The following is a 57996-nucleotide window of genomic DNA, read 5'->3' on the forward strand; positions in this document are numbered from 1 at the left end:
TTGCTTTATTTACGTAAAATCGGACGAAAATATATATGGGAGCTATATCTAAATCTGAACCGATTTTCACGAAATTTAACATACATCTTTCTTGGCATAATTCAGTACGCTGTGCCAAATTTCGTGCAAATCGAAAGATTTATAGGGACTTTGGTGCACTATTTACCTAAAATCGGGCAAAAATATATATATGGGAGCTATATCTAAATCTGAACCGATTTTCTCGAAACTTACCACCCATTGTTCTAGACTTAATTCAGTATGTTATGCCAAATTTCGTGCAAATCGAAGGATATATAGGGACCTTGTTGCTTTATTTACCTAAAATCGGACGAAAATATATATGGGAACTATATCTAAATATGAACCGATTTTCACGAAATTTAATACACATCGTTCTAGACTATTTTCAAAACGCTATATCAATTTTCGTGCAAATCGAAAGATATATGGGTGCTCTATTTACCTAAAATCGGACGAATATATATATGGGAGCTGTATCTAAATCTGGACCTGGACATCATTCTACACCTAATTCAGTACGTTTTGCCGAATTTTGTGCACATTGACGAATTTCGTGCAATAGGGACTTTGGTGCACTATTTACCTAAAATTGGTCGAATATATATATATATCTAAATCTGAACCGATTTTCCCAAATTCAATAGGGTTCGTCCTTGGGCCAAATAAGTGACCTGTGCCATATTTCTTCCATGTTTACAATTTAACATGGACAGACTTCACCACACCACAGTGTGACAGGGGTGACAAAATATATGTGGCGTATATATTTACTCTAGAAGGACATAGACCCGAGACGGAGACCTTTAAATTGATACTATTTATGTTGTCGTATGTGCTCGGATGTGGGAGTTACACTTAAATATTTACAGGTGCTTACGTATTCAGATATTGACCTCTATTACAAAATATTGACCAGGCTTGGTCGTTGTGTGGGGTATCGTATGGTCGGCCCCGTCCGACTATACTGCTCCGCTTAAGGGTTGTTAATTGCATTGCTAGTTTGCCTCCAAATTCTTAGAAGATAGTCAAGTTTTTGAGTTACGGCGTAATGAATTTTTGCTGATATCTTAGGAGTTCATGAAAAAATATCACATGTCTCCTGTCATATCGTAATTTTCTGACTGATTTTTTGGTCTCAAGGACAAGGAATCTATATTCGTGTATTTTCACCGACCTTTTCCACTTTCACTCAGATAGTATTATATAGACGAACCTCGGAGCACGATAAACATAAGTTTCTCCAAACGTTGAATATCAATCAATATTTACACATTAAGGACCGCAAAGAAATCAGCCTGGGACCGCATGTTTTTGGACAAACTTGTGAAATAAGTGTGAAACATTTTTCTCTGTGAAAACACGAGAGACACGGAACGTGAAACACGAGAGAACTCGTGAGCGGTTCTTAATGTGTTAAACTAGTAAAAATGTGTCAGTCGATGTTGCCGACACATAAATACCCTTACGCTGTGCCATAGGTAATATACATTTATCCCGATTTTTACAAGATATTTTGCATTGCAGTGGCCTGAGGAATCACTGCCTAGTTTCGAAGGGGAATTGGTCCAAAGAAACATTAACAACAAAGCAAAGTATATATACCCTCTTTTGTATACGGTACAAGATATACAAAATTCTTAGAGGTACATCTTTCTGACCTACTATGTCCCAACTGTACATCCATTAGGCCATGTAATGTTGTTATCGCCTGCCTTCTTCAACTAAGTATATTCTCTGACTATATTTTCGAGTAAATCATTAATTAAAATAATTATTTTTCTTTTTTTGTAAAAATGGACTCCCGTTTTAACGTCATTCTCGTTTAACGTTCGAGTGCATGCCAGAAATATGCTGTGCGGCACACTTTTGTTGTTCGCTCTCTCGTTTGACACTTCGTTGTCTTTTCAACGGAACCGAAAAATTAGTTTTTGACTAATTGGAGCAGACAATCTGCCGAGATAATAATTCAAATTGTCACGATTTAAAAGTGAAAATTTCATTTCATTTAAAAAATAAAATAATACATATTTAGCATTTGGCTGCGTGACAATTGCAGCACTGCTAAATGGCGTTCTATTCTAAAGTGGCAAATTAGTGAGGCATAGATTATGGGGCATTCTTTTTCAAACATTTCTAATTCGTTGCACATAAACATTTGCAAGAGCTAATGGACCATTCAAATATTTTACTTGATTAATAATGTAATTCCCTTTATGATTATGGCATTTTTTCCTTGAAAATATTTTCTAATTCCACTGCTTTATAATTTCCTAATACTTTTCCCCTTGGCAATTTTCATTGAAATTTTTTGTATTTTTGTTTTTTTTTTTTCTGCCGTTACTGCATTTCATTCAAATTATGATTTAAATTTGTTTATTTTGGATTTCGCCAAAAATTCTAGTTAACGATTTTAATGGCTTTGTAAGTGAAATAATGCGAAACAGATTTTTTTCGGCGGAAAACTTATAGCAATCAACAAGTGAGCGGACTGGCTGGCCAATTTAGAAGCGTCGATCGCTTGCTCACTCGTTCGCTCTCTTTTGTGTGCATTTGATTGAGTGGCAATGAACTTTGTGGATATGTAATCGAATGGAAATGTTTACGAGCTTGTAAAAATTTACGTTGTATTTTGGGGGAGTACATATTTCTAGCTGGGTAGTAAAAATGAAAGACATTGACATATTTGAAGAATCGGAAAGTCAGGTGGATTTGAAAAAAATCGTTGGTCAAAGAATATTTTTTCAAGCGACCATAGAGGCGTGGTTTTTTTAAAGGAATATTTTTTCAAGCAACCAAATAGTCGTGGATTTCTTAAAGAATATTTTTTTAAGCAATCAAATAGGCGTGGATTTCTTAAAGAATATTTTTGATAGATACCAAGCAACGGGTCTGAGTGGCTTTAACATGGCGAAGTCCAGGCTTATCTTGTCCCTCTTTCATCGCAGTTGTGGACACTGACCTTCCCGCGGTGTCACCTAGGTTAGCTACTTTTATCAACAGTTGAAATAGTGAGTTGATAGCTGCCATGAACCGAGACATGAATTTGACTGCGGATTTATGGTCAACAAAAGAATAAAAAACCTCGTCTTCAGATTCACTCCAGTAAATGAGCGAATTGATATAATCGGTATAAAAGCGAAGTTCTTCTACATCAATCTTATTTGCGCCCATGCTCCGACCGAAGATAAAGATAATCAGACCAAAGACATATTTTACGAGCGCCTAGAAACAGCATTTGACCGTTGCCCTGGAAATAACATTAAAATTCTGTTAGGAGATTTTAATGCAAAAATCGGAAGGGAAAATTTCTTTGGCCCCACCGTCGGAAAATTCAGCCTTCATGAAGAAACATCCGACAACGACATTGAGGTTGATTGACTTCGCGGCAGTAAAAAACGTGGTAGTTAGCAGCACCAGATTCAAGCATCTCGATATACACAAGACCACCTAGATTACTCCTGATCAAGCAACGAGAAATCAAATTGATCATGTTGTGATAGACGGAAGGCATTCATCCAGTGTATTTGACGTTCGATCGATCCGGGGAGCAATATCGAATCGGAAAACTACCTTGTAGCAGTCAAGGTTCGCACTCGCCTTAATGTTGCAGCAAAGGTGTGATCTAACACAACACAGAAACTCGACGTCGACAAGCTGTAAACACAACAGGTAGCCGAGGCCCACATCGCCCAATTTACACACCTGCTTGGCGAAATCACTTTTTGTCCCGATAATAGTATAGAAGCACAATGGCAAAGAATTGCCCATTCCCTACAAACTGCAGCAAAAGCATTACTTGGGTACCAAAAACCACCATAAAAAAGTCCATGGTACAACCAGGAGCGTCGTAATGCTACTGATGTGAAAAAGACAGCGTATGGGGCAACCATGCAGACAGTAGCAACATGTAATGCGATGGAGAACTATCGGGAGAAAAGGAGAGAGGAGAAAAGTATTTTCAGAAAAAAAGAGCGTGAGCAAATCGAGATGTACAGGTATCAGAATGAAGTCCGGAAATTTTACCAACAAGTAAAACACCAAACCGAAGGTTTTGGTGCAGGCACATCCTACTGTAGAGATCAAGAAGGAAACGTGGTAACAGATACAGACAGCGTGTTAAGGATCTGGAAGGAGCATCTTGAAAAGCTTCTGGTGTCAAATAGCGGCGGTGAAGAAGATACCCCAGAACCAAAAAGAGATGATGGTGTAGAGTGTATACCACCTAGCCAAGATGAGGTCATAAAAGCAATTAATCGGCTCAAGAACAATAAAACCGCAGGAGCCGATGGGTTACCAGCCGAACTATTCAATACTGGTGGTCAGATGCTGGTCAGGAGAATGCACCAGCTGATTAGTACAATTTAGCTAGAAGAATGCATGCCCAATGATTGGAACCTCAGCATCCTGTGTTTCGTGCACAAAAAAAGGAGACAAGACTATATGTGCCAACTATAGAAGAATAAGTTTCTTTGCCATCGCATATAAAGTGTTATCCATTGTGCAGTGCGAATGATTGAAGCCAATGGTCAATGACATTATTGGACCATACCAATGCGGCTTCAAACCTGGCAAATCCACCATTGACCAGATTTTCACTCTGCGCAAATCCTGGAAAAGACCCACGAAAAACACATCGTTTTGAAAGCTTACAGATCCGGTTAACTTCTATTGGCAACATTTCACGAAAGCTTCAGCATCAAATTTGTCGTAAACACAAACCATAAATATAAAACAAAAGCACAGTTTATATATTATTATAGAATTTGTTAGCATATTTTTGGGGATTGCGCACATATTTTATTAGGTTGTTCTACAATTTGGAGAAGAAATGAAATTGTTAAAATGTTGAATATCGTATTTTGTCAAGATTCCATGCTCTGCTTTTCCATAGACATAAATCTGACACATGGATAGGTGGTCTCAATTGGATTGTTGGGAAAATATGACCTCGAGATTTTTATACCCTTCACCACACTGTGGTACAGGGTATAATGTCTTTGTGCATATGTTTGTAACAGGCAAAAGGAAACGAGGTAAACACATAGTTCCTTTTGAGAAGTCGATTTATGCATGTCCGTCCGTCCGCCTGTCTGTCCATTTTAAATTGTAAACAAAGTACAGGTCGCATTTTTGATTCGAATTCGAGAAATTTGCCACAGCTCATTTATTTGGCCCAAGGACGAACCCTCTTGAAATTGGCAAAAATCGGTTCAGATAAGAATATAGCTTCCATATATATTTTCGTCCGATTTAAGGTAAATGGTGCACCAATGTACCTATATATCTTTCGATTTGCACGAAATTTGGCATAGCGTACTGAAATAAGTCTAAAGTGGTGTGTTTTAAGTTTCGTTAAAATCGGTTCAAATTTAGATATAGCCTCCATATATAGTTTAGTCCGATTTGAGGTAAATCGTGCACCAAAGTCCCTATATATCCTTCGATTTGCATGAAATTTGGAATAGCGTACTGAATTAAGTCTAAAACGATTTGTGCTAAATTTCGTGAAGATCGGTTCAGATTTAGATAAAGCTCCATATATATTTTCATCCGATTTTAGATAAATAGTGAACCAAACTCCCTTTATATCCTTAGATTTAAACAAAATTTGGCATAGCGTACTGAATTAAGACTAGAAATATATGTGATAAATTTCGTGGAAATCTGTTCAGATTTAAATATAGCACCCATATATATTTTCGTCCGATTTTATGTAAATAGTGGCCCAAAATCCCTTTATATCCTTGGATTTGCACAAAAGTTGGCATAGCGTACTGAATTAAGCCTAGAACGATGTGTGGTAAATTTCATGAAAATCGGTTAAGATTTAGATATAGCTCCATCTATATATTTATATATATATATATATTTGCCTCCGATTTTATACAGTGCAAAAAAAGTCCCTATATATCTTTCGATTTGCACGAAATTTGGCACAGACCACTTAATTGAGTCTGGAATGTTGTGTGTTAAATTTAGTGAAAATCGGTTCAGATTTAGAAATATCTCCATATACATTTTCGCCCGATTTAATGTAAATTAATTTACCCCTATTAATTTACCGATTGGCACAAAATTCGGCATAACGTACTGAATAAAGTCTAGAATAATGCGTGTTAAGTTTTGTGAAAGTCGGTTCAGATTTAGATATAGCTCCCAAATATATATTTTCGTCAGATTTTATGTTAATGGTACACCAAAGCCCCTACATTTCTTTAAATTTACACGACATTAGGTATTTCGTAAAAATCGGTTTAGATATAGATATATCTCCCATATATATTTTCGATAAAATTGTGAACGTATACACGAGATAAAATTGTGAACGGCGATTTGTACTGCAGCATACCAAATATGCGTAAATAATTTTGCTATGTTTAATACAAATGATACACCAAAGAATCTAAGTCTCCCCGATTGACACAGAATTTTTTTTATTAATTTCAGAATGGTATATCGGGGTTTTGTAATAGGTTCAAATATCTATGTAAATTACACATTTCGTCCATTTCCAAGGTCCTCTAAAGATGATATGTCTGTTCTATCTACAGGGTATTGTATATTTTAGCGTCTCTTGTATGTACCCAAAGTGGTGAAGGGTATCATATAGTCGGCCCCGTCCGACTTTTGAACTTTCCTTACTGGTTTTCTAAGGACTCGAGAATTTTTTAAATGTAGAATCTAGAATTTTTTTCTATAGAAAAGTAGTGACCCTGAGGGTCAAAAAACATGTTTAATAAAGAAGGTTCTTAATAGTCTTTCAAAAAATATTTTTAATAAATCCACGCTTCTTGGTGGCCCTTCAAAAAATATATAAAAAATATTTTTAATACATCAAAGCTTCTTGGTGACCCTTCAAAAATATTTTCAATAAATCCATGCTTTTGGCTTTTCTTTTCCAAACATGGTGTTACGTTTGTAACCACTGTGCTTGTGTAAAAACATAAATGCATATACTTCAATAGATCGTTTTGCAATTTGAACCTGAAATTAAATTTTGAAAATGTTGCAAATCGATTTATAGTCCAGATTCCGTGCATCGTTTTTTCCTATAGAAACATTTCTGAAGCCTGTGGGCCTCGATAATTTTTTTTCATAAAAAATAGTGACCCTGAGAGTCAAGATTTTGTCTCTATATAGGTCATTGCAAAGATTATCTATTTTTACAGATTGAACGAATAAGTGGAGATGCAAATATATTTCGGAACACACTATTACACATAGATGCTTGTACACTGAACTAGACATAAACTGTAATAAATTTCGTAGGTTTTTTTTGAGGGGAACTACTAATAGATTGGTCGACAATAACTAATCGACAAAAATTAAAAATAAACAGAACAGCACACAACGCCAAAAAACGTATAAATGTTTGAAACTATTTCAGAATGCTTCCGAAACGAATCATAAATGCTCTACAATGTAAATTCAACACAGATCATATTGTTTCACCGAACATACATTCAGATATCCCATAAACTATTCCCATATGCATCGATATCAAATGTTCGCCAGCTTATAGCCATTGAAAAATTCTTGATAGCCAAAGCAAATTGGTCCTCTCTTTATTTTTTTTTGTTTCAGTGATTCTAGCGCCAAATAGTCTATAAAATCTATAAAACTGTTGATATGTGCTGTTGTGTGCCAAGTTTCTGTCGCATAGATCTTTAAGTGTTTTGTTTCAAACTGAAGGGGAACATTTCGAATAGTGCGTTTCATACATATAGTATATTAAAGACTTTTTGATGAAATGCGAACATAAATGTATACATAATATGGTAAACAAAAAGAAAAAAGAGAGCATCGCCACATAAGTAGAAGTAAATATGTATATTACTTGGTCCGTTGTGCCCTAGTAATCGTTTGGCGGCATAAGATGGGCTAAAAGTTATAAAAATGCTCTGCTTTGTTTGTTTTATTAAAAAATACAGAAAAAGCAATTTTCGAAGACAAATTCACCCACCCAGACAAGCACAGTGGTTATAATCAGAAAACATTTTTCCAAAAAATATTTTAACATTTTAATTTTCTATCGCCTAAAAAAGGCATTGTAAGGCCTTTAAAGGCTTATATCTCCTAACGAAGGCATTTTAATTTTCTATCGCCAAAAATAGGCATTTTAAGGCCTTTAAAGGCTTCTATCTCATAACGAAGGCATTTTATTTTCTATCCCATAAACAGGCATTTTAAGTCCTTCTATCGCCTAAAAAGGACATTTCAGTTTTCTGTGGTCTAAAAAGGCATGTTAAGGCCTTTAAAGGCTTCTATCGCCTAACAAAGGCATGTTAATTTTCTATCACCAAGAATAGGCATTTTAAGGCGTTTAAAGGCTTCTATCCCCTAAAAAATGCATTTTAATTTTTTTTTTAGCCTAAAAAAGGCATTTTAAGGCCTTTAAAGTCTTCTATCGCCTAAAGAAGACATTTTAGTTTTCTGTGGTCTAAAAAAGGCTTCTATCGCCTAACAAAGGCATTTTAATTTTTCTATCGCAAAAAATAGGTCTTCAAAGGCTTCTATCGCCTAAAAAAGGCATTTTAGTTTTCTGTGGTCTAAAAAGGCATTTTAAGGCCTTTAAAGGCTTCTATCGCCAAAAAAGGCATTTTAAGGTCTTTAAATGCTTCTATGGCCTAACAAAGGCATTTTAATTTTCTATCGCCAATAATAGGAATTTTAAGGCCTTTAAAGGCTTCTACCGCTTTAAAGGCTTTCATCGCCTAAAAAAGACATTTTAAGACCTTTAAAGGTTTCTATCGCCTAAAAAGGGCATTTAAGTTTTCTGTGGTCTAAAAAGACATTTTAAGGCCTTTAAAGGCTTCTATCGCTAATAATTTAAGGCCTTTAAAAGCTTCCATCGCCTAAAAAATACATTTTAAGACCTTTAAAAGTTTCTATCGCCTAAAAAAGGCATTTAAGTTTTCTGTGGTCGAATAAAGCATGTTAAGGCCTTTAAAGGCTTCCATCGCCTAACAAAGGCATTTTAATTTTCTATCGCCAAAAATAGGCATTTTAAAGCCTTTACAGGCTTCTATCGCCTAAAAAAGGCATTTTAATTTTCTAACACCTAAAAAAGGCATTTTAAGGTATTTAAAGCAGGGTGCGCAAAAATTCGCTCGCGAATGAATTAAAATACATTCGTTTCGTTTTCTTCTCATTTTACGAATGATTTTATGACGATAAATTCTATATCAACAAACGAGTGAGAGCACACAACAACAAATGTTCGTTTCGTTTGGTGGTTGAAATTCTTTCTGACATTCTCTCACGAATGAAAACAAACATTAAATGTCTACATAGCTGATTTAGTACAGTTCTTCTATCTGAGGACTATGAAGACATCCGCCGCCAAATCCACAGCCACTCTGTTACCACATGAAAGCTCCCTTTGAACATCATGGTCGATGGTGCAATAATTCCGACCACAAACTACCCCAACATTTTGGGTGTAACGTTCGATAGCTTATTTAAGTCGTCCGCGCAAGCCACCGCTATTTGCGATAAGATGAGAAGTAGGAACAAGGTCCTCAAGTCGTTTGCCGGCAGCTCTTGGGGTGCTGATAAAGTGACCTTGTTGACCTCTTACAAAGCAATAGGTGGGTCGGTGGTAAGCTATGCGGCGCCAGTGTGGTACGCGAATGTAAGCGATACACAGTGGATGAACATACAAACCTGTCAGAATGCCGCGACAGGGTGCCTCCTCATGACACCAGTGCACCATTTACATGAGGAGGCAATGGTCTTACCCGTACATTGTCACAACAGGATGTTGTCGATGCAGTACCTGCTTGGGTGTTATCGCAGGAATCATCCATGACATAGTCTTATGGATAGAATTCCCCCACCCAGGTACGTAAGCAGAGACCTACATGATCTAGAGAGAGAGGTCCAACGGTATAAAAGCGAACCCCTAGATAAAGAGGCTTATAGAGCAGGAGCAGGCAATGGGCCAATACCATGTGAATGCAGTACTAGGAGTCCACCCACCAACTATAGCAGCAGAAGAGCGACAGCTGCCTAGACAACCGAGAGTGGTTTTAGCCCAACTAAGATCAGAATGGTGCAACCGCCTCAATTCGTATTGGGCCCGAATTGACAGCGCGGTACCAAACACATGCCCTGCATGTGGACTTGGACCTCACGATACGCTGTATCTCTTTAACTGCCCTGCTAAACCCACTCATTTGTCTCCAGAATCTCTTTTGACGCAGCCGTTACAGAGTGCAACCATCCTGAACCTGGAAACAGAGGAGTCAGAACCAGAATAATTTAAATACATCAAACATGTAGGCAGTTGCTACAACAACAACAAACGTTCGTGAACTCAATAGTTGTTGGCTATGTGTTTTGTAATTCCACACACTTTCTGCTACACACACATTCATTCGTTGTGTGTGTTTAAATTTTTTACGATATTTTTGTTTGTTGTTGTTTTTAACAGTGCCCGTGAGCATTCACGAGTATTCACGAAAATTTCTTTTTTGAGTTTTTCAAAACAATACTCTTCAGCAACAAATGCTCGCGAAAGAACGAATCGACGACGCTTGCAGCGAAATTTTATCGTACGTGAATTTTTCGTACAATGCGAACATTCGCGAGAGATTTATCGCATTCGCGATAAATTGAAAACATTCGAATTCTCGCTGTGAGCATTCGTGAGAAAGAGCGTATTTTAATCATTCTTCGCACCACGCTTCGTGGTAGCCCCTCAAAAAATATTTTTAATAAATCCACGCTTCGTGGTACCCCCTAAAAAATATTTTTAATAAATCCACGCTTCTGGTAGCCCCTCAAAAAATATTTTTAATAAATCCACGCTTCGTGGTAGCCCCTCAAAAAATATTTTTAATAAATCCAGGCTTCGTTGTAGCCCCTCAAAAAATATTTTTAATAAATCCAGGCTTCGTGGTAGCCCCTCTAAAAATATTTTTAATAAATCCACGCTTCGTGGTAGCCCCTCAAAAAATATTTTTAATAAATCCACGCTTCGTGGTAGCCCCTCAAAAAATATTTTTAATAAATCCACGCTTCGTGGTAGCCCCTAAAAAAATATTTTTAATAAATCCACGCTTCTGGTAGCCCCTCAAAAAATATTTTTAATAAATCCACGCTTCGTGGTAGCCCCTCAAAAAATATTTTTAATAAATCCAGGCTTCGTTGTAGCCCCTCAAAAAATATTTTTAATAAATCCACGCTTCGTGGTAGCCCCTCAAAAAATATTTTTAATAAATCCACGCTTCGTGGTAGCATTTGAAAAAGTCTTTTTACGTTTGTAACCACTGTGCCCTGTGTAAAAACTTAAATTCATATTAGCCACTGGCGAAAAAAGAAATCATTCATTGAACTCAGTTGTTATTTGAAATTATCTGCGGGCGGTGGGCCATAATAACATAGAGACGCAACAAATCAACAAACCAAAAAAACTTGTCGATTTCGTTTCATTACTAGTTCGCGTTTTTTTTTCCTACCGACGAAAAAACTATTATCCAACATTTGATTTAATTGAATTGCAAAAAATACATAAAAAAGCGAAAACAATGTCATTGAAATTCAATACAACTCTCGAAGATTTAAGAAATTTAATCGATCTCCATATGGGCGAGAAATTTTCGGAAAAAGATCCATTGTGGCAGGTGCTGGATTCACCCATTTCCGGACGGGGTTTATTTGCCAGGCGTGACATAAATACGGGCGATGTGATTTTACGTGAACCCGCTTTGCTGGCTGGCCCGAAGGCCGGTCAGACGACAAATATCAATACTTGTGCGGTATGTTATTGCCGGTTGGAGGGTAGTGATGCGGAGATTATGTGTAAAAATGGTTGCACGATGCCTGTTTGCGACGTCTGCTGTATCTCCGAACGCCATGTGGGAGAGTGTAAAGTTTTCCGCAAATGGAAACCCAAAGATATGGGAAAAATTAATCGTCCCGCTCTGCGTATTGTTTCCATAATGCGTTGTCTCTTCCTCAATGAAAATCAACATAAACTGTTATATGCACTACAGGCAAATCCAGATAAATACTACAAAGCTGAGGTACAAATGGCTGCCGGGTGTTTTGAAGAATTCACAAAAAATCCGGATATTTTAAATTATTTTTATCGTACAATTTGCGCCTTCAATACGAACGCCTTTGAGGGAAATAGTTGTGTTGGGGGACATGAAGTTCTGATAAGAGCTTTGTTCCCGGTGGCGGGTTTGATGAATCACCAGTGTACCCCAAATGCAAATCATCATTTTGAAAATGGTGAAACAATTGTTATTACGGCTGCTCGTCCTATACGGGAGGGGGAGGAAATTGTTACCAGCTATTCGAAGTTATTGTGGAGCACACTGGCCAGGAATACTTTCATGAAACTAACAAAACAATTTGAATGCTCGTGTGCGAGGTGTTTGGATCCGACGGTGAGTAGTTTTTTATACATATATAAATAACTAGTTATAATAATATTTTAAGGAATCATATGTATATATATATATACATTAACTTCTATATATTAAGAAATCAACGAAATTATTTGTTTGATTTAATTTTGGGTCGTAATGACTATTTACACGAAAAGTAAAATTATTTTTGATACTTTCGATTTGTTGGCTATGTAACGGAAGCTATAAAGCTTTCGACGGATTTAAAAAGCTTTGCGTATATACTGTGGGCAACAAAGAGTGCATATATTTAGGAGGCAAGAAAAGTGGTGAATATTTTTTATTTGAACTTTACATTTACACCCAATGGGTTTTCACAGATTCTCAACAAATTCTCAAACCAAAATTTCAAATCCATGAGATGCACATTAATGTCTATTCAACATAATGTTCGATTCGAAATGTCTATATAAATAATATTTTGTGTAAACAAGTGTTAATATACCCTACACAACTGTGCAGCCCCAAGAGTTTGTAACGTCGCGAAAAATTGGTCTAGACCCAGTTTTAAGTATACCGATACCTCATACTCGACTAGATGAGTCAATATAGAGGCCACAATTATGATCCGAACACCACGAAATTTTATCAGGGTGCGAAGAATGATTAAAATACACTCTTTCTAACGAATGTTCACGCGCGAGAATTCGAATGTTTTCAATTTATCGCGAATGATAAAGTTACAATGAATGAACAAGCATTTGCAATCTCTCGCGAATGTTCGCATTGTATCAAAATATCATAAAAAAGGTAAACACACGCTCACACCGAAAGAATGTGTGTGTAGCAGAAAGTGTGTGGAATAACAAAACACATGTCCAACAAATATTGAGTTCACGAACGTTTGTTGTTATTGTTGATGCTGTTTTGAGCATTCGTGAGAATTCGGGAATGTTCGTTTTCATTCGTGAGAGAATGTCAGAAAGAATTTCAACCACCAAACGAAACGAACGATCGTTGTTGTGTGCTCTCACTCGTTTGTTATGTGTGTGTGCGAACATTCTTTGGCGAATGCTCGTTTGGTAAGGAATTTATCGCCATAAATTCATTCGTAAAATGAGCACAAAACGAAAAGAATGTATTTTAATTCATGACGGTTTTCATGAAGATCGGTCAATATTATTTAGTGGGAGGTATAATGGACATATACTTTTGTGTGAAAAATTACAAAATTTTTATTTAGAGGCGTATTTAGTTACTTCTGAAGGACAGAGAACGGAGATGTTGAGAGTATATCCATGATGAGTTTATAAGCTTTAAATGAGTTTATATTGGCGTATGTCCTCGGATTTGGAGTTCGGTCAATATTCCGAGGGCCAAATCAACCAAACCTTAAAATGACCACATTTATATATATTTTTTTTGGAGAAAATATTCATCTTGGGAACACAAGATTTGGAAAAAAATGGCAGGGTTAGAAAGTAGAGCTATAATCGGTCAAGAGGGTGCAAATATCACGAAATATTGCCAAGTTCAGAATATAGAACCGCAGAAAGTTAGAAGTTCGTTATAGTTGTGTAGAGTATCATATAATCGTTCCCTTCCGACTATACTACTATACTATACTGGATCTTATTTATTTATTTACGAGATCGTTGTAAGAGGTTTATGATATGTACCGAGCAGAATTCATAGGTTTCCAATAAGAATTAATAATGAAAGCAATCGCACTGTTGCTGATTGCTTAGAGGATCATATCATTTCATGAACTTTTGCGGGAAGGGTGATTTTCTGAAAACGTTTAAGGTGGGTCAATATTTCGAAGTAGTCTTTAATTTAAGTATTTTCTTGAATCTGTAACCGAAGTGACAGTAATTTGTTGGTCGGAAAACATTTTTGAAGAAGATTTTCGAAAGAGACAAATTGTGTGTCATAGCACCTCTGTGATGATCGAAATGATCAGAAAAATTTATTCCCAAAAATTTTTCAACTGGGTACTAGCCTTTTAATAGCCCCATAATTGCCACTATCTTAAAGTTCCTAGCACTGAGTTTTCGACGATCAAAAACCATTACTTACTTACTTCGATGGCTTGTGACAGAACTTTCGTTCCATAGGCCGAGATTAAACAAGATTTCCAGGCGCGTCGGTCTTTTCGCAGTTTTTCCAATTTGAAAGACAATATTCGGCAATGTTGTCTTCCACTTGGTCTTTCCATCTTATTTGTGGCCTTCCCCTTCTGGGTGAACCATCAGCTGGTTCGCTTTTATATGCTTTCTGGGCTGGGGCATCTTCATCCATTCTCACAACATGACCTAGCCAACGTCGTCGCTGCAGCTCAATACGTCTAACAATGCCGATGTCCGAGAATAGCTGATACAGCTCATGGTTCATTCGACGCCGATATTCAACGTCAATGCAGATCGGCCCATAGATCTTTCAGAGAATTTTTTTTCTCAAACACTCCAAGAGCTCCCTCATTTGCTTGCGCAACTACCCATGCTTCAGATCCATATAACAGCACGTGTAGTATCAGCGTCTTGTAGAGTGTGAGTTTGGTCTGGCGGGAGGTGGCCTTGCTTTTGAGTTGTTTGCTCAGACCATAGTAGCATCTGTCACTATCCATATCCGAATTTCAAAACTGATGTCATTCGTTTTGTTTATGGCGGTACTACCTCGAAGCAGTAATTCTCAAGTTCGACAGTTGGTCCGAGTCTACTTGACGTCTTGCGCGTTGATACCATCAGCTTGGTCTTCTCGCCGTTTACTGTCAGAGCCACTTTGGCAGACACCTCCTAAATTTGTTCAAAGGTGGCTGTTACCGCTCTCAGCGTTCAACCCATTATGTCGATGTCATCGGCTTAGGCGAGTAACTGGTGTTTTTTGGTGTAAAGAGTGTCATTTCTGTTCACCTTTGCGTCTCGTATGACCTTTTCCAGCAGGATGTTAAAAAGGTCACACGACAAACTGTCACCCTGCCTGCATCCTCGTTCGGCATTAAAGAACTCCGAGAGGTCCTTTCCGACTTTAACTGCTGATCTTGTACCAGTTAAAGTTATCCTGCATAGCCGTATTAATTTTGCAGGAATGTCAAATGCAGACATGGCTTTATATACCTCTGAACGGATAAGGCTGTCGAATGCGGCTTTATAGTCGACGAATAGATGGAATGTGTCGATGTGTTTTTCGTGGGTTTCTTCCAGAATTTGGCGCAGAGTGAAAATCTGGTCAATGATGGATTTGCCAGGTTTGAAGCCGCATTGATATGGTCCAATAATGTCATTGACCATTGGCTACAGTCGTTCACACAGTACGCTGGATAGCACTTTATATGCGTTGGGAAGGATACTTATTCCTCTATAGTTCCCACATATCGTCTTGTCTCCTTTTTTTGTGCACGGTACACTGGATGCTGAGGTTCCAATCATTGAGCATGCATTCTTCTAGCCAAATTGTACTAATCAGCTGGTGCATGCTCCTTACCAGCATCTGACCACCAGTCATGAATAATTCGGCTTGTAACCCAGCGGCACCTGCTGCTTTATAATTTTTCAGCCGATTGATTGCTATTCTGACTTCATATTGGCTAGGTGGTATACAATCTACACCGTCATATATTATTTTTTTTTTTCAAAATTCTCCTTCCAGATCCTCAGTACGCTGTCTGTATCTGTCACCAGGTTTCCTTCTTCATCTCTACATGTGGATGTGCCTGCACCAAAGCCTTCGGTTTGGTGTTTTACCCGTTGGTAACATTTTCGGGTTTTATTCTTACTCCTGTACATCTCGATTAGCTCACGCTCACGTTTTTCTTGTTCTTTTTTACCAGCATCTGACGACCAGTCTTGAACACTTCGGCTTGTAATCGATCGGCACCTGCTGCTTTATTATTCTTCAGCCGACTAATTGCTATTCTGACCTCATCTTGGCTAGGTGGTATACAATCTACACCGTCATATATTATTGGTGGTGCGGTATCCTCTTCACCGCTACTATTTGATACCAGAAGTTTTTCAAAATGCTGCTTTCAGATCCTCAGTACGCTGTCTGTATCTGTCACCAGGTTTCGTTTCTCCACTTTCCCGATAGTTCTCCATCGCATTGTGTGTTGCTACTGTCCGCAGGGTTGCCCTATACGCTGTGTTTTTCACATCAGTAGCATTACGACACTCCTGATTGTACCACGGATTTCTTGATGGTGGTCTTTGGTACCCAAGTGTTGCTTTTGCAGACAATTTTCAGTGACACGCACATCATATCAAGTTCTCTTCCAATTTGAGGTTTCGAAGTTCTCTTCCAATTTAAGGAAATTTGAATGCACATAACATAGTGGAACTTATTAGTTCGGGTCGGCCGAACAATAATCTTACTCCACCGGCAATTTATGGGTTAAACAGCATTCACATTTCAATATTTTCGGTTTTTTTTTTGTTTTTGGCCCGCATCGAGTTTTCACATTTTGCAGTTGAAATCAAACCTAAAATGCATGAACCGGCAACCCAAAACACACAAACATTATTGTTGTTAATAAAAAAATTGTATTTTTGTTGTTTTTCGGAAAATCTATGTGTGGGTGGTTAGTATTCGGACTATTGCCTCCATAGACATGTTTGTTGTTCCATTAAGAGGCGCTGTGTGTGTGAGACTCTGATTTTTGTTTCTTAATTTTTTATTGCTTTGGGGATGAAGGGGGCCGATCAAAATTGTATTTGATTTTATTTAGAACAAGAAAAAACAACAAACCAAAACTGAAAAATACAATTTTTGTCTATATTTTCACACTGATTAGCATCGGTGATGTGTGAAAGATGTTTATCGAATGAAACACATCATATTATAATTCAGTTGGTATTTGAATTCCGGCGGGCGTGGAAATTAAAAAAATTGGAAAATAATCGAAGGAGAACATTTTTTTCGTTAGTGTGACCAAAAAATTATTAATTAATTAAAAAAATATTTGAAACAAAATTCTGAAAATGTCTCTAAAATCAAATATTACCACTGTGGATTTGGCTAACCTCATAAACGCGCATTTAGGTTCGGAATATCTAAAAGAACAACCCTCGTGGAAGGTGCTCGATTCTCCTATTTCGGGACGTGGTATTTTTGCTAGTCGAGATATAGCTCCGGGTGAAGTTATTTTAAAAGATCGCGCCCTGGTTGTGGGACCCAGAGGTACATTGGATACGTCCAACTCCAAGACATCCTGTGTTGTGTGTTATCATCAATTAGAAGTCGAAAATGATTCCCAAGTTATGTGTAAAAATGGTTGTGGCCTACCCATATGCTCTGAGTGTTCCCAGGGAAATTGCCATGCCACCGAATGTGAATTATTTCGGCGATGGAAACCCAAGGATATAACAAAAATAAACTCCCATATTCTGCGTTTGGTATCAATTGTTCGTTGTTTCTTTTTGAATGATCTACAGCGTAAACTATTCCTCTCCCTGCAACCTCATTCCGATAAATATTATATGCTGGAGTTACAAAAGGCCGCCGCCTGCTTTGAACACTTCCCCAAAGATCGTGAAATGTTGGAATATTTCTATCACAGTATTTGTGTCTTCAATACAAATGCCTTTGATGGTGGCAGTCAAAAGGGTGATGGGAATGAGGGTCGCGTCCGAGCCTTATTTCCATTGGCTGCCATGTTGAATCATCAATGCCGTCCAAATGCCGAACATCATTTTGAAAATCCGGAGACGATTGTTATTACAGCGGTACGTCCGTTAAAACAGGGTGAGGAAATTGTAACGTCTTATACGAAATTGTTGTGGAGTACAATGACACGGAAAATGTTCTTGAAAATGACCAAACATTTTGAGTGCTGCTGCGAGAGGTGCTTGGATCCAACGGTGAGTAAAATTGGGTGGATTTCCTTTATTCTTAGCTTCGGAATTTCGAGGATTGAATTTTCCTAAAGAATTTTGTCTATAATAAAACTGTAATCGATCTTTAATAAATTACGAGTGTCGATGCTTTATATTACGATTATGCCAAAATATGCATTTATCCGCTGGTAACCGAGAACGGAAAATTGCGAACCTATTGGTTGTAAAACTGTGCTGAGGTTTATACGAAGTAGTGGTACTGTGTTGTTATTATCGGAGAGCCTGAAATTTCAAACTACAAATCACTTTATTCACTGGAAATAACTCTAGGTCCTTTAAAATATGGTTGGTTGGTTTAGATAGATGAAGATCTATCTATGGGAGTGAAAAATTACAACTTTGACCATTGGGAATGTGAACAAACCCTTAACCTGGGGTTTAATATAGGGTCTACAATAAAACAATGACCTATTACCAGTAAGAAACTGGGTCAATATGATATTTTTATACCCTCAGCCTCATTTAGTATATAATCCTCGATTCGTCAAAAATGTTCCTGTCAACATATTGGTTTTAGACCCTAATTATTTTTTACACAACTTTATAAAGCCTAGACTCAGTCCGAAGATGGGTCCGATTGATCGATTCTTTCTGGACCTCCTCCACAAAGACCAAACTTTTCATTTATATTTATTTATAAATTTAATATTAGGCAAACAGATGATCCATTTTGTGTACATCGTAACATTTGAAATCAATTTTGAAGCAGACATATGGAACGTCCGATTTCGTCCAACCCGTGAATGTCGTTGCATCTCCACACCTAATAGTATTCCTCTCACAATGGGTCAACATTTGGAAAACAAATAATATAATGGAGTGTCCGAATTGTCTGAAGGTGAGACTATCGGTCTAGTCCTTCTGACCTAGTTAAAAGTTTAAAAATTCTCAATCAAATACCATATGGAATGTCCGATGTCATTACTAACTCTATATCAGATTCGAAGATCGGTACACTCCTTCTGGAACATACATCCAATTGAAAGATCATGTTCCAAAGGACCATCGACTTCGGCCTTCCACTTCTGCATTTTCAGCTGGACATCTTCATCCATTCTCACAACATGACAGTGCCAAGTAGCTGCAGCTCGCTACAATTAATGGTTCATTCGACGGCGATATTCAACGTCGACGCAGATCGGGCGGAGATTCTTTTCCCAAACATTCCAAGAGCTGCCTCATCTGCTTGTGCAAGTACTCATGCTTCAGATCCACACAACAGTACGGGTAGTATCAGTGTCTTGTAGAGCGTGAGTTTGGTCTGGCAAGAAGTGGTCTTGTTTCTGAATTGCTTACATAGACCATAGTAGCATCCGTTGGCCAACACTATTTTTTTGCGGTACCAAGATATATAAGATCTTTAATCTTTGACTACCTCGAAGCTGTAGTTCTCAAGTTCCTTGTGCTTTGATACAATCAACATGGTCATCTCGCCGTTTACTGCCAGACCCACTTTGGCAGAATCCTTCTCAATTTGTTCAAAGGTGGCTGTTACCGCTAGCAATGTTCGACCCCTTTCCGACTTTAACTACTGACCTTGTGCCACCTAACGTTATCCTGCATAGCCGTATTAATTTTGCAGGAATGCCGAACGTAGACATGGCTTTAAACACCTCTGAACGGAGAGGGCTGTCGAATGCGGCTTTATAGTTGACGAATAGGTGGTATGTGTCGATGTGTTTTTCCTGGGTCTTTTCCAGGATCTGGCACAGAGTGAAAATCTGATCAATGGTGAATTTGTCAGGTCTGAAGTAGCATTGGTATGGTCCAATAATGTCATAAACCTTTGGCTTCAGTCGTCCACACAGCACGCTGGGTAACACTTTATATGCGATGGGAAGGGGACTAATTCCTCTATGGTTCGCACATATCGTCTTCTCTCCTTTTGTGTGCACGGGACACAGGATGCTGAGGTTCCAATCATTGGCCATGTATTTCTCTAGCCAAATTATACTAATACGTTGGAGCCTGCTGATTTATTATTCTTATTGGTTCTGCGGTATCTCCTTCACCGTTAATACATGATACCATAGGTTTTGCAAAATATTCGTTCCAGATCCTTAACACGTTGTTTGTATCTGTCATCAGGAGTTCTACTCGTTGGTAAAATTTCCGGACCTAACTCTGACTCCTGTACATCTCGGTTTGCTCACGTGTTCCTTATTCTTTCTTTAAAAAATTATGCATTAAATAAAAAATTGCTTCACTTTGATACTCTTAAATAGATTCAGAACTTAATGCTAGCATTCGATAAATCAAATTACCATATTAAAAAATTCGACAAGGACTTTCGCGCATATTTGATTGAAAAATATATGTTGAAGAACTGATCTTGAATAAATATGCAATTTATAAAATCTCGTATTAATACCGTATGACAAAATTAAAATTTGATATCGGAATATTTTTTCCATATAGTTTTCAATTCTAATGACCGAGTAAATAGTTTCTTTTTCATTTTATTTAAATTTTAATGGAGATTTTCTCCAAAAATCATAAAATCCTCAACTGTTTCTTTCTATTTAATTTATATTACAAATTATCCAAAAAAATTGTAAAAAACTGCCATGATCCACTTTTATCAATCAATTTAGTAAAAATACTCCTCCCAAAATAAATTATTAATTGTTCGGAAAAAAATCATAATTTCGTATGGCTGAATTCGTTTTGGGTGTTAAAGCATCTCAGATATGCATCACGCTACTATTTGTATTATTTGTCACATTGTCGACGTGCTCTGCTGTCATTCATATTTGAATGACAGCTGGCAGCCGGTGGTTGGCGATGATGAAGGCGAGGCTGATGCTGATAAATATTAATTTTCATTGGCCAGAAAATATTGTTAAGAATGCTAACTAACAAATGGTGCGACATGTTTTACAAATGGGGAGACATCGAAGAAAAAGTATTTTTTATTAATGAATAAAATTAATTAAAACAACGACAGAAGGCAAGAGGATGCATTGTACAGAAGTTTTAGAATGATGGATGATTTTTTTCTCATTAATTTATCGAATGTTCTTCACATATTACTACTAAGGTACCCTACAGATAATTATCAGATGTCTTTCAGATGCTGCCCAAAAATAAATATTTAAATAATTTCAGCCCTACCTCTTTCTGTCTTTCAATGGTTTCAATCGGCTATTTAAAATATATGAATATGCTTCTCTTCGCAAGTTTGAAGATGGGACCCATTGGTCCACTATTTCTGGTACCTCCCCCCCATAGGTTCAAAATTTTCAATATTTATAATACCAATATCAAGCTAATGCACAAAATTTTACCTTTATCAAGCCTAGATCTAGTTTGAAGATGGGACCCATCGGTCCACTCTTTCTGGCACCTCCCCCATAAAATGGTCAAAATTGTGCTAAAAATTGCTTTAATAATAACATGCAAACGGACTATCCGATTTTAATGAAACTTTGTACAACCTATTATTTTTAACAAACCTAGATCAAGTAGGAAGATGGGACCCATTGGTCCATTCCTTCTAAATCCAATATCAGGCGAATGGAATGTACGATGCACAACAAATTACCTTTACGAATGTCTAGTTTAAGTCCGAAGATGGGACGCAGTAGTCCACTCCTTCCGGTACCTCCCTCACAAATGGTCAATATTTTATAAAATGTTATCAACAGTAAATTCGAAAACTCATTGATAAAAATATATTTCTTATATAAAACTTTATAATAAAATTTGTGTGTAATTCCGAAGACCTCCGCAACCATAGGCTGGGGGTATATATCTGTCGGCAACAGCGACAGACACTTTTCTACTTGTTTCAGTTACACACATATGCACATGTACCATAGTGTGGTGAAGGGTATTAATTTGTTATATTGTTTTTCAACATCTTCTCCAGAATGTATGTATCAAAATCTCAATTTCTAGAAAAAGTGGACTTATTGCCTCTACACATATGTGTGTGTGTTTCATTTTTAAATCCATTATCTGCATACGAGAATATTTTCTATGCATTTGAAGCATTTAAAAATAATTTGTGACATGCAATAATTATGTTGCTGTTTGTGTATTCATACATCAATTACACTGTGCTACACTTTTTTTTAACTACAGGGGAGTTCCAACAGATTATGAAAGATGGACTAAAAATAGGAGTTTATTTGCGTTTTGAAAATTTACGTCGGTAGAAAACACAAAAAAGGGAGGCAACAGTTTTCCCTTTTCAAGACTTTCGAAAATATTCACATTAGGATTTCATGAAATTTTAGTATTTTAGGTATATAGTGTCCTTGACAATATTGCTGATAATAATCGTTCCGTAATATGGAACCTATCCATCCCCTTTCTTTATGATACGTACTCCGCAAGGGGCCGATATTTATATAAAAAGAAAAAGTAAAAAAAAATATATTTCTTGGATATTTTCAGAAAATAACAGGACCGCCACATTTTTGGTTTCTTGAATGTATTAGTAGCATGTTTAAAACGCAGTGGTTATAATTTGGCATTCGGGGTTCTTGGAGGTAGAAATACATATTTGCAATAACATTTCAAAATATTTCCATCACTAGATAAGATTTACTATATGTGGAATTTGAATTAAAATTATCTGGGTTGACAATTTGCAGTATAGATTTTGGGGTAGCAAGGGTAGGATATTTTAAATGCACTCCTTATGGTGGAGGATATAAGATGTGTGCGCGCTTTATACTCTCCACCATATGGTGTCAAGGGGACCATATGATACCCTACACAACTATCATGGAACTCTAACTTTCTGCGGATATTTATTCCGAGCCTGGTCAATATTTAGAGATATTTGCACCCCTGACATATTTTGTGAATATTATTAATATTCAGTACAGCGCTTCTAAATACTTGTCCAGATTCCCTTCACAGTGGGTTGTGTTGTAATGTTCGGCTTCAATCAAAAAAACACAAAAACACATCCCAAAATTATAATCTGATCATCACCGAAAACATACCTGGATCCTAATGGAAAATTTGAGAGCGATCAGTGCTATATTTCCGCCCTCTAGTGTGGTAATGGGTTTCATTGGCCAGAACCGGTCCTACATGCAAAATTTCGTGAAGATTGGTCCATAACTGTGGCCTGTATCGTGTTTATAAAATATAATGGACAGACGGACGGACGGACACACATGCCTAGATCGACTCAGATAGTCGAGATATTACGATCGGTATACTTAAAGGTGGGTCTAGGACCAATAATTTGCGGCGTTACAAACTCTTGTGCATATATTTGTAACAGGCTAAAGGAAACGAGATAGAGTTCCTTTTGAGAATATCCAAGAATCACATTCTTAGTCGATTTATGCATGTCCGCCTGTCCGTCCATGAATTTTTGCGAGCAAAGTACAGGTCGCATTTATGATCCAAATTGGGTGAAATTTGGTACAGCGCATTTATGTGGCCCAAGGACGAACCCTATTGAAATTGGAGAAAATCAGTTCAGATTTAGATACAGCTCCCATATATAGTTTCGTCCGATTTTATGTGAATGATGCACCAAACTCCCAATATTTGTCCGATTGGGACAAAATTCTGCACAGAGTACTGAATAGGGTCCAGACTGATGTCTGCGAAGTTTTGTTAAAATCAGTTTAGATTTAGATATAGCTCCCATATATAGTTTTGTCCGATTTGTTGTGAATAATGCACAAAATTCCCAATATATGTCCGATTGAGACGAAATTTAGCACATAGTACTAAATTAGGTCCATATTGATGTCTGGGATGTTTTTTCAAATCGGTTTAGATTTTTTTGTGAAGGATACATATATCCTCCGATTTTATGTAAATGGTGCACTAATCTCCCAATTTTTGTCCTATTGAGGCAAAATTTGGTAGGATAGAGTGTGTTAAGTTTCATTGAAATCGGATCATATATAGATATAGATGGTGCACCAAACTCCCAAGGTTTGTTCGATTGAGACAAAATACTGCGTAAAGTATTGAGTTAGGTCGAAGTTAGGCGAAGTTTTGTTGAAATCGGTTCAAATTTAGATATAGCTCTCATATATATTTTCGTCCAATTTCATGCAAATGGTGCACCGAGGTACTTCCTTTTTGTGGCGTTACATGGGAGCTATATCTAAATCTGGATTGAAACTTGTTGAAATCGGTTCAGGTTTAGATATAGATTCCATATATAAATGGTGTACCAAATAACTATTTTTTTCGATTGGGACGAATTTCTACACAACGTATAATATTGGAGCTCCAATAACACATATTGGATTTTGTAAAATATATTCAGATGTATATATAACCGATATATATTTTCGCCTGTTTTCATGCAATATGTGCTTTAAGGGGACCCCCCATTCTCGGGGTCAAAATTTTTGTTGATATAATTCGAATCAACACTGATTAAAGAATGTCTCTACAAAATTTCAAGTGAAAATCTCAAAAACTCTTGAAGATATATCCGATTTATTGTGTCAGCATCAAGTGACGGCTGAAGGGTTTCTCAAACTTTAAACGCGTTTTCCTCTAAACATTTTTTTGTGAATGGCGGGCACGATAACTCAAAAACTAATAATCCAATCGGTTCCAAATTTTGCAACGTTTCTCTGGGAGTGTATAGCTATCGTATGAACAAGGATAAAGCCAATCGGTGAAGATCTTCCTTATTTTTTAACTTGATTTTTGGTAAAAAATCGGCGATTTTCCAAAAATATTTTTTCAAAGGTCCACCATTTTGTTAATTTTAGAACGAAGTTAATAATCCTAGTTCATACGAGAGCCAGACATGTACTCTTTCTAACACCGTTGGAATTTTCGGATTCCGATGTTCCAGTGAGGAGTTATCATGCCCGCCATCAAAAATAAGGACGTTTCTTTAATTACAAAAAACAACAACAACACCAATTTTTTGTAAATTATTTTTCTTCTATTTTAAATCTTCAATTATATATGTGTAATGTTACAAACCTTAACAAGCATCGGTATTGATTTACCAGCCCATTGAAAATCTTGAAAAATTAAAATAGTGAATGGGGGGGGTTCCATTAAATAACAAAGGTTTCTCCTACCGAGATGAAATTGTGGATAGCGCAATGTGCTGCAGCATATTAGATGTCACGGTTGCTCCATTAGGTCCTGATCTACATATAGCTCCCATACATAATTTTGCTACATTTCAAACAAATGGTACTCTAAAGAATCCATGTCTGCCCGATTGACATGCAATTTTTCATAGATATATGGTTTTTTCATTGGTTCAAATATCTATGTAGATCACACATTTAATTGTATATTGTATATAATAGCATTTCTTTTATGTACCCAAAGTGGTGAAGGGTATCATATAGACGGCCCCGTCCGACTTTTGAACTTTCCTTATTGGTTCCCTTAAGTGTGTGAACTGACTGTACGACATAAAATTTTTAACAATAATGAAAAATTAAAGCCAAAGCTCTATGAAGCATTGTGAGCTTTTTTGAATTATTGAAAAAGTTTTAAAGGCCTTTATTTCACAAAAAACATTTGCATACTTTTAGGCATGTGGAATTCAAGTTATTAGAAACTAAATACGTCGGTATATTTTATGCGTTTAAATAACCATCAGGGCCGCCGCAATTTAATTTTTTTCTGATGGGATGTGCATCATCATTTTCTTATTGGAAATTTAAATATTTTATATTTTCAAAAAAAGTTATTAGATCTGTGCTTTATTCGATACAAGAAAATACATTTTATGTTTCTCGAATTTTGAAACGTCAGCCAAACGTCAGTATTATTGTGATATTTACATATAGACAACCACTTGAAGGGATACAATGTTTCTGTTTGTTTATTTCTGTTCAGTTGTTACTTGAATGCCGGCCAGAGCGAAAGTGTAGAACAATTATTTTTAAAAAGATAAATAAAAAACAAAATGCCTTTAAAATTCAATATTACTACGGAAAATCTGAAGAAGCTAATTGATACCCATATGGGCCCAGAACTATTAAAAGAAAATAATTCGTGGGAGGTATTAGAATCACCTTTGTCGGGACGTGGTATATTTGCGGTGCGTGAAATAGCTGCTGGAGAGGTGATATTACGCGATATTGCCTTGACGGTGGGGCCGACAAATTCTTCCACTCAAACAATTTGTGTTGTGTGTTATAAACATCTAGAGGGCAGTGACCCAGATATTATGTGTAAAAATGGCTGCACTTTGCCCTTGTGCGGGGACTGTTCAAATGTTAGTACCCACTCAACAGAGTGTGAACTATTTAGACGCTGGAAACCCAAAGAGACAACAAAAATCTCACCCCAACTGTTGCGGTTTGTCTCCATTGTGCGCTGCTTATTTCTCAGTGACACCCAGCGTAGGTTATTACTCGCTCTCCAGGCCAACAACGACAAATACTATGTGAAGGAACTAGAAAAAGTTGCCGCATGCTTTACAAACTTCCCCAGTGATCGTGAGCTTTTGGAGTATTTCCAATTCAGCATTGCTGCCTTTAATACCAATGCCTTTGAAGGCAACTGCCATCCACAGATGGAACAACAGACAGCCGGCCGAGTTCGTGCCTTATTTCCATTGGCATCATTGTTGAATCATCAGTGTACCCCGAATGCTGATCATTATTTTGAAAATCCCCAGACACTTGTCATTTATGCGACACGTCGCATAGAGCGCGGTGAGGAGATTGTCACATCATACACAAAATTACTTTGGAGTTCGTTGATGCGAAAAATGTTCCTCAAAATGACAAAACATTTTGAATGTTGCTGTCCCAGATGTTTAGATCCGACGGTGAGTATAAATAAATCAATCGGTGTGTGTGTGTGTGTGTCTAGTTCATCAAATGTATGACAAGTGTGTAAAATATTTTTAGATCATGTTTTTTAGTTGCACAATGGGCTGAGATGAAAAAATAAAATATTAAATTTTGTTAATTAATAATGAACGATAAAAAAAGCTTTAAAATCTCCATCTTTCAAACTTCAATTATGAAGACAAAAGTCGGGTTGTATACTATGTCATTGAAAATTGGACCGGTGCTACACATTTTTCGAATAGAAATTTGAAGCGGAATCCTAAGTTACTGTCACGAACTTAACTATTTTTGTCAGAATAAAAATCTAAAATTTTGTATTTAAGATCATATAAAGGCACAGAGTTTAGAAAAAACAATTTTTATTTTAACCCTCGGTCAGTTTTGACTGTCTTTCAGCTAAAACAAAAACATCAATTGTAACGGTACATAGAATAACCGAAAAATCGCAAAGAAAGAGAGTAATTTTAAATGGAAATATATTCGACAAAAACACTGAAAGGGTTAAAAGTACGGAAAATGGATCCCGGAAATTTATATGCAAAAACTTGGGCCTTTATATGCCAAACTGTCTAGCATAGACGGTGATAAAAATCGGCTATTTTTCACAACAAATGTTTTCATGAAGATGACTGCCGAAGGTAGTTGAAATGTTGGAAAATAAACAAAATTAACGATTTTTCATTTGACCTATAGCCAAACAACATTAACATAACACAGGTCAACAATAACAACAAAAGCATTTTCTGCATAGATGTATGTATGTCTTCCTCTAAAACTCCGGAATGCCAAATTACAACCTTTTCGGTTGGCTTTTTTCGGGTTTTTCTCCAAATTACTGTTTAAAAAAATAACCATTAAGGAAAGTAGTAAGGTCGGACTGGGCCGACTATATAATACACTTCACCACTTTGGGTATATCCTACATATTTATAGGATACATAGACGTTGCCTTTTCGAAGGAACATTGATATGGAATTGAACGAACTTAACTATGCGATCTTTATCTAAAAGTAAACCGACTAATATCAATACCAACACAAGCCATTCTGCAACCTATTCTAAATTTTGTAAATAGATTTAAAGCAAACTTTACACACGAAAATTTGGTATGCTTCACTGTTTAATACGTAATATCAATCAGGCACCCATTGATTATTTGGTGTACCATCTATATCTAATTCCGAGCCGATTTCAAGAAAACTTGCCAGAAAATAATTTATATTAACTTCAGTACGTTGTATAAATCAGCCTAGCTATGAGTCTTTAGTGTACCATTTAGTTAAAATCGGACGAAAGTGTATATAGGAGCTATATGTAAATCTGAACCGATTTTCACGAAACTTAGCACACATCATTCTGGACCTAACTAAATATCCTATGCGAAATTAATGGACTTTGGAGCCCCATTTACCTTAAATTGGACGAAAAAATATATGTGAGCTATATATAAATCTGACCCGATTTTCTCGCAACTTGGCACACGTCATTCTAGACTCAATTCAGTATACTATAAAAAATTTCAAAAGATATATAGAGTCTTTGGTGCACCATTTACATAAAATCGGACAAAACTATATATGGGAGGTATATCTAAATCCGAACCAATTTTCTCTAAACTTATCACACATCATTCTGGTCCTAATTTAGTACTCTGTGCCAAATTTCGTGCAATTTAAAAAAATATATAGGGAATTTGGTGCCCCAATTACCTTAAATCGGACGAAACTATATACGGCAGCTATATCTAAATCTGAACCGATTTTCACGAAATCTAACAAACACGTTCAAGACTTAATTCAGTACGCTATACCAAATTTCGTGCAAATCGAAAGACTTAGGGACTTTGGTGTCCCATTTACATTAAATCGGACGAAACTATATACGATAGCTGTATCTAAATCTGAACCGATTTTCACGAAACTTAACACACATCACTGTAGACCTAATTTAGTATCCTATACCAAGTTTCGTGGAAATCGAAGGATATATAGGGACTTTGATGCACTATTTACCTAAAATTTTTCCCAATTTCAATAGGGTTCGTCCTTGGGCCAAATAAATGAGATTTCATCCAATTCGAATGAAAAATGCGACCTGTGCTTTGTTTACAATTTAACATGGACAGATAGGCGGACGGACATACATAAACCGACTTAGAAAGTGATTCTATGCATATTCTCGAAAGTAACCATGTGTCTATCTCGTTTCCTTTTGTTTGTTACAAACATATGCACAAAGACATAATACCCTGTACCACAGTGTGGTAAAGGGTATAAAATATTTTCGGAAAGTAGAAGAGATAAGCTTTTATATGGTACCTTAATCACCAGACCAGCCGTAATTTTAATGGGGTTCTCCGAATGTGTTGCCCTTTTTATACCCTCCACCATAGTATGGAGGGTATATTAATTTTGTCATTCTTGATCAGGGTAAAATTCTAAGACGATCTAGCCATGTCCGTCCGTCCGTCTGTTGTAATCACGCTATCTTCTGAAGGAATTGAGATAGGGTGCTGAAATTTTGCATATGGTTGTTTTTTGTCTGCAGGCAGGTCAAGTTCGAAGATGGGATATATCGGTCCACGTTTAGGCATAGCTCCCATATAAGGGTACCCCCCAATTTTCGGTATTTTGGGGTTCTTGACCGAGTTTTTCAACTGAATTCGCTGAAATTTGATACGTTGGGTTCTTATTGGGTACTAAGTGTCTCCACAAAAAATTATGAGTATAGGTCCACTTTTTCTGGTAGCCCCCATATAACGGCACCTTCTAATTTTCAGTATTTTGGGGGTTTTGATCGTTTTTTTTTTCAACCGAATAGGCTGTAATTTAGTATTTTGAGTTCTTAATAGGTACCAAATTTCTCCACAAAAAATTATGAATATAGGTCCATTTTTTCGGGTAGCCCCCATATAAGGGTATCCCCAATATTTGGTATTTTGGGGTTCTTGAGCGCGTTTTTCAACCGAATTCGCTGCAATTTGGTATTTTGTAGTCGTATATGGTAACAAATCTCCCTACCAAAAATTATTTATATTCGCCCCCTTTTTGGGGTAGTCCCCATATAAGCCCCTTTTTTATATTAAAATAGTTATCTAATTTGTTCCGCGTTTTGGGTTTGGTTCTAAGAGTCTGTCGTAATCATTTAACCTGCGGAGGATATCGAGATAAAGTTAGAACGTAAGGTTCGATAATGAACTATACATAAACTATAACCCTGTGTGGGAGGTATCAGAGGTAGTGGACCGATAGTCCACATTTTCGAAACTGAACTAAGTTTGGAATAATAATTGATTCATTTGAGGGGTGCCGGATATAGACTATCATCGTACTTGATTTAAATTTAAGAAAATTCGAAATATCGTAATAAAGCCAATTCGGTTGAAAACTGAATACCTGGAATACATACCGACTAAAAAGGTGTGTGTTATATGAGGCCAGCCCCGAAACTTATGTCGATATTGAATTACTAATACCAAAATTACATTACTTGCGGCAATTGTGGACGAGAGGGTTTCCAAAACACTTAATTTTTTTCTGTTTATACCGCGCTTTCTGTGCTAGGCTAAGAACTTTCCGAACTGTGGAAATATCAATATTGGTGTAATTTTAGCGAGTGCGGATCTGTTTTGTAAAAACAACAACAGTATTTAACGCCCATAATCTAACGTTCCCTTCAATATGTCATGTGATATATACTATGCTTATAATTTGGTTATGATATATACATATGTTTTTTTTTATTTTTCTCTTAAGTGTGTACTTATCGTCTAAATAAAAAAAATAACAGTGCCGGCTACTTGTTTATTTAAGAGAACTGAGAAATCCACATAAAAAAGCTTATTTATAACAAATTTGTAGCATGAGATAAATAATAAATTTTAGTAGCTTTTAGCTTAGCAATTAAATGTGTAGCATGTGTGTAAATAAGAGTAGTAGCGTGATAAGCAGAATGGATTCGGAAACACATCGGATGGCAAATTTAATTGTATACAGCTGTAGTGGGATCACGAATTAGAAATATCTCTTACTTGAAAATACCGAAAGCATCGATATTATAGCTAGTCCTACAATTTTCGGTATCTTCAGGTTTTTAGACACTTCTTTTAGCAGAATCGTCTGTAGTTTGTACAGAATTGAGTCTAGAGTGAAGTTTGCAATTTCTTTTATGAAATCAGTTCAGATTTAAATATAGCTCTTATATATTTCCATCCGATTTTAGGTAAATTGTGAATCAAATACCTAATGTTTGTCTGATAGCGATGAAATTTTGCACAGCGTATCTAATTGAGTACTTAAAGTACTAAATATGGTATCATTTGTATTTGGCGTACCGGTGCAGCTTGAACTCTGAAATTTGGAGTGAGGGTCATTGATAAAGTGTAGGATAGATGTACCAAAGTGTTTTTGGAAATTCGAACTATAAGTATCCGAAAAGTACTAAAATGTACTAAATTTGGTAAAATTTCGTAGCATGTGTATGGATAGAGCTAAAAACATGAAATTTGGAATGGCGAAGGTAGGGTTGATATAAAAAACTGGCTTTGGAAGCGTTTACTCTTGTATACGAAAAGTACTAAACAGTACTAAATTTGGTACAATTTGAATTTGGAGAAACGGATGAAACTGGAATTCTTAATTTTGAAATGACCATTACCGTCGGTGTGTAGGATAGCCATATGTTGGTATGTAGTTTCATGTGCATGAAAAGTACTAAATGGTACTATATTTGGTACAATTTGGATTTTGGGGTAAACCGATAAAGCTGGAAATTTTGGAAATAAGGTTACTTTTGGCGTGTAGGATTGGGATATGAATGTTGTTTTGGAAATTAATACGTATGGGTACTAAATGGTACTAAATTTGGTGATATGCTGAAATTTGGAGATATGATCATTTTTAGAGAGTAAGATTGGGAATATGTAGAATGTTTTGGAAATTCGTACTATTGTGTACTAAGTGGTACCAAATGTGGGTTTGGGTGAACCGATAGAGCTGGAACATAGAATTTTGGAAATGAGGTTACTTTTGAAGTGTCGGATGAATGTAGTTTTGGAAATTCGTACTTATGGGCACTAAATTTAGTACAATTTGAATTTTTGGTGAAACGATAGAGCTGGAATCTTGAAATGTGGACTTAGGATCACTGTTGGGGGTATTATTGGGATTATGTAGGAAGTTTAGGAAATTCGTACTATTGTGTACTAAATGGTACCAAATTTGGTGAACCGATAGAGCTGTAACACTGCATTTTGGAAATAGGGTTACTATTGGTGTCTAGGATTGGGGTATGGATGTAGTTGTGGAAATTCATACTTATGGGTACTAAATGGTACTAAATTTGGTGGACCGATAGAGGTGGTATGCTGAAATTTGGAGATATTATAATTTTTGGAGAGTAGGATTGGGGTTATGTAGGAAGTTTTGGAAATTCATACTATTGTGTACTAAATGGTACCAAATTTAGGTGAACCGATAGAGCTGTAACACAGCATTTTGGAAATAGGGTTACTGTTTGTGTTTGGGATTGTGGTATGGATGTAGTTTCGGAAATTCATACTTATGGGTACTAAATGGTACTATCTGAAATTGGATTTAGGATCACTGTTGGGGAAATTCGTACCGTGGATTTGTGTAAACCGATAGAGCTGGAACACTGAATTTTGGAAATAAGGTTACTTTTGGAGTGTAGGATTGCGATATGGATGTTGTTTTAGAAATTCATACTTATGGGTACTAAACGGTAAAATTTGAATTTTAGGTGAACCGATGGAGCTGGAATCTTGAAATTTGGAGTAAGGTTCACTAAATGTGTACTAAATGGTATCAAATTTGGATTTGGGTAAACCGATAGTGCTGCAATACTGAATTTTGGAAATAAGGTTACTTTTGGAGTGTAGGATTGGGGTATGTAGGATGTTTTGAAAATTTTTAGTAATGAGCACTAAATGGTACCAATGTGGATTTGCATGAACCAATAGAGCTGGAATTTTGAAATTTGAAGATAGGATTGGGCTGTGTATTAAGTCTTGGAAATTTGTACTAATGTGTACTAAATTTGGTACAATTTAAATTTTTCGTGAACCGATAGAGCTGGAATCCTAAAATTTGGAGGTACGATCATTGATGGGGTGTAGAAATTGGGTATATATGAAGTTTTGAAAATTCATACTAGTGTGTTCATACGATAGCTATACACTCACAGAGAAACGTGTAAAAAAATGGAATTGATTGGGTTATTAGTTTTTGAGTTATCGTGCAAAATTAATGTTTAGAGAAAAACGCGTTTAAATTTTGAGAAGCCCTTCAGCCGCCACTTGATTCTGACACAAGAAATCAGCTATATATTCAAGAGTTCTAGAGATTTTCACTTGAAATTTTGTGGGGACATTCTTGAATTAGTGTAGATTCGAATTAAATCAAAAAATGTTTGCAGTAGAATGGGGGGTCCCCTTAAATGGCACTAAATTTGGTACAATTTTATTTAGGTGAAGCGATCCGGCTGGTATCCTAAAATTGGGAAATATGTTTTTTTATTGGATTTATATGAATTTGGTTTAAATGGTACTAAATATGGTAAAATTTAGATTTGGGTGAACCTATAGAGCTCAAATCATGAAATTTGGAATTTGGTTTCGAAATAAGTACTTCAAGAGTACGAAAGGTAATAAATAAATGGTACCAACATTAGTATAGAGCTAGATTGCTGTTGCGGTCACAATTGGTGTGTAGTTTTGAGATATGGAGGTAATTTTGGAAATACATAATATAAGGTACCCAAGGATCTAAATGGTACTAACATTTTTATTATGGTCAATATTGGTGTGTATGGTGAAAACAAAATTATGTATTTGGACATCTTTAAATAATTCTCACGATCGCTAACGAAGTAGCGGACATATGCTAGTTAAATAATAATTTTCAAGGATTCAAACAAGGCGTGGATTTATTAAAGAATATTTTTCAAGGATTGATTGATGGAAGATTCAAACAAGGCGGTTAAAGAATATTTTTTTAATGATTCAAACAAGGCGGGGATTTAGTAAAGAATATTTTTTTAAGGATTCAAACAAGGCGGGGATTTAGTAAAGAATATTTTTTCAAGGATTCAAACAAGGCGTGAATCTTTATTTTCCGATTTTACCACAGAAGCGCAAACAATTACAAAATTAATCCACCAACTTCCGATTTTCATTGTTAATCATTTGTTGCTGTGAAATAAAATATTTTCATTAATAAATCAAGGTAATTACGCAAATTGTAATTAATGCATTTCATTATTATTTTTTTTTTTTTACATTTCACAAGGGGAAATGAAATTTTTCACAATGTTGCAACACCGCAATGCATATAAATTGGTGTGTTGGTTGAAGTAGCGCGATTTTTTTTTTAAAGTGTGCATATGTATGCATGCGTGTATGCAGCACGAGTGATGAAAATTAATGTTGTATGTCCGCTGTTGGACAAAGGAATATTTTTTTTTAAAAAATTTATTCGCACACATTGTTCTCACCGCATTTGTATTCCCCCGATTGGGTGGCCAGAAGATGAAGTACAGAACATGAAACTAGGCGAGACAATGAGGGAATGAAAGAAATTGTGACCCTGACAATTGGAGTAAATTAACGTGTAAAGATGTTTTTTGCAACTTAAAATTTTCGAGGTAGGTATGGACTTTATTTTCTTTGTATAGAAAACTTTAAATTTTCATAAAAATTTTCTTCAGAAGACTCTGTTTAAAAATAATATTTAACGTTCAAACCTGTGAATTTGGGTTCTGGTTACACTCCGACTCTAAATCGGCTTTGAAACTGACTCAGCATAAATTCGTTGGTCTTATTGTAGTTTAAATAATTAATTCGATCTCAGTGAATTTTTCTTTCTCTCCATACCCTAAAAATTTTCCTTGTGAAATAAATTCATAGCCACAATGACTAGAAGTCAATGCAGTAGATTTTCCGTTCAACAAAAAATAAACATACACTTTTCTGGCACTTCATTCACAATGACACAAGTTTATTTTTTCAAGCACTTAGCCACCCATTGAGCATCGACATACAAAAACACACACACACTCGTACATATATATGTTTATAAATTGACATGAATATCCGCTCACTTACACCTGTGTTAAAATACCTTTCTTCCTCCACATGCCAGGGCAAATTGTGGTAACCACAAATGACAATTTATTTTCAATTGATGTTTTGAGTCTTGACACAAACCAAAAAAAAAAAAAAATCGTAAAAATACATACATTTTCAATATTTTTCCCTTGGCCAAATTGCAACAACATCACAACAGCAACAACAACATCAGCAGCATTTTCATTTGGCGGGAAAATCTCAAAGTCGTCTAGCTGCTCATTTACCAGACAAAAATTCCGAATATATGTAGCAAATGAACATGTCTTGAATGACGGAGACAATAAATAACCTGCCAGTTGCCCAGTGAGCGACCTAGCCAGCCGCTCGCTATGCTGACGTCGTCGTTGTCTTCGTACACGCCAAATTCTCAAATATTCCGCTTGGAGGAGGGGAAACAAATATTGAAAATCAAATAAAAATTTTTGTCATTATCCAAATATCATATCGACTTGTTGTTGTTCTTGTATTTTTGTCATCCAATTATTTTTCCCTTTGTTGTTGTTGTTGCTGTTATGGGTGTTGTGTTTTTTTCGCCTTGTTGTGTGGTAATTTTCAGCAGTTGTAGTTTTTCCTCTGGTCTTTCACGCGTAATTTTCTGCACTTTTAAGCTTAAGCATATTTTCAAACATTAGCGAGTGCAGATACCATATATATGTATGTACGTACATACATACACACATTTGGGTTTGGATGTGTGTATAGTATGTATGGATATGTGTACAGTGTTGAATGTGTACTCTGTCCATCTTTATGAGGAAAATATTGCGACACGAACAGGCTGCGGTCAGGAGGTTATTACGGGTGTTTTTCCAAGGGTTGGATTTTAAACAAAACAAAAAAACGGTAGGGAAAGAAGTAAAGTCGGACGTGGCCGACTATATGACACCCTTTGGGTATATTCAACAGATGGAATCCTAACAGACGTCGCATTTTTGAAGGACCATTAACATGAAATTAAACAAAATTCTGCAACCTATACAAAATTGTTGGAGTCCATGTAATGAAGTTTTTGGGATCGTTCATGGCCCTTTGGGCTAGGTTCTCATTTATGAAATAAAATTGAATTGAATAGAAAAAAATTTTGGTCCGATATAGAGTTGCTTCTTACAATGGGACAAAATTATTGGCCTGTTCCCGTACTGCAAGAATCTACTAATTTTGACTATCATATAGGAAAAATTGTTATCGTTGTAAAAAATTGTACATTCTTGCAGGTTCTGGAACAGGCCATATGTAAATAAATTTAAAGCAAAATATCGAAACCTAATCCGACTACATCGAAACTTGTCACATGTTAGGTTACACTTATTTCAGTATGTTTTGTGCATTCGGCCACATTTTCAGTGCTTCATTTACTTATAAATCCCAATTTCGTGCAAATCGAAAGGTATATAGGGACTTTGGTGCACCATTTACAAAAAATCGGACGAAAATAGATATGATAGCTACATCTAAATCAGAATCGATTTTTACGAAATTAAAAACAGATATATAGGGACTTTGGTGCAACATTTGCACATATATCTAGACTTAAGAATATATAGGGACTTTGGTGCACCATTTACATAAAATCGGACGAAAATATATATGGGAGCTATATCTAAATCTGAACCGATTTTCACGAAATTAAAACACATATATCTGGACTTAATTCAGTATGCTACGCTAAATTTCGTGAAAATCGAAAGATACAAAGGACTTTGGTGCACCATTTACATAAAATCGGACGAAATTTATATGGGAGCTATATCTAAATCTGAACCGATTTTCACGAAATTTAACACACATCTTTCTAGGCATAATTCAGTACGCTATGCCAAATTTCATGCAAATCGAAGGATATATAGGGAGTTTGGTGCAACATTTACCTAGAATCGGACGAAAATATATATGGGAGCTCTATCTAAATCTGAACCGATTTTCACGAAATTTAACATTCATCTTTCTTAGCATAATTCAGGACGCTGTGCCAAAATTCGTGCAAATCGAAAGATTTATAGGGACTTTGGTGCATTATTTACCAAAAATCGGGCGAAAATATATATGGAAGCTATATCTAAATCTGAACCGATTTTCTCGAAACTTGGCACACGTCATTCTGGAACTAATTCACTACTCTGTGCCAAATTTTGTGCAAATCGAAAGATATATAGGGTGCACCATTTATATTAAATCGGACGAAAATATATATGGGACCTATATCTAAATCTGAACCGATTTTTCCCAATTTCAATAAGATTCGCCTTGGGCCAAATAAATGAACTGTCCCAAATTTCATCCAATTCGAATCATAAATGCGACCTGTACTTTGTTTACAATTTAACATGGGCAGACAGATGGACGGACGGACAGGCGGACATGCATATATCGACTCAGAAAGTGATTCTATGCATATTCTCAAAAGGAGCCATGGGTCTATCTCGATTCTTTTTGCCTGTTATAAACATATGCACAAAGACATAATACCCTGTACCATGTGGTGTAGGGTATAACAATTTCGAGTTTTTTCATGGCGTAGATTTTTTAAAAATATATTTTTTAATTTTTTCAAAGCGTGAATTTCTTAAAAATATTTTTTCGATTTTTTAAGAATATCTTTTAAAGGACTCAAACAAGGCGTGGATTTATTAAAGAATATATTTTTCATATGCGTCGATATATTTTTTCGGGTCGGATTTTTTAAAAATATTTTTTTCATAAAACATTTTGAAAAGTCCTTTTTCAAAAAAAAAAAAAAAAAAAAACAAAAAAAAAATTCCTTAAAAATTATTGAAAAAATATATTTTTATGGTTTTTGAAATTCACTTCATTCCCTTTCCTAATATTCTGACCGTTGCCTGTGAAGAACTACAACAACACGCTATTGCGGATGAAACCAGAGGCCAATTGTCGAAGAAATATTTATGCCGCTTAGTTATCTGTTGCAACTCGCGTCGTGCGGTACACTCTTAAAAAGAGCAAAAACGAGAACGGGCAAACAACCGGCCAAAACAACAGAAATTCATACAACGAAAAAATATAAATTTTCAAACATTTCACACACACACACACGCGGACGGAGTGACAAACAAACATACACACAAATGACCATTACTACTACTAGATGTATGTGAGAGATTTTTTGTCCAAACAACAAATTGTCCGTCATCATCAACAGCAGCAGCAACGAAATTCGTGAGTTTGTGGTGTTGTCGTCGTCGTTGAAGTTTTAAGGTTGAAGCCATCATCCGCGGCTGCAACAACAGCACCAACAACAATGGCGACACCAGCTGAATTGGCTCGCCTCGTTGACCTGCATTTGGCGGATTTACGTGACCCTGAGCCCAACTGGACAATAGGCCCATCACCAATGGCCGGACGTGGTGTATTTGCCACACGCGACATCCAACAAGGTGAACTGATATTTCGCGAGCGTGCTCTGGTCGTGGGGCCCACAGCACGCAAAGGCTCCATACTGAACACTTGTGTCTGCTGTCATAAATTATTGGCGGTCAAGGACTTCCTATGCAAAAACAACTGCACCCTACCAGTCTGTGATAAATGCAGTGATTCGGAGCAGCACCGCAACGAATGTGAACTGTTCCGGCGTTGGCAACCGAAAGATTTACATAAGGGCATGGATGATGCGGATGATTGTTGTCCCGTCAATGCCATGTCGTTGCGCATTCTGACCGCAGTGCGTGTCTTTTTCCTACAGCCGGATCAGCGAGCCCTCGTCCAGGCAATGCAGGCGAACGATGATAAATGTTATCGCGGCGAGATAATCAAGGCGGCACAATGTTTTCGAAAATTCCCCACCACCGATAAACCCTATATGGATAAGCTATTTCGAATTGTGGGCGTGTTGAATACGAATGCCTTTGAGGCACCCTGCCGGGTGGGGGATCATGAGATATTGTTGCGTGGCCTATTCCCACTGACTGCGGTCATGAACCATGAATGCACTCCCAATGCCAGCCATTACTTCGATAATGGCCGCATGGCTGTGGTACGTGCTGCACGTTTTATTCCCCAGGGCGGTGAGGTGACCACCACATACACCAAGATACTGTGGAGTAATTTGACCAGATGCATTTTTCTCAAAATGACGAAAAATTTTATATGCGATTGCAAGCGTTGCAATGACAATACGGTAAGTGGAGTGGAGTGAGGGAATGGTTGGTGGTTTTGAGTAGGATGAGGAGGCTAGGGTTACTAGGCCACTCACTAACTACGCATAAAAGTGAACAGTGAAAGTGTATAATTAAATTAGCCACCCAAAACGTGGTTTTGTGGTAATACATCATTTTTATGGTTTCCCTGTTGGGACGATTGGTAGCAGAAGCAGGAGGAGGAGAATATGAGGAAGGTTATGGAATGTTTATTGTGTGTTTGTTGTGTTTGTTGTTGTTTTGTGTTTCTGCTGTAATGTAATATAGTAGTAATGCTGGTAATAGTAGGTGTGATATTAATTTCATTATCTCAATGAATGCTATAACACACAAGCGTGTTGGTTATGCATAATTTTCGTGGGAATTTTTTCAACCAGGCATTAGCCTTATTATTATTGCCATAGGCGTAGATATGTGTAACCTACGACATAAGGTGGAGTATATATTTAATTTTTTATTCCGTTTGCAACAACTCGAAAAAATCGTAAAAGGCTCTATGAGGTTAGATCATTGATGATTTCATACCGGTCAGTCTTTTGAATCACGATAGATTTTGTAAAATCATAGAAATTTGCCCTACATTTCTCCTACCTCCAGGAAATTTGGTATAGAAAATTGTACATCTCTGTCAACGTTTTGGTATGGAACTCACGGAAGGGTAATCTCCCCTTTTTTGATATTTTAAAGTTTTTAATCTATCGTCTGTAATTTGGTATTTCGGGTTCTTGGGTTCAATATAAATCTACGTTTTGACATAGGCCCATATAAAGGTCCCGTCGCAATTTCGATATGTTAAAGCCCCTATCGGCATTTTCTAATATAAGCTATAAAAGAAAAATTTGTGGCAGACATTGTAAAATGTTCCATATAATGGTCAAAGTTTTAATATAGTTTTCATATAAAGTGCCGACTTTTTTGTCTCTTAATTGCGGGCGTCATGGTGTTAAGCATAACATTTTTTCATAAGCAAGGATTTTCTAATGTCTATAAATAATCTGTATTTTCAAGGAGCCATGATCCTCTTTTAAGAATATTTGTTCAAGGATAGGAGCATAGATTTAAACCAGATTTAAACCATACGATACCCTACACAACTACCACGGAACTATATACTTCTGCGGATGTTTATTTCGAGCCTATGCAATATTTCGTGATATTTGCTCCAGCTAGGCCGATTAGAGGCCAACAGCACCTCATCGTTACTCAGACATATTTTCCGAATATTACTGTTCATATTCAGTACAGCCCTTCTAATTAATTGTCCAGATTCCCTTCACCGTGGGTTGTGTTGTAATGTTCGGCCTATTATTGGCATCGACTCGAAAAAAACAGAAAAAATTAAGTATTCGCTTCACTTCATCTCATAATTATAATCTGTTCATCACGTTGTCCTTGGCCATAACTGGAACATCATGGATAATTTAAAAGCGATCAGCGCTATATTTCCGCCCTCTAGTGTGATAGTGGGTTACTAAATAATATCTGAGTAGGTAGGTTACTAAATAATATCTGAGTAGGTATGTTACTAAATAATATCTGAATAGGTAAATATTTAAGTGTAACTCCTGCATCCGAATAAATATGAAAATATAATTGGTATCCTCTTGTATATACTATCAACTTATCGGCTCTATGTCCTTCAGGAGTAAATATATTCACCATAGTATGCAAATTTTGCCATTTTTCCCACAAAAGGTCGATCTTTATCAAAACAGGCATGCTTATTCTTTGGTCCGATCCCTTTCTCCATTTAAAAATTCACGATGTTTGGGCCTTAATTATGGCCTCAGGAGCGACCAGAAAACAGACAAAAATAAAGTTTTTGGTCCATTTCATTCTCTAACTATTAACCGATATTTACCAAAAACAATAGGGGTCTTTATTGGCCAGAACCCATCCTACATGCACATTTTCGTGAAGATTGGTCCATAAATGTGGCCTGTATCGTGTTTACAAATTATAATGGACAGACGGATGGACGGACACACATGTCTAGATCGACTCAGCTAGTCGAGATATGACGATCGGTATACTTAAAGTGTGGGTCTAGGACCAATATTTAGTGTCGTTACAAACTCTTGGGTCCGCACAAAGCTATAATACCCTGACAACATAGTTGTGTAGGGTTTAAAAGTCCTTTTTGAAAAGATCTTTTTGGCGTGGAGTTGCTTAAAATTTTGGAATATTGCACCTAGTCCCATCATTTATTTATATGTGTCCGTTTGTCCATCCCTTATAAAAGGGGGGGGGGGGGGGGACATTTTTTGACTATTTTTCTGGCCGCTCTAGAGGCTACAATTATGACCCGAACGGGAAGGGAGATATGGAAAGGGTCTAATAAGCAGGGATGATTTGAAGGTAATTTGATGTGTAAATAATTATAAAATTACGGTTCTCTTAAAGAATGCGGATCCGGTTAGGGACTAAGCTGCAATGATTTCAACATGAATGAAAATTCGTAAATTATGGTTATCATAATCTAAAAACAATTCCATTGAAAAAATATTTTCTTAACAATTAAAAATATGTTTGAATGAAATCCACATTTCACGAATTTTAATTTTACTTCCGGTTTTTTGAAATACTTTGACGTATTGTTTTCTAAAAATATTTTTTTTTTTCTAAAAGTGTTCCCCTCTAGAATTACAATATACATATACATATATATATTTTTTTTAAAAACATTTCCACTGTCAATTGTCTGTCAGTCAATTTCGTCGATGCCCTACATTTTTTTGGAGACCATTTTGACATGTCATTGCAGCGATTTTTAAGTGTTTTCATTTGTGTTTGCTTTGATGAGTACAAATTATGGACATTTGTTAAAAAATACTTTTTTTCTAAATAATTGAGACAAGTTAAACAAACTAACCGATATTTCTGAAGGAAGTTTATTTATTTTTTTTGAACATATTTATAAACAAAGTATTTAAACACCAAAATTTGTTAAAAAAAAAATTAGAGATTTTATATTGTTATTATTATAAAATATTGTAGGAGTATTCTATATAATTTATTAAAAATATGTTGATATAATACTGTAACCATTTTTAGAGGATGTATTGAGGTTGATGTTATAGAATAACTAGGACGCGCCAATAAAAATCGATGCATTAACTAATATCCTCAAGGATTTTTATATCCTCCACGACACGATGGAGTGTATATTAAATTATATTTTAAATGTATCATTCCATTTACAACACCTCAAAATATTAAACAGAGACCCCATAAATAATATATGTATTCTTGATTAGAATAACAAATTTTCTGTTAAAATCACGAAGGAGCTCTCAATATTTAATAATGAATAATATAATTGAAGATTTAACAGATCACTGGAACATCGGTATCCGGAAATTTCTGGCTCTCGTATGAACTAGCATTATTGCTAGCACTCCCAGAGAAACGTGTCAAAATTTCGAACCGATTGGATTATTATTTTTTGAGTTATCGTACCCACCATTCGTAAAAAACTGCTGAGAGAATAATGCGTTTAATGTTTGAGAATCACTCTTACCGTCAATGCTGACATAATAAATCGGCTATATCTTCAATAGTCATTGAGATTTTTACTTGACATTTTGTAGGGACATTCTTGACTTAGTGTAGATTCGAATTAAAAATAAAAAAACTAAATTAACATTTTGACACCGAGAAATTGAAATTGACACATATTTGCTATTATTCCAGGATGTTTTCAATCCAAATTTTGAAAAATGTTGTATACATTAATATAAATTTCCATTACTAAATTTCAGTTCTCCCAAATTTAAATTTAGTACAATTTCGTACACATAAATCCTAATTTCCAAAACTTCCTACATATCCCAAACCTACACTTCAATACTAATCTTACTTCCAATTTTCAGAATTTCAGCTTGACCCGTCATCCTAACACCGAATTTCAGCTCTATCGGTTGACCCAAAATTCAAATTTTACCAAATTTGGTACCATTTAGTATCCATTAGTACGAATTTCCAATCTACATACATACCACAATCGTACACTCCAACAGTAACTTTTTTTCAAATTTAGTGTTCCAGCTCGATCGGTTCCCCCCATATCCAAATTGTACCAATTTTAGTACGATTTAGTACTTTTTTTTACACATAAATAAATCATTTCCGAAACTAAATATATGTGCCAATCCTATACTCGACAGTAATGTTAATTTCAAATTCCAGGTCCAACCGTTCCACCAGTACTTTTCGTATACATGAGCACACGCATTCAAAAGCACCTTTCGTATACATCAGTACACAAAAGCACCTCCTTCCAAATTTCAAGTTTTTAGCTATATCCGTCAACATGCTAGGAATTTTTAACAAATTTATCACATTTCAGAACTTTTCGGATACATGTAGGTGGAATTTACAAAACCCTTTTGGTACATTTATCCTACACTTTATAAATAACCTTCAATCCAAATTTCATAATTTTAGCTCTACATATAAATGGTACCATATTTCTAACACATTTGGGCTATGAGTGACAATCATCCAAAAATTTCGAGATTCTAGCTTTGCCCGTTTCGTCTGGGCGTTAAATCAATCAGTTCTTAGCCTAGCACAAAAAAGTGCGGTATAATTAGGAAAAAGTTAAGTTTTTTGGAAACATCCATCTCTGTTATGAACACATGTTATATTTTGTTTCGATCTGGCAACTCCTTCATATAGAAACAGGTGTTTAAAAACGACGCAGCCCATTTTTTTACAATGAAAGCACGCATTTCTAATTTTTCCATTGTACAAAATTGCGGATGCGTCTTTTTGAACACCTGTTTCTATATGAAGGAGTTGCCAGATCGAAACAAAATATAGCATGTGTTCATAACAGATACCCTACACAGCTACCACGTAACTCTAACTTTTTGCGGATATTTATTCCGAATCTAAACAATTTTTCGTGATATTTGAAACCTCTTGCTAAATATTGACAGATTTTTATCAAAACAAACATGCTTATTATATGGCCAAACTTTTCTCTCTGTGTAAAATTTCGTGATGTTCGGGTCATAATTGTGGCCTCTAGAGCGACAAAAAAAAAAAAAAAACAGACAAACAGACCATTTCATCCTCTAAATATTAACCAGAACACATTCTTCATGCAAAATGTCGTGAATATTGGTCCATAACTGTGGCCTGTATCGTGTTTACAAATTATAATGGACAGACGGACTGGCACAGCTAGCCGAGATATGACGATCGGTATACATAAAGGTGGGTCTGGGACCAATATTTCGCGGCGTTACAAACTATTGGCGCTGGACAAAGCTTTAATACCCTGACAACATAGTTGTGTAGGGTATACAAATTATCGAATTGAAAAAAAATATTTTCAAAAAAAAAAAATGGGATAAATATTTCAATAAAAATACCTTTAGTAACAATTAATCACATAAATCTAAATTTATAAATAAGTCCTCAAATCGACTTTTGACTAATCGTTTAGTATACCGATCGAAGTATACCGATCGTCATATTTCGACTAGCATATCTCGATCTAGACATGTTTGTCCGTCCGTTTGTTCATTATAATTTGTAAACACAGTTATGGAACAATTTTAACGAAATTTTGCATGTAGGATGGGTTCTATCAAATGAAAACCCCTATTGTTTTTGGTAAAAATATTTTAATATTTGTGGGATAAAATTGACCAAATACTTAATTTTGTCAGTTTTTCTGGTCGCTCCAGAGGTCGCAATTATGGCCCAAACATTACATGGAGAAGGGAAGAATAAGCATGTCTGTTTTGATAAAGATCGGTCAATATTTAGCTGGTCAAATGGACTCTGACTTTTGTGTGAGAAATTGCAAAATGTGTATTCTATAGGGTATTAATTTACCCCTGAAGGACATAGAGCAGAGAAGTTGTTAGTACATTCAAGAGGAGTGGTTGACCTTTAAATTGATATCAATTATGTACTCGGATGTGGGAGTTACACTTAAATATTTGCAGGTGCTTACGAACTCATATATTATTTAGTAACCCTTTATCACACTAGAGGACAGAAATATAGTGCTGATCGCTTTAAAATTTTCCATGAGGTTCCAGTTATGGTCAAGGACTACGCCTATAATTTTCGGTGATGATCAGCTAATAATTTTGGAATGAAGTGCACCGAAAACTTAATTTTTTGTGTTATTTTCGAATTGATCTACAACAACACAACCCACGGTGAAGGGAATCTGGACAATAACTGTACTGAATACTCGTAATATTCGGAAAATATGTCAGTGTAAGGAAGAGGTGCTGTTTACCTCTAATCGGGCAAGAGTGTGCAAATATCACGAAATATTGCCTAGGCTCGGAATACACATCCGTAGAAAATTTGAGTTCAGTGGTAGTTGTGTAGGGTATCGTATGGTCGGCCCCGTCCGACTATACTGCTCCGCTCACTGGTTTTATAATATTTTTCTGATGTGCTCAGAGGCTTGCATATTTTGAGACTATAGTCTGTTGCAGAACCTACAAGGATGTAAATTTTTTACTACGGTAAATTTTTTTTAAATAGTAAGAAAATAGTAGATTCTTTCAGTACGATAACAAATCATTTTCTAGGTACCTTTGGGAATAAATAATAAAGTCTGACCCTAACCTTTTAGTACTTATGGTTAATATATGTTAATGTTATTGTTGTACAACCCTCATCCTCCATTGTGTTATAGTTATGGCAGTTTTTTGTTATATTAGCAACACTTGCGTGTTGCTGCTTTTCTTGTTGTTGTGGGGGTCTGCCTTGCTTAACCGCCATCCATTAGATGGGGTGCAAGTGCTTCAAAGTGGCGTTGCATGATGACATCAAATGCTCTTATTCTTTTATTCATTCATGGTAAAAGCAAAAAACAACAACACAAACAACAGCTAAGTACTGGTATAAGAATACACAAATTGTTTTGAATAGAAAACAATAAATTACACGAATGAAACATTTTCGCATGTAAATTTTGCTTTGTTGTTGTTGCTGTGGACGCTGTTGTTGTTGTAGTTTATGTTAATGCAGTTTTACTTGAACACTTTTGTGATATGTTAATTATTTGTTGGTCTTGACTGTAGTGGTTGGCTGGCTGGTTGGTGGTGGTGGACAGAGAAATTGTTGTTGTTTTTAATTAAATGCATACATACATATATGTAAATGAATGTAAACTTAAAGAAGAGGTAGACCAAGGAACAAAACAATCAGTGAACTTTTTTCGATGGCGCAAATGTATAAATAATGATTGGCTATTCTATGTATGTTGAATTTGAGGCTAGGGGTCGGTTGTATTTTTATAAAAAAAAAAATTGAATTTCAACATTAAAATAATAAAAATTTAAATGTCCAAAAGAAATCTATTATTTTTATAGTTCATGTTTTCCATTACCTAGTCCCTGAATAAATGATCGCCACTGTTCACAAAAATTTGATATGTATTTATCCTCAACTTTTGTTTCTTTCAGAATTCAGCAAAGAATTTGAAATATTTTAAGTAATTTATAATAAGATGCGGTGGGTCTTGCTTATCAGACAAACTCCTGGACTACATATTTTAATTATTTGTTTGTTATTGTTTTTTGTTTTGTTTTTTTTTTTTTAAGAAAAACTTTTAATGACGTCGATAAATTGACAAATGTATGTTTTCTATATGTATGTATAGACATAGCGAATTTCATAGAATCAAACATAAAAAATCACTTAAGCATAAAGACGTCATCCTACGAAAGAAACAAATGTTATGCAAAAAAAAAAAATGATCGGAAATAGAGCGAGTCATACGTTTTACAAACAAAATAAAAACTGATAAATATTTTTAAAGAGATAAAATCTTAAGGCTGTATATTTTCCAATAAAGGCCTAGATTATGAGGCCGCAATTATGACACAAACATCGCTAATTATACCCTTCACCACACTGTGGCACAGGGTATTATGTCTTTGTGCATATGTTTGTAACAGGCAAAAGGAAACGAGATAGACACATTGTTCCATTTGAGAATATGCACAGAATCACTTTCTGAGTCGATTTACGTATGTCCGTCCATCCGTCAGTCCATGTATTTTTGTGATATATATATAGCTCTCATATATATCTTCGTCCGATTTAAGGTAAATTGTGTACAAAAGTCCCTATATATATCTTTCGATTTGCACGAAATTTGGCACATGGTACTGAATTAAGACTAGAACGATGTATGTTAAGTTTCATGAAAATCGGTTCAGATTTAGATATAGCTCCCATATATATTTTCGCCCGATTTTAGGTAAATAGTGCACCAAAGTCTTTATATATCTTTCGATTTTCACGAAATTTGCCACAGCGTACTGAATTAAGTCTAGAACGATGTGTGTAAAATTTCGTGAAAATCGGTTTAGATTTATATATAGCTCCCATATATATTTGCGTCCGATTTAATGTAAATGATCCACCAAAGTCCCTATATATCTTTCGATTTGCATGAAATTTGGCACTGCTTACTGAATTAAGTCTAGATCGATGTGTGTTAAATTTCGTGAAAATCGGTTCAGATTTTGATATAGCTCCCATATATATTTTCGTCCGATTTTATGTATGTGGTGCACCAAAGTCCCTATATATCCTTCGATTTGCACGAAATTTGGCACAGCGTACTGAATTAAGTCTAGAAAGATGTGTGTTAAATATCGTGAAAATCGGTTTAGATTTCGATATAGTTCCTAAATATTTTTTCATTCAATTTAATGTAAACGATGCACCAAAGTCCATATATAGCCTTCGATCTGCACGATATTTGGCTTAGCATACTGACTTAAAGATTGGATGATGTGTGTTAAATATCGTGAAAATCGGTTCAGGTTTAGATATAGCTCCCATATATTTTCGTCCGATTTTATGTAAATGGAGCATTAAAGTCCTTCAAAAATGCGACGTCTGTTAGGATTCCATCTGTTGAAAGTACCCAAAGTGGTGAATGGTATCATATAGTCGCCCCGCCCGACTTTACTACTTTCCCTACTGTTTTTTTTTTTTTTTTTTTTGAAGAGAATATTTCCAATTTAATTACAAATTATTTTTTCTCTCTCTCATTTCAGGAAAATGGTACCTATCTCTCGGCTCTGTTCTGCCGCGAACAAGGCTGTAAGGGTATTGTGATACCGGTGCAAACTAAAACCCTACAACCGGATTGGCGTTGCCTTACCTGTGAAACAGTATTTCCCCATTCGAAAATGGCTCGATATCAGGATTTTGCCTTGAATACAATCAACAATCGTATTAATGCCTGCAGTGTCAGTGATATGATAACCTTCATTAATGAAATGTGTCCACGCTTTTGTCCGCCATCCAATTATGTGCTAGTCGAGGCTAAACTCAATGTCATTTGGAGAATGTCCCGACCTACCACAGAAGAGTTTACCGAAGAACAGATCAAATGTAAAGATCGTTATAGAGCTGAACTGTTGGAGCTGTTGGAAAAATTGGGAGCTGGAGATTGTACTCTCAAGAAGTTGATAACCGAGGAGAATCTTTGAGAGGGAATTTGTGGTACGAAAATTATGAGGGGAAGCCGGAGTCGGAGGCGGCATATTTAGTGGTATTTTGCTAAATAGTATTTCTTTTGTTTTTTGTTGTTTTTATTTTTATTTTAATTAGTTAGGCAACTAAGTGATTACAAATTGTTGTGATTTAAAAAGAAATAAATGAAATGAACTTATGATGTATTAAAGAATGCAATAAAAAAATAAATTAAAAATAAAACTCACACACACTCTGTTCTTGTTCTCTAAAAAGACAAATTAGAATGTGTTTAGACATTACACCATATTCAGACATCCTAATTGACATTCCTAGACAGCTGTCATTTTTATTCGGTGTGCAAAATTTCTAGCCAATGTGTGTGTAAGTATGTTTGTACAAGAAAGATTAAGGCTAATATAAATATCATAATTATCATTATCTGTAAAAGTGTATGTATGTTTGTACTGTGCGCCAGGCTACAAATTATTTTAATTATTTATTTTTTGTTATTATTTTGGTAATTTGGTTTTATTTTTTTTCTCTTGAAAATGAAATGAACTCAGGGCGAAATTGTGCATAGTTTCAAAATGACGAAGCTATTTTTCGTTTTAAAAAAAATCATTCATACATATTTACATAGACATTGTGGACGTACGTACTTGCAGGCGGTCTCATTCATCACCGAAATCGAGCCAGCCCACCAACAAGCCATAAAGATGAGGTGTCGCTGATTTTGGTAAATATTTTAATAATGATTAGCGTCATAAGTGGACATATTCAAAATTGAAATGCATTTGTTGTTTTATGTTTTGGGGTTTTTGTTTGTTGTTGTTGTTTATACATTGTAGCTAAATTAATATAGTAATCGAAAGGGCCATATACAATTTTTCAAGATATATTTTTCAAGTGCCAGGCGTGGCCAAAATAAGGCGTGCATTTTTTACAAGTATTTTTAAGGGCCAAAATAAGGCGTGGTTTTTTTTTTTAATTATTTTTTTAAATCAATATATGGCTATGGATCTTTAGTGCACCATTTACTTAAAATCGGACGAAAATATATATAGGAGGTGTATGTAAATCTGAACCGATTTCCATGAAACTTAACACAAGTCATTCTAGACTCAATTCAGTTCACTATGCAAAATTTCGTGCAAATCGAAAGATATATAGGGCCTTAGGTGCACCATTTACATAAAATCGGACACAACTATGTATGGAAGCTATATCTAAATCTGAACCGATTTTCACGAAACTTAGCACACATCATAATGGATCTAATACAGTACCTTATGCCAAATTTCTTGCAAATCGAAAGATATATATTGACTTTGGTACACCATTTACCTTAAATCGGGCGAAAATATATATGGGAGCTACATATCTAAATCTGAATCGATTTTCATGAAACTTAACGCACATCATTCTAGACCTAATTCATTACGCTGTGCCAAATTTTGTGCTAATCGAATGATTTTCAGAGGCTTTGGTGCACCATTTACATAAAAACGGACGAAAATATATAGGGGACCTATATCTGAATCTGAAACGATTTATGGCCACCAACAAGCCAAAAAAATTAGGTGTCCCAGATTTTGGTAAATATTTTAATAATGATTAGCGTCATAAGTGAACATATTCAAAATTGAAATGCATTTGTTGTTTTATGTTTTGGGAATTTTTTTGTTGTTGTTTATACATTGTAGCTAAATTATTATAGTAATAGAAAGGGCCATATACAATTTTTCAAGATATATTTTTCAAGTGCCAGGCGTGGCCAAAATAAGGCGTGAATATTTTACAAGTATTTTTAAGGGCCAAAATAAGGCGTGGATTTTTTTAAATTATTTTTTTAAATCAATATATGGCGTGGATTCTTCAAAAATATTTTTTTTTAATATTTTTTAACCCTACACAACTATGTTGTCAGGGTTTTATAGCTTTGTGTAGCCCCAAGAGTTTGTAACGCCGCGAAATATACCTTTAAGTATACCGATCATCATATCTCGACTAGCTGAGTCGATCTAGACATGTGTGTCCGTTCGTTCGTCCGTCTGTCCATTATTATTTTGTAAACACGATACAGGCCACAGTTATGGACCAATCATCACGAAATTTTGCATGTAGGATGGGTTCTGGCCAACGAAGAACCCTATTGTTTTTCGAAAAGATCGGCTAATATTTAGAGGATGAAATGGACCAAAAACTTAATTTTGTTGGTTTTTCTTGTCGCTCCAGAGGCCGCAATTATGGCCCAAACTTCGCGAATTTTTACATGGAGAAGGAGATCGGGCCAAAGAATAAGCATGCCTGTTTTGATAAAGATCGGTCAATATTTAGCGGGTCAAATGGACCCTGACTTTTGTGTGAAAAATTATAAAATTTGTATTCTATAGCGTATATATTTACTCCTGAAGGACATAGGCCCGAGAAGTTGATAGAATATCCAAAAGGAGTGGTTGACATTTAAATTACACTTAAATATTAACAGGGGCTAACGTATTAATATATAATTTATTAACCCGACACTGTAGGGCGGAAATAAAGCGCTGATCGCTTTGAAAAACTCCACGAGGTTCCGCTAATTATAGCGGTGATTATTAGATAATAATTTTGGGATGAAGTGGGCAGAAAACATAACTTTTATGTGTTTTTTTTTCTAGTCCATCTTTAGGCCACAATTATAAGCCGAACATCACAACACAACCCACGGTGAAGGGAATATGGACAAATAGCTAAAAGGACTGTACTGAATATTAGTAATATTCGGAAAATACGTCAGTATAAAGAAACGAAATATTGCCCAGGCTCGGAATAAAACTTTGCAGAAAGTTAGAGTTCCGTGGTAGTTGTGTATGGTATCGTATGATCGGCCCCGTCCGACTATACTGCTCCGCTCACTGGTTTAAAAATATTTTTAAGGGCCAAAATAAGGCGTGGCTTTTTATACCCTTCACCACACTGTGGTACGGGGTATTATGTCTTTGTACATATGTTTGTAACAGGCAAAAGGAATCGAGATAGACCTGTGGTTCCTTTTGAGAATATGCATAGAATCACTTTCTAAGTCGATTTATGCATGCCCTTCCGACCGTCTGTTAATGTTAAATTGTAAACAAAGTACAGGTCGCATTTATAATACGATTTGTATGAAATTTGGCACAAGTCACTTATTTGGCCCAGGGAAGAACCCTATTGAAATTGGGGAAAATCGGTTCAGATTTAGATATAGCTAAATGGTGCAGCAAAGTCCCTGAAAATCATTCAATTTGCATGAATTTCGGCACAGCATACTAAATTAAGTCTAGTATGATATATGCCAAGTTTCGTGAAAATCGGTTCAGATTTAGATATAGCTTCAATATGTAGTTTCGCCCGATGGTGCACCAAAGTCCCTGAAAATCATTCGATTAGCACGAATTTTGGCATAGCGTACTAAATTAAGTATAGAATGATGTATGCTAAGTTTCGTGAAAATCGGTTCAGATGAAGATGTAGCTCCCATATATATTTTCGTCCGATTTTAAGTAAATGGTGTACCTAGGCCGATTGACACAACTTACTCAAATTAATCGCTGGCAAGTTTCCTTGAAATCTGTTCAGATATAGATATAGTATACGTTCCATATATAATAGAGTAACTTCGGGTAATGTGGACCACCATTTACCTTTTTTTGAAATTGTTGGCGTAACAGCGGCAAAAAATAAGAACAAATTGTTTTCACTACATAGTACATCTGTTGGCTAAATATATTCCAGGTCAAACATTATATATATATATCTGTCTATAAAAATATTGATGCATTCTATTACAAAAAATATATACTGCGAATAAAAATAACATGGCGGGTAATGTGGGCCAGTATGTGTGGGTAATGAGGATCAGTAAGTTAAAGGTAGGTTGTGGATTTGGGTAACAATGAATGCAAAAATATATGGGTTCATGTTTTGAAATAGCCCCCCATTTAAGGGTACCGCCCCATTTGCGGTATTTTGAAGGTCCTTGCTTCATTATCCAACTGAAGTACCTATAATTTCGTATATCGAGTTTTCAGAGGATAGAATACCTCCTCGTATATTAAATGCGCCCATGTTTCCAACCCCATCCTCATGAAAAAGTCTCACTTTTTTATTGTGGTCCACATTACCCGACATTGAATATATTTATTTAAGAATAATTATCGGCTCCAAAAATGAATAAAAATTAAAAATCACCGATTGTAATTATAGCGTAAACGTATATTTTTGTTAAAAAAAAAAAGAAAACCGCATAACTTCTTTATATTCGAGAAAAACAAAGTGTTCGACTATATTGCAAAAACGTTCGACTATTGTGCTAAAAAAATTTTCAAATCACACTTTTACTATCATAGCTACATTTCCTACTACTACATTTTCAACATTGCAATTATTTATTAAAAACCAAGTTTGATGTTTGTTTCCAAACTAATTAGGAAAACATTTATCAAGGCGGTATTGACATATTTCAAGCATTTTCTTAGATATGGGGGGTGGTCCACATTAGACGCATAGTCCGCATTACCCGAAGTTACTCTATTGACTTATTCATGTCAATTGTACACCAAATAATCAATGGGTGTCTGATTGAGATTAAATTTTAAACAGTACATAGGTTGCACAATGTTGCATGTGTCGGGATTAATGTTAGTCGGTTCAGATATAGATTAAGATCACATATTTAAGTTCGTTCAATGCTCCTTCAAAAAGGCGACGTCTTTTAGGATACATATGTAGAATATTCCCAAAGTGGTGAAGGGTATCACATAGTCGGCCCAGTTCGACTTTATTACTTTCCTTACTGGTTTAATAATATTTTATCAATTTTCGAATTAAGAATTATATGTTCTCTTAGCCATTTTTATATCCTACACAACTATGTTGTCAGGGTATTATAGCTTTGTGCAGCCCCAAAAGTTTGTAACGCCGCGAAATATTGGTCCTAGACCCACCTTTAAGTATTACCGATCGTCATATCTCGACTAGCTGAATCGATGTAGACATGTGTGTCCGTCCGTCCGTCCGTCTGTCCATTATAATTTGTAAACACGATACAGGCCACAGTTATGGACCAATCTTCACGAAATTTTGCATGTAGGATGGGTTCTGGCCAATAAAGACCCCTATTGTTTTTGGGAATGATCGATTAATATTTAGGGGATGAAATGGACCAAAAACTTTGTTTTTGTCGGTTTTTCTGGTCGCTCCAGAGGCCGCAATTATGGCCCAAACACCCCGTATTTTTGCATGGAGACTGGGGTCGGACCAAAGAATAAGCATGCCTGTTTTGATAAAGATCGCTCAATATTTAGCTGGTCAAATGGACCCTGACTTTTGTGTGAAAAAATACAAAATCTTTTTTCTGGGGCATATATACTTGCGCCTGAAGGACATATACTCGAGAAGTTGATAGTATATCCAAGAAGAGTTGTTGACCTTCAAATTAATACCAATTATATGGCTGTAGGTACTCTGCTGTGGGAGTTATCCGTAATTAGGTAAAGGTGACTATGTTCCTAGTATTACTCTAACTCCATTAGAGGACGGAAATGTCGCGCTGATCACTTTGAAATTGAACATGAAGTTCCGATTATGATCAAGGACGTCACGTATAGTTTTCGGTGAAGTTAAGATTTCATTCAGGGGGTGCAATGAACAGAAAACATTAATTTTGTCAGATTTTCTAGTCGATCGAGAGGCAATTATTATAGCAGAACATCACATATTTTACAAGGTGAAGGGGATCTGACCAAATACTTAGAGCGGCTGTTTACATGATGATCGGTCAATATTCCGAGGGTCAAATTAACAAAAACCTAAAGAGACCAATTTTGTATTTTATGGCGTCAAAATTCACATTTGGAAAATATGCCAGAAAGTGAAGTTGTTGATCTATAATCGGCAAAAAGGGTGCAAATATCACGAAATATTGCCCAGGCTCAGAATATAGAACCGCAGAACGTTTGCTTTTCGTGGTAGTTGTGTAGGGTATCATATGGTCGGCCCCGTCCGACTATACTGCTCCGCTCACTGGTTAAAATCTTTTTTATGTTTTAAATAAATAAAAAAAAATGACATTGTGCATTTCAACGGAATCGGTGTCAATTGAGAAATAGTTGCTATTTGCCATTCGATGCAACATGTGTTGCACTTCTTTTCATGAGGCCATATTCGTCTGTTGTCGTCTTTTTTGCAAATGACAAATTAAGGTATTTCCGTCTTCAGTTCTTTATTTAAATGAAGGATAGCTAATAATTACAGCAAACAACATACACAAAAACAGTGGGACGATTGTATTAAATTAAAAAAAAATAGAAAATATGTTTAATGATATATTAAAAAGCTAATTAAAACGTCGCTAACACGTAGGTGATATTTTGCAAATAAATTAGAAGTACTACAAGGATGTTTGGTATCAATATCCTGAAAAGTCTATGAAACATACATGTGTTGAAGTCTTTCGACTGAACCCTTGTATACTCTTAAGTTCAGGCATGAATTGGTATTTCAAGACCGCAAGAATATCGCAAGAATCTCTATCAGCCCCAAAAAATTATTTAACACCCCACTGTTATTGTGTATATCTGAAAAATATAGCCCACTGTGACCAAACAAACCAAAATTTTGCATTCATCGTTGTCGTTCTTAATTAAAAACGCCCATTCTAATAAATCATGTCCACGCATATCTCTAATATATACCGTCAACAACAAACAAATATAATGTAGGGCATTATTTATATTTAGTTTTATTTAGACAAAAAATCCAATTAATATTTAGAGGGCAATATAGGCCAACAAAATTTGTCTTTGTTGCAGATACAAAGTAAAGAAAAAATAAAGAAAAAACATGTTTATGCCCATTAATAATGCGGTTCTAGTAAAAACTCCTAAATATTTCGCCTATATCACCTCTTCATTCAATAGAGTCCCAAAATTGCAAAATTTCTTTCCTCGATTTGTTTTTCGGGTAATAATTCGGTCATTCACTTATATTCATGACCAAATATATTTCCGTAAACATTTGCAGGTTCGTGCGTTTGTTCGATTGTGAACCGGTAATTTAGGTGTCATCAATTATTTAATTTAAGCAACAGTGAATGCAAAATTTATGGTAAATATCCGATTAATTGCAGAGGCTAATAGCCATATTACATCGGTGTAAAGTTATTTCCATGAAACAGTTTCATTTAGTTTAAAACTTATTTGTCATATAACAACATCAGAAAAAAAATAAAAACAAAAAAGCACAATGTCGAACATAATATCGGAATTTTTTGAAAATCGTGAAATATTTATTACTGGAGGATCGGGTAAGTTGGATTTTGAAGGATTCCTCTCCAAGCAACATTTGACCTATAGACGTGATTTTAATAAAGGAATATTTTTGTAAAAGAACCTTTTATCAAGCTACCAATAGGCGTGGATTTTTTAAAGTAAATATTTTTTAAGATACCAATAGGCGTGGATTTTTTAAAGTAAATAATTTTTAAGATACCAATAGGCGTGGATTTTTTAAAGTAAATATTTTTTAAGATACCAATAGGCGTGAATTTTTTAAAGTAAATATTTTTTAAGATACCAATAGGCGTGGATTTTTTAAAGTAAATATTTTTTAAGATACCAATAGGCGTGGATTTTTTAAAGTAAATATTTTTTAAGATACCAATAGGCGTGGATTTTTTAAAGTAAATATTTTTTAAGATACCAATAGGCGTGGATTTTTTAAAGTAAATATTTTTTAAGATACCAATAGGCGTGGATTTTTTAAAGTAAATATTTTTTAAGATAGGCGTGGATTTTTTAAAGTAAATATTTTTTAAGATAGGCGTGGATTTTTTAAAGTAAATATTTTTTAAGATACCAATAGGCGTGGATTTTTTAAAGTAAATATTTTTTAAGATACCAATAGGCGTGGATTTTTTAAAGTAAATATTTTTTAAGATACCAATAGGCGTGGATTTTTTAAAGTAAATATTTTTTAAGATAGGCGTGGATTTTTTAAAGTAAATATTTTTTAAGATAGGCGTGGATTTTTTAAAGTAAATATTTTTTAAGATAGGCGTGGATTTTTTAAAGTAAATATTTTTTAAGATAAGCGTGGATTTTTTGAAGTAAATATTTTTGAAGATACCAATAGGCGTGGATTTTTAAAGTAAATATTTTTGAAGATACCAATAGGCGTGGATTTTTAAAGTAAATATTTTTGAAGATACCAATAGGCGTGGATTTTTAAAGTAAATATTTTTGAAGATACCAATAGGCGTGGATTTTTAAAGTAAATATTTTTGAAGATACCAATAGGCGTGGATTTTTAAAGTAAATACTTTTTAAGATAGGCGTGGATTTTTTAAAGTAAATATTTTTTAAGATACCAATAGGCGTGGATTTTTTAAAGTAAATATTTTTTAAGATACCAATAGGCGTGGATTTTTAAAGGGATATTTTTATACCCTTCACCGCACTGTGGTACAGGGTATTATGTCTTTGTGCATATGTTTGTAACAGGAAAAAATAATCGAGATAGACCCATGGTTCCTTTTGAGAATATACATAGAATCACTTTCTGAGTCGATTTATGCATGTCCGTCTGTCCGTCCACGTATTTTGTGAACAAAGTAAAGGTCGCATTTATGATCCGATTTGAATGAAACTTGATACATGTCACTTATTTGACCCAAGGACGAACCATATTCAAATTGGAGAAAATTGGTCCAGATTTAGATATAGCTCCCATATATATTTTCGTCCGATTTAATTTAAATAGTGCACCATACTCCCAATATTGGTCCCATTGAAGAAAAATTTTGCACATAGTACTGAATTAGGTCCCAACTGATGTATGCGAAATTTTCTTGGAATTGGTTCAGATTTAGACATAGCTCCCATATATAGTTTCGTCCGATTTTATGTGAATGGTGCACCAAACTCCCAATATTTGTCCGATTGGGACAAAATTAGGTTCAGAATTGATGTCTGCGAAGTTTTGTTAAAATCGGTTCAGATTTAGATAAATTTCTCATAGTTTCGTCCGATTTTAGGTTAATGGCACACAAAACTCCAAATATTTGTCCGATTGTGACAAAATTTTGCACAGCACACTGAATTAGGTCCATACTTATGTATGCGAAGTTTTGTTGGAATTTTTGCTCGAAATTTGGCA

At 35.6% G+C, this 57996-nt stretch overlaps 1 protein-coding gene across 2 annotated transcripts; it reads left to right on the forward strand.

Annotated features, from left to right (window-relative positions):
• Positions 1 to 12308: 12308 nt before the first annotated feature.
• Positions 12309 to 48836, forward strand: LOC133337248 (SET domain-containing protein SmydA-8-like). 2 transcript variants are annotated; one of them, XM_061545496.1, is made up of 3 exons: positions 17635 to 17640; positions 38412 to 39323; positions 48396 to 48836. In XM_061545496.1, the coding sequence occupies exons 2-3, from the start codon at positions 38448 to 38450 to the stop codon at positions 48831 to 48833; spliced, it is 1314 nt and encodes a 437-aa protein (XP_061401480.1). In that variant the 5' UTR covers positions 17635 to 17640; positions 38412 to 38447; the 3' UTR covers positions 48834 to 48836. The 2 variants fall into 2 exon arrangements, with proteins under 2 accessions (XP_061401481.1, XP_061401480.1); XM_061545497.1 differs by lacking the exons at positions 17635 to 17640; positions 38412 to 39323 and adding an exon at positions 12309 to 12422.
• The last annotated feature ends 9160 nt before the right edge of the window (positions 48837 to 57996 follow it).

Source organism: Musca vetustissima, unplaced genomic scaffold (genome assembly GCF_032173495.1).
Source record: "Musca vetustissima isolate MV318-11 ecotype Yass unplaced genomic scaffold, APGP_CSIRO_Mvet_v1 utg1801, whole genome shotgun sequence".
NCBI classification, from domain to species: Eukaryota; Metazoa; Arthropoda; class Insecta; order Diptera; family Muscidae; genus Musca; species Musca vetustissima.

What these genes read in the sequence shown, in the direction of transcription:
- LOC133337248 (XM_061545496.1), top strand. Translation starts at nt 38,448, where the DNA reads ATGGCGACACCAGCTGAATTGGCTCGCCTCGTTGACCTGCATTTGGCG. An exon ending in AGCGTTGCAATGACAATACG is followed by an intron (nt 39,324 to 48,395) that starts GTAAGTGGAGTG and finishes CTCTCATTTCAG; the next exon opens with GAAAATGGTACCTATCTCTC.